The sequence below is a fragment of the Aphelocoma coerulescens genome, chromosome 3 (genome assembly GCF_041296385.1).
Source record: "Aphelocoma coerulescens isolate FSJ_1873_10779 chromosome 3, UR_Acoe_1.0, whole genome shotgun sequence".
Classification (NCBI taxonomy): domain Eukaryota; kingdom Metazoa; phylum Chordata; class Aves; order Passeriformes; family Corvidae; genus Aphelocoma; species Aphelocoma coerulescens.
The window spans coordinates 37,258,720-37,330,808 of NC_091016.1; the positions used below are offsets into that span (position 1 = coordinate 37,258,720).

At 39.4% G+C, this 72,089-nt stretch overlaps 3 long non-coding RNA genes across 8 annotated transcripts in view; 1 reads left to right on the top strand and 2 right to left on the bottom strand.

Moving 5' to 3' along the window:
- Positions 1-14,466: 14,466 nt before the first annotated feature.
- Positions 14,467-19,622, bottom strand: LOC138107201 (uncharacterized). Of its 2 annotated transcripts, none has more exons than XR_011149306.1 (3): positions 19,298-19,622; positions 17,725-17,961; positions 14,467-14,859 (listed from the first exon to the last, which is right to left on the bottom strand). It is a non-coding gene; the product is annotated as an uncharacterized lncRNA (long non-coding RNA). The 2 variants fall into 2 exon arrangements; XR_011149307.1 differs by lacking the exon at positions 14,467-14,859 and adding an exon at positions 16,558-16,632.
- A 333-nt stretch (positions 19,623-19,955) lies between these two features.
- On the top strand, positions 19,956-31,515 carry LOC138107202 (uncharacterized). Its single transcript, XR_011149308.1, has 3 exons — positions 19,956-20,194; positions 22,396-22,556; positions 30,329-31,515. It is a non-coding gene; the product is annotated as an uncharacterized lncRNA (long non-coding RNA).
- Positions 31,516-62,032: 30,517 nt separating this feature from the next.
- Positions 62,033-72,089, bottom strand: part of LOC138107203 (uncharacterized) — a 13,752-nt gene continuing 3,695 nt past the window's right edge. For 3 of the 5 annotated variants that reach the window (XR_011149312.1, XR_011149313.1, XR_011149310.1), the window contains exon 5: positions 71,810-71,920. This is a non-coding gene — a long non-coding RNA (uncharacterized lncRNA). Of the gene's footprint in view, positions 62,454-63,734; positions 63,845-71,809; positions 71,921-72,089 lie in introns of those variants that run through there. The other 2 variants (XR_011149311.1, XR_011149314.1) reach the window with 2 other exon arrangements.

Genomic DNA, 72,089 nt, shown 5'->3' on the forward strand with positions numbered 1-72,089 from the left:
GCTGCTTCTGAAAGCAGTTTTGGAGAGTGGCTTCTTCAGTACATGAACTGCATGAGCCCATTTCCAACATGAGCAGGCACCAGGTCTTTTGGCTTTGGGATATCTAGAAACATTCAAACTAGCTGATGATCTTGTATTATGATTTTCTAGCCTAGACTGGGCATTTTTAAAGCCTGAGATATCCTAGAAAACTGGATTAAGATAATTTCCATTAATTTTTTCTGATTCTCACCCTATCCCACCAGGAGGAAGCAAGTGAGGGGCTGTGCAGTGCTTAGTTGCCGGCTGGGATTAAACAATGACAACACCAGATATGACTATCTAGAGGGGCAAGTAAATGCTCCAAGTGTACAGTTATGAAATTTTGGATCAGTCTTTCCCTGTTCAATTCATATGGAAGATCTGGGATCCCTGTGAGTGGGAGATATGCAGAGGGGCTGTCTCTGAAGGGAACAACATGGATCAAACTCCAGGCTGAACCACAAATTATTCTGTTGTTCCCTTAGTGCCAGTAAGCTCATACGGGCAAATGTTGCTTTATGCCCAAGGTTTTACATACAGGTGAATGGATCAGTCCTGTTAAACAGGTGCTGCTGTGCTGTAACTGAGAACAAGGATCTGTCAAGATTTGCTTTTGCCTTCTCAATACCAAATTCCTGTAATTAAAAGCTCAGCATCCCTACTTGATCCCTGACTTCCTCAGTTTGAACTGTTGCTAAACATAAGCTGTCCTGTTTGCTTTGGCTAATATGTGGGTCCTGCTCACAAGACAGAGATGCTTTCAGACCCTTGCAGGTCAGCCTAAGACAACTGAAACCACTGGGGAGCTGGTGGTTTCACCTTCAGCCCACCTTCCTGTTCCCAGGGTGAGGCACGAGCAACAGCTCCTGGAAGTTTGAGTGCATGTCACAGGGCAATCCTCTCACCCCCTCCTACTCTTTTACTCATTGGAGCACTCCAACATGACAACCTCAAATGGCTGCTTTTAACTACTGCCTGTGGGAAGAGCAACAAGGGAGAAAGGCAGCTTATAGAGATGGAGGAGCCACAGGCAGCCTGTTCTGGCTTTTGAACAAGGAATCCTAATGAGAAAGCAAATGATAAATATTGGAGTCCATGGTTTTTTGTTTCACTCACTTGTGCTTTACACCCAGGGAACATTTTCCTCTTGGTATAAAGTGCTGATTCAGATTGGAGAAACAAACATCTGACAGCCTCATTTGGCTAAGATTAAGTATACAGAAATTCATTTCACATATCGCTGCTCTGTGTTCAAACTAAACAACAACACCCTCTTTTGGCCTAATCTGTTTGTTCTTGTTGGGTTTGGCAGTGAGACAAACCCTAGCATGGCAAAAGATACAGGTGCAAACCAAGCAGGTCCACAAACATTCATGAACAGCAGGGTTGTGTTTTGCTTCCACAAATCCCTTCTTTATATCTTCTCTTTCTTCATTTTTTCTCCTTTTCTTGTCATTTACGTCCAGAGTAGGCTGATCCCTCCTTCTCCATCATGCTACCTTTGTATAAGAGCAGGGGCAAACTTAAGAAGCCCAGGAGGGTCCAGTGGATTTCAGCTCTTGTGCCTGTGGCTTGCAGCAGCTAAAATGCTCCACCTTAATTGAAGCACCCACAGTCCCAGGGTGTGCCTGGTCCTTTTGAGAGAGTGCCACCCAAGGAGCCCCTTGAGCATTCAGGGAGTGGGAGACTCTGTGCAAATTTAAACACTGGACTCCATCATGTCAGGACTGAGCATGGCTACTCTGATTTAGGCAGGTGTCACATACATTTTCCACAAGGCAGAGGATTCCTGTTGACCTCTTCAAAGAAGTTCCAAAGTATCTCAGTAGAGTCCAAGTTTATTTGTTTTTTAGCCAGAGAAGAAGACATAATTTCATTCTTGGAAATTGCAGCCCATTTTTGCTGACTTACTTTTGCTGTCAGAAACATTTGTCTTAGAAAGTGAGTGAGTGGGGACTGATTATGGTCCTGGGAGATGTTGATGAGAATGATCATGTTTAGGAAAAGTAACTGGCAGCTAAAATAGAGCAAGATAAAATGAAGATTTCCAGTAAGGTTATGAAAAGATACAGACCACAGATAAAGTGAATGCAGAATTGTTATCCAATAAATCCTGCAAGAATGGAACTAAAGAGCACTTGATAAAAACTAATAGGATAGCTGCTCAAAACATGTAAAGAAAGCAGCTTTTTACACAGTGGATAGGGAACCTTTGGATGTTGCTGGCCCAGAAGGCTGAAGAGGGAGACAGCATCAGCAGGTTCAAAATGGGATTAGAAAAATTTGCAGACAACAGAGCTGTAAACGGACACTAAATCTAACAAAATGTACAATCTAACATCCTGATCCAACAAAGGTGATTGCTGCAGAAACACAAGGGGACAGAGGGAAATGTCCAGGCCTCTGTGCTTTCCCAGGATAGTCTCTTGCCTCAACCCAACTGGGAGCAAGTTGCTGGGTTGAGGGGTACCGCTGCTGTGGTCCCAACGGATTGTTCCTTTTCTCAAACAGTAGGCATATCTTGGGAATAAAAAGTACAATTAGCTATATATTTGTCTAATAAGTACCAGATTTTATTCACTATATTTTACATCACTAATCAGCTTTTGTCTAGGCTGAAATGCACAACACATTAAAAACAATCTCCACTATATTAATTGATATTTTGGAACAGCTTTTTACTCTAGTCTGTGTTATTATTTTATTTTACTTTTCAGAAAAATAAAATTATGTCTTTAATTTAATTTATTTGACATTTTGGGTTGAGTAATTAAGAGCTTTATGAAAAACCATAATGCTCATCTAGCAGAGAAAGTTAATCACAGTTCGGTTAGGGTTTCTTTAAAAAAATAAACCCCCTGTTAAATAGATTACTGCTTTTTTAATTAGATGGTTTAATTACAGCTTGTTAATGGAAATATTACATAAATAGCTCTCAAAACCACACAAGCCCATGCATTATCACAGAAGAGAGAAGTTGCAGGTGTCCCTAAAGGAATAACTTTTAATATGGATGAATAGAAAGAGAATAAACAGCCAGAACAAAACTGTTCCTAAATGGTCCAATGGTATCTTCATACGGGCAGCCATGGCAATTGGGATGTGGTGACACAAGTAAACAACTTTAAAAAATTGGCTGTCAGAGGGTTTAAATTCCAGGACTTCTGTGTGTTCCCTCTGTGCTAATGTAAATCTGCAACTGTAATTATCGATCATTTTACATATTAGTCTATCTAGCTGTGCTGTAGAGTCACATACAGCTTTAGTGTTGGAGTTTTGATCAGTATTTAAAGGCCTGTCTCTATTTTACTATGTGCTCCTTAAGTCACAACTTTTACCATTAAAATGGGGAAAATAAATTATGTTGAAATAAAATGTATTCTTTATCCTACAGAGCTTCCAAGATTCCAGCTAAAAGACTGAGTTGTTACATGGTTGCTGTTATACACACAGAGTAGCATTCACATGTGTTTGTGCAGGTGTGTGGACACACACACACATCATTGTGTTCTGTATGTGTGCATTTGAATAAATAATCTTTGGGCAAAACACCTATTGCTCCCTGTTGAACCTTTGAATGCCAACCTTGAAAAATCACAAAAGGATCAGATACTTAAAGGACGATGGAGCAGAATTCTGAGGTACTTTAAACAGGAGTACAACCAAAGGCAACCTCAAACTCTTTGTCACTTTGGTAACCCAGTCTTTGTAGGCAAATACACCCCTTCTTGGACAGGTGTGTGTATATGTAAGCTCTAAGGAATGTTAATACATCCACATCCAGGTGTCTGTGCCTATATTTGCAAGTGTGCATCCATCTTTATTTAAGAAAGAAATATGCAGACCACTCACAAACACATTATTATAGTCGGGATTGAAAACATATCACAACCTATAATATATATGTACCCAGCAGGAATTAAGATTGGCTGGCAAAGTCTTTACTGAAGAAAGAGACGGTCGTTAGTTGAGTCCATTTACTAGATTTGAATTTAAAGGGAAATATCTAAAGCTTCCCAGCCTATAGCAAGGGGGCAAATAAAACAGTAGTGGCTGGATGCAAGAAGAAAATTGAAATAAACTGCAGACCTGCAATGATTTATACCAAAAGATGAGAGAATGAGGCATAATGGAATGTATCACCTAATAAAGGTGTTTCCTTGGGGAATGCTTAAATTGTCTTTAAAAAAAATAATCTAACAAATCTAATTTTGGGGTTTGGAGCATGGAATACTTATAATTCTAATCAGTCATTTCTATTCATAGAAACATATAAAAAATATAATTCTTTGTACCAACTGTGACTTCTCCACAAGGACTGTATCTGCCCCAATGAAGATTATGGAATTTAGGTTTTATTCTACTTTTCTCTCTTTCTAAGAACTAAACTGTGTGGGTTGGATCAATAAAGACTTGATGAATCACAACCCTGATACATAACTTCTCTATACTCAGTGTAATAGGAAGTTTTACCTTGATCAGCAGTTGGAAAGAGGGACTTAAAATTCTGATAAAGCCTCTGGCTGATGGAGACCTTACTGGAGGGAATATTGGGCAATTTCTCATCTGCTTGGAGAGGCTTGGGATGTAATTTCGCATCATTAGCAAACTTGCTGAGGGTACACTCTGCCCCATCCTCCAAACCATTAATGTCGATGTTAAACAGGATCAGACTCAGTTACGAACCCTGGGTTGTACTGAATATTACTGTCCTCCAGCTATATTTTGTGCCATTGATCATGACCCTATTCCTTTGTTACATCCCCTGTTCCTCTCCTCGCATTTCTTTAGTATTTCTAAACATAACCGAATGGCTAATCTCATGCTTGGTGGGGCCTGGGGAGAGGGGAAGTGGAACCTGTGTCTTATTTTGGTGTTTTTACAGCTGCAAGGAGGTAACAGCACCTGCTGGGAGACTGATCTAATCCAACAGATCTGGGTTCAGTACACAGCTTTGCACTGTCCTTGATGAAGTGCCCTAAACTGTGTTTCCACACTACTCAGCAGCCTCCTTTAATCAGCTAACTTCTTTAAAAGGAGCACTCTGTCTAAATCCTAGGGATGTGCAATGTTACCAGTGACATGCTGTGAGAGACTGGAATGTTAATGATTAATGATTCAAACAATTTCTACTTGCAGTAACTGCCCAGGTGGTGGGTGGTACAGATTGGGTGCACACCATCACCGGTGGCTACAGGCTGGGTGCTGAGCCAGATAACAGAAGAGGTGGGATGGTGGTTTTTATCATGCCAATGTCCTTACAAGTGGCTCAGCTGTAAATACACCCCGCCAGGGAAGTACTGGGACATTCTTGTGAAAGCCTGAAGGTATTTATCCCTTCTAATGGGCTATAATTAACTCAACTACATTGAAGTGATAGGCAACTGCCAGGTCTTAGACCGTGTCAAAGACTCCCAAGGTGTCTCATGATCCACATTATTGTATCTCTCAGTGTAAAACTTCCCATCCCAGGGAAGATACCTGGGCCACCTATCCTGAACATCTATTAAGCCACTGGATTTTGTGTTTTGTGGGCTTCCCCCACACCTGATGGATGAAGACTGCAATCATCACTTTTACCAATGGAAATTGCAATAATCAAGTTTCATCACTGGATCCAAGGGTGGTGACTATATGCCTTTCTACTCTTATTCCTGCTTCATTTCCTTTCTTCCTTTCCTTTATCTTCTACATTTTCTTTTCTTTGTTATTTTTGTGCTTTTATATTGTTACAGTCTAACCAAAATTGCTAAATTTTAAAATTTGCCAGGTACCTCATTCTACCTTTCTGTTCTAAAGTTTGCAAGTAAAACTTCCTTACTGAACGTCCTGAGAATTCTGTTGTTTCTCCTGTGCACTGCCCAGAGTAAATCAAACAACCTTCCCCTAAACCCACCAAGTGAACAGGGGCATGACACTCGCATGCTGGAAGAAGACAAGAAGCTGTGTGGTGGTGCAACATTACCAGGGGCTTTGTGCTCATGCAGGAAACCACTCACTATGTCTGAATAGAGCTCAGTGAACTGGATGTGGTGACTGCTGATTCTCTCAGAGGTCTCCAAACCAAGCCACTAGCATTGGTGCTCACAATCTACTTCTACAGGGCTTGGCAGAGATAGCCAGAAGAATTTCCTAGAATATGAAGGGCTCTTTAAAAAAAAAAAAAGAAAAAAAGAAAAAAAGAAAAAAAGAAAAAAGTAGAAGAGATTAATGTCTGTCACAAATAAATGTCTTACTGCGGCCAACTTCCATTTTAGGAGGATGGTGGAAAGTTGTTTCACGTGATCATTTCAAATGGAAAAATTCCAGGTGAAGTTTGAGAATATCAGTACTACCTGAGAACTTGGAAATGTGCAAACTTTTATTTCTACCACTTCTAATGGAGATAATGTGCCTAGAGAGGCATACTTGCATTTCCCATTCCATTTCATGACTCTGCCAGTTCATTTAGTATCTGTTAGGCAGGAATCAGTGTTCTGTCAGAACTATGTTTCTGTTCAGTACTCAGAAAACAGCTGGGCCATGCTTTTTCCAGCAAGAAATCTAGTCCCAGATAGCCAAACCTTTTTCATTTTAAGCGTGGATTAATTCATTACTTTTCCTGTGTTCCTGAAACTACTGAGAAACTTCTGGCTTGGAATGAAACTCTGCAGAAATCAAAATAACATTTTTCATGACCAGCAGATTATATCAGTGTTCAGCAAACTGCACTGACCACTAAATGGATTTTCAGTTGGAGTGTCAGGCAAGGGTTTGGACTTGCAATGATTTGCCTTAATATCCTGTAATGTATTCCAGCTTTGGGAGGAAGGGTTGTTGTATGGTGGTTGGTAGGATTGCATAGAGCTTTATGTGCAGTGTGTTAGAGTTCATGCTTATTTGAAAAGCTGCTACAGATCTGGAATCATAAAACGTCCCTAGATATCACAAGAAAAAAGTAGATAGATTCTAAAATGAGTTAAGATTATAGCTTATGGTATGGTACTGCAGATCCTTGGTAAAGTCAGCTTTTCCTTAAATCAAACAGTGCCTCAGCATTGGCCCATGTGCTGAGGGCATTATTCTTGAATCAGTACATCAGTAGTTTAACATACCATAACACTAAGAAATGTAACGATGATGATAATTTTCTACTATATTAGTTACCAGAACCCTGTGCATTTTACAAGAAAACTGCCAGATATAAAGATTGTTACATTGAGATCTTCTGAGGATTTATAGACTGGTGGTAAAGAGTGCTCTTAGTGAGAAGAGAACTAGTACAAGTGGGAATGATATTTGCCCTGGAGTAAAACTTGTTTTCACCTTAAAGAAAAACAAGAACAGAACAGTAGAAAAATAACAGAGATATATGCTCACAGGTATACTGGAGGGAAAGGCTGAATCAAAGGAGCCAGGTTCCTCCATTTAGTTCAACTTCTGGTTTGATTTTTTGCCAAGACTCTGATACCTCCAGATATTGTCCACCAGAATTTTTTTCAAGCAGCTGCTAAAAGACTATGGATGATTTTGATCCCACTTTTGATCTGAGTAAGTGAAAAGTTTATCTACATAGCCCAGAAGGAACCTGAGCTCAGGAAGAAGCACCATTATCTGTTGATAATCCCAGTACAAAAGTGTCCTCCAGAGATCTGCTGCAGCCACCCTCCTGGTCTTCTCTCTGTTTTCACTGTAGCTTCTGTCACTGTCTGTTTCTGGCTGGCTGCTCTCAATGTGAGCTCCTCTGTAATTCTTACTACCTTGTAGAAGGTTCTGTCTTGCTTCACGTACCTGTCTCTTCATCATGTTTTGCATCTCTGCTAGGAATGTGTCTCATCATGCTTGTTTCTTCTTTTTCATTTTTCAAGTCTCTTGTGAGACTCTTTAAGTGAAAACTGTTAATCTTTCACTTTACAGCCTGGTTTAAAGTAACCTCTATGTTATATTCACTGCTGTCTCTCAATCTTTAATTCCAAATAATTTTATAAAAGTAGTTTTGAAAGGTGTTACACAGGATGAGTTTTGCTGTGTAGTCTTACTGCACACAGCAAAAGTGACTTCTTCCCTTTTGCTTTATAGGTTTAATACTTTTATTTTTTTTTCCCCCACATCTCAAACAACATGACACCACCTTTGAAGTGGATAACAATAAAGGAGCTGGATTGAGAGTGATTTTTGTGGCGACAGAGAGAGCGCTTAACCCCAGATTATTTTGAAGTGATTCAGATAATGTCTTCTTACCATTTCCCTATGGAGATATCCTAACACAAACTGACTAAATCTGTACCGGACAGTTGTCATGGCCCAGAGTTTATCTGTGTACCTCATTGTCACTTCCAGCCTTTTGAATGGGGATTGGTGGTAGTGCATCTTTCCTGTGGTGCTCAGCAGTCTCCTTCCTTAGAGAAAAGAGGTGTTGGTTGCTCACCCTGGTGTCTTGCCAGAGCAGATGTACCAAACTATAAACCTTGTGCACAGGTACAAACAGCCCACAACTAATCTGCAGTTCCCATGTGATTTTGACACACCATTTTCAGTTAAAACCTTCTGGGTTTGGTCATGTGTTTATTTTTAATGAGTTCTGAAGCAAAAGCAAAACCATTTTGGAAGATTTTCTGTATTGAGTCCTACAAAAACTAACAGAGAACAATTCTGAAAAACCTTTCTATCTATTTTGCATTCAGACCCAAGGTAAACTACCAGCCATTGTCCATCTGGCTGCAATATTGAAGGAGAAAGAAGTGAGAGCACTGCCCAGGGAAGCAGCTTTGAGCCTGCTTGGCATCCATGAGGGTTTCAGGCTCCAGACCTTCTGCTGTTTTCTACCAGGAACATTACTCATATCCTGCATGCTTCTTCTTCACCTTGGATTTTACATTCCTTAGATGCCGGTACAGCTATCCTAAACCCAGCCTTCCCAATCATTTAGACATCCTTCCCCAGAACTGCAGCAATTGCATAGCACTTGGGTTTACTAGCTTCTGTGCAAACATATGCTAATTAATTATAACTAATTACACATACTCAGGGTTTTTAATCCTTTTTTTCACACCTCAGATTCTCCAGATTCCTAATGTCTTGTTTGTTTTTAAAACCTATTTACTAATTAGGGAGGGGAAGGACTGGGGAGAGGGGGTACTATGGTACAATACACCATTTTTGTGTAACAGAAAGTTTATTTCAGTTACATTTTAAAATTTTCAACATTTAAACCAGGATTGGGCTGAATAAATTACTTGGCTTCTCCCTACTGTCAACATCTTATATCAGCTAACAGGGTCAGCTCCATGTCTGCAGAGGTCTGGTTAACACCTCCATTCCCTGCAGGATTGCAGGGTCCTTTTGACAAGCCATAGGACCAGCTTCTCTGTTGGACCCTGCTGCTTGCAGGTGTCCCAGGAAAATCTCTCACATGGCACTTTTAAATCCAACATCAGCAGAACCCAGATCTGAACACCAGGATTTTGCAGGTTCAGGCTTGAGAGACAAAAGCGAAGAGATTGGCACTGACTCATCCTGGCATGTTAAAAAAAATTATTTTCTCCTTAATCAAGTGTGAAAGCTAATTCAGATAAAGTGTGTGACAGTAATGAAATGGGAGAAAGAGTTTCTAATTAGAATGTCAGCAAGATAACACAAACCAAATCCTAAACTCCCCGCCATTAAAGTTTCCCCACAGAGCCCTCCTGCCATTGTTCCTTTCTCTTTCTGACTGCTTTTTAATAACAACTTCTGTGTGGCCTTTGTAAATAATCCTCTCATTAGAGGTTTGCTTGAAACATGCAATCCATTTATTAAGATATTTTCTAGGAGAAATTAGCAGGTACAACAAAGCATAATTATTCTGGCACTCATTCATTTTTAAAACCACAGGCTGACCAGGTGCCACTGTTGCTTCTGCCAACCTCAACAATCAATTGGATGGCACCAGAATCACAGCCATATGCCAATTAATCCAGGCTAGGCAGGCAGCAGCATTTTCAAGGAGACTGAAAAATTAGAAATTATCTGCATATTTATTCATAAGTAGTAGTCTTTGAAATAAGAGGATCTTTGATTTGGTAATTTTTCTACTACTGTTTATATATGTTTGAGTGTCTGCGTATGTGTTTTTTGATCCCTGAAGAGAATACTGATTCTTTATTGAACTCAAAAAAGTAAAGATTGAGAGGGAAGACAAAACACATCATAAATATTTCTTTAGGTTTAAGATCAACATATAATAAATTATGTAATAAATGGTGGAAAGCTTCCTCTACCAAAAAGGAAGACCATAACAGGAGGGAAAATGAGTTCAACTGTGTGGCATGAGAGACTCAAGATAAAAGAAGCATTTTGAGCATTTTCATTAACATTTTAGTCACATTGTTCAAGATAAGCCATGTGGGGGGAATTGCTAATATCCAGTAGCTCTTCATTGGTAACTGAGAAATGAGCTTGGTATATGCGGTTAACAGATATATTCATATGAATTGCCAAGTATGACTGGAAGTAAATGGCTATCTGAGAGAAATATATGTAAATAGGAGAACCCAGATATTCCTCCAGGATAGAAAGTCCTTTCATGGCAGGACAGAAGCAAGCTAGAGAAATGGTGCTGGGGATTTGTAAGAGGAAGGCTTCTTTTTGAGAAGAACAGGACATTTTCAATAAAGGAGTTGATGCCAAGGCTGAGAGCTTTTTTGTAGCTGTTCAACAAAGAAGAAGAAGAAGAAAATTATATCTGTTGTCAGAAATATCTCTGAAACATCCCCTGTCATCAGAAAAATTACATTTAATATATAACTTTAGAAAATTTAGAAAACAATTATTTTTCTTCTCTCTCTCTCTTCCTCCTCCCCCCTCCACCCCCTTCCCCCCCTTCTTTGCCTTCTCTCCCTTCCTCCCCTTTCCCCCCTCAGTTCTATGTGGTTAAAGACAAAGCCTGAGACTATGGAATGCAAATAGAAAAAAGAAAAAAATATTGGCCTTTTTTCTGGATCCTTTCTCAGTGAACTCTATATTTTGGTTTACACCTCAAAATTAATTTCTTCAGCCTGGCAGAAATGTAACCTTGCCAAATTTATGGAAAGTGTACCACGTCACTATTGCAGTAAAAAGTAGAGAGGAATCTGAAGTCAGCTGGTCACTGCTGATGTGGCATCGCTCAGAAGACAAAAAGATAATGCAGAGCTGGCTTTCTCTGAACTGTTGACAATGTAATGTTTCCAGTAAGCTAATCAGAAATGACTCAGGAGACATACTGAGAGCACATAATGGAAAGTACTGTGGTTCATTTCTGCAGTGTTGCTTCTCACAACCAATCAGATTTTAAAATGATGCAGAAATTAATAGTCTCAGTAACAATGTGACTGTGAGTATAAACTCAGCAAAGTCAGCCGCAAAATGCTATTTCTACCATCGCTTATTTTTTGTCTCAAAGGTCTTCCTTATATAAGTACAAAGAATATTACACTCTAACTTTTGTTGTTGTGAATTGCCTTGGCAACTCAAAACACATAATTTTTCTGGTGAATACTGGTCAGAAGATGTGCTTCAGTAGAATAATTTTTGAATTAAAGTATGCAAAAATCTGTTGAGTGCTTGTATCAGTTACTTTGATCTTTTCTGAGAAGCTGTGCTCGTACTGAGTAGCTGCCTACTAAACATTGAGGCTGTGCCTTATCTGTTGCATAAATGAGATGGTGGATTGCATTAGAGCTGCTAGCAGGGCCCTATGTAGGGAAGGCTGCTAGTCCTGAGGAATGGTTATTTCACACGGCTTACTCGAGTATGACATGCTTAGGATGTGTTACCTAGGAGGCTAAAGTCCCACAAATATTTGTACATTGTACAAATGCCTATTGAAAACCAAAATGGGATGAATTAATAAGTACTGTTACAAGTACTACCTCCATGGGGAGATTTAAAGCAGAAGCTTGAAGGAGAAGCTGTTTAAATTTGAGCTTCTTGAGCTATCTAGTACTGTAAATGGAAATTGTCAGCTGCAAATGGTAATGTCACAGGAAGTAACCACACACCGTCACATTGCACCCTTGCTGTCAGTACAGGCAGATCACTGCATCACTTTTGTACATGGAAGGCCCAATTCTTGCTAAGCTTCCATGTCACTGAGGTTCAAAATGTGAAATTCAGACATTTAAAAAGTGTGAGTGGGCTTAAGGAAAGCACAGGCTAAATGAAAGCTACATCAAAATCTTAGGTTTCATTAGCAGAAAAAAAAAAAACAACTCAAAAAACCCAAAAGATTCTATTTTTACCTGCAAATTTATTCCATATTTTTCTTTGTTTAAAGCCAGACTATGTCTTCTGCTAAGATTTAATCTTGTCCTACTGTTCCTCTCATTAATACCTCTCTGTGCTTTCAGTTCTAAATTAGGATTCACTCTGTTCAAAGGTTATTCTCATCTTCCTTGCACCTCTGTGTAGTGAACACAATTTCACTGCAAAGAAGGAGTTGCATTTAACCAGCTGATTCCCAAAGAGATCCATCAGGGTACAATCTGAAAGAAGAAATTCCACAAGTATACTTGCACTCATTCTTTCTCTCTGATATTCCTTTTACCTGACTTTCCCCTCAATACAGCTATACTACATTCATCAATCCATCTGCCTGTTGATTTATCTCATCCATCTGTCCTTCCCCGGCATCCATGTAATACATCCATGTATTAGTCACACACATAGGGTCATCAGTCAAATCCTCCCTATCACTGTTTCTATCAGTCAGCTTTTTCTGTATGTTTTATCCAGTTAATATACTGGTGTTCATGCATAGTAAACTATTTTATCTTTACACATTACACATAACTGTACTTTTTTTTCCATGATTAACAGAAGTAGATATTAAAATATTCACTGAGCTAAAGTCAGAAAAGAAGACAAAAGGAAGGATTTTTTTTTTAATGTCTGAAAATAGAAATGCTTATGGCAATGAGAACTAAACAAAAATGCATCTGTTCCCTCCTCATGATGCAATGTGAGTCTTCTCTCGCCATTTTCCTACCATAATTTTTAGGACTTTGACTAAACATACTGAACATACCATTTTTCAGCAGAACAAAACAAAAGCAGAAGTTACACAAATATAGAACTTAGCATGTCCTTTTCTCCTATCCTGCAATGGACACCTGTGACTATAACAGTGTAGTCTACTTTGTAATGTATGTGAACCCTGAGAGTGTGCCCCAGCCAAACCATCTTTAGTTGTTCTTATCAGAGCCCTCAGGAATTCATCAAGGTTACGGAAATGTAAACTGCCCTAAATTGGGAAAGAAAAAGCTGAGAAGCAGAATACCAAGACAGTGAGAAATAGATAAAGAAGAACTGTGCCGCCCTGGATTAGAACCAATCATGTTTTCTGAAAAGTGCATGCAGAACGCGTGGACAAAATAGAGGGACCAATCAAATAATGCGTGATCGTGTGTTCAGTAGTTGCAAAATGCATAAGTAGAGTGTAGTGTAAACAATAAATGTCTTCTGCAAAATCATATTGATTCATTGTTCAGAAGTCCTGAGCTCCCACAGTCTACAATAAATGAATTTTTTGTTGATTTGAGAAGATAAAAAAGAGAACTGGTTGCTGAGTGTCTGATAATAGGGGAGGACACAAGCAAACACAGGAGTGTCAAGCTGGGCTATGTAGTTTGTATTATAGATTTTACAGGATCTCACACAAAGCTGTGGAGATACCAGTGACCTTCTGTGTAGCCTTGCAAAACTGCCCATTTTTTTCCATGCTGAGCTTGAGACAAAATAAATAGTTTGTAAAAAACTGAAGAAAATACCAATTTAGAGAAAAGAAATTATGGCAAGATTGGAAGGTGAAAAGCATTTGATCATAGCCTGATCCATTCAGAGTAGCAATGGAGATGGAAATAAAGCAATAGAAGATGGAAAGGAAGAACTAATTCACTGTAACAGAAGATGAAGGGATAAGAAGAAATGGTTGAAAACTGTGGGAGGGAAAAATTTTGATAACAGCAAAAGATTCTCAAATTAAATTCTTATGGTAGAGTCACTAGAATTAGATGGAGTGTTAAGGGAGAGGAAGAACTGACCTACTTAGTAAAAAAAATTGGGCAATAATGAGAAACACGTGTAGGAATAGGACTCTTGAGTATTCTAGGCACATTGAATGAAGTTATTTGTAGCTCTTAGTGCTCCAGGTTTTCATGCATTGGGATATGGAAGTCTGTTGGGACCCAAAAGGACAGTTACATTGTACCACCAACTTCCTGATTGCATGTCTGGCCATAGTCCAGTGGGCAGAAACTGTTTTACGTGCACATCTCTTACCCTGGTTTCCAAGGACACCTCAGGCACAGGGATACAGAGCACCCTGGCAGACTCAGGCCTGGTCCTACTGTGGGTGAAGTTGTTGTCCTATGACACAGCAAGGACCAGCTAGTAAACCTCATAAGGAAATAATCTCACTTGATTTCAGGCATTAACACCATGCATCTTTATTGATTGCACTGAGCTCCTGTGCAATTACTGGAGAGAAAAAGGTTCAGGTCATCTCCCCCAAATACAGATGCCAGAAACAGTCTGGATGGATTCCTACCCTTTCTGGTTTTTTGACTGAGGGCAGGACCTAGGCAAGGGGCTCAGATTTGACATGTGCATCATATATATTTAGGTTCAGCAAGATCAATCACACTGCTAGCATAAGAGAGCCCCTGCAGGCCATCCAGGTGGATAAGTCCAGCAGATCTTCTTTGTGATCTTCAGGTTCGTAATAGCCTCCTCCTTGGGTCTGTGTCAGGTTGCTTGGACTACTCTCTGATCATCAGGAGAACTAGTCTGCACAAAGGCAGAGCTGTGGCCTGAGACATTTGCAATCTAAGGTAAGAAGTTCTAGAAGAAAAAAACAGAAAACACTGAAGGGAAGACATAGATGTGAATGTCGTCACTCTAAGAAGAGCTAAATAAAATTAACTACTTTCTTCAAAATTCAGTTTGAAAATATTGTTGCAGAATATGAAGAAGGCCAAATGACTCTCCTAGCTTTTTTTATTCCTTCCTCACCATCTTGCAGGGCCTGCAGCCCAAGTGGAGGAATGGCTAAGATCCATCTTCTCCCAGTTAAAATTAGAAGGTGGTGTCACAGTATGAATCAGGAAATGTGCTTGGGATTATTGGGCTGCTCTGAATTGCCAGCAAAGGATTTTTGTTTGTTGTTTTTTCAAAAGCATTTCTTTTATTCTTTGTTTTATTTTTATTTTTATTTTCTTTCCCTATAAGGCTTCTGGTGCATTTGGAAATTTGATTATGTATGAAGTCTTGTATGATAGTTAATTAGCATTCAGGAGGAATACTTCAGTCTATGCATATTATTTGCACAGGTTAAGTATTCCTGATAAGACTTCTCAAATCAGACAAGCTGAATTTAACTTAATTAGACCTATGAATACTCAAGGAAAAAGTAAAAGGAAGCTTGCCCAAGCTTTTGTACTGTGGAAATGAGGAGAAGGTGGGTGAGGGCTAAGTGTACAGGAGGCAAAATCACCCCCAATCATAAAATAAAGAAGACAAGAAGAGAGAGATGTCATTAAATGCTTACAGCTATTCCTGAGCTTTCACTGTAGAAAAGAATGGGGAATGACAAATCTTTTTAGTCATCTTCACCTAAGGAACAAACTAGGAATTTTATTGGGTTATTTTTGGAAACAAAATTAAAGATGTAAGTGGACAGAAATACGTTAATTGCTAGCACCTCCAGGAACCTGTAAAAGTATGCCTGAAAAATCTGCAGTGTCATTGCAGCCAGCCCTTTTCATGTTTTTTTTACCTTTTCCTAAAATTAAGGCAAACAAAACCAGTGTAAATAGGACCGTGTTTCATTGTGACATGTTGTTTCATCAGCGTCAAAGTGTTCTTGGAGAATATGTCAATTTTGATGAAATTTTCATTGAAAAGGGGCTGAAACAAATCACTTCAGCTGTCTTGTTTTATTTCTGTTATGTCAAAACATTTTGTTTTGCTGAGGTAAAAACATATCATTTTGACTACACCATTTTGATTAATCGGTTTTTGTTATACACATATTAATTTTTTGTATTGGATTAATAGGAGATTTTAAATAGCCTACTGCACTGAAGATTAAAGATTACATTACAGTGTTTTCACATTAACAGAATAAAATATTTTGATATAATTCAATGAAATATTTCAGCATCATCAAATCAAAATAATTTTACAGCATCAGAACATTTTGGTAGTTCTAAAAGCCTTATAAACTGGTGTAGCTTTCAGAAGTGTGGCTATAATACAGTTTTATTTGAAGCCAAGAGAAAATAAATTTTTTAAAAGCTGCCTCCTGCCACTAGAAATCAGATGTATCAAGCGCAAGAGAATTCTTCCTTAGAGATACGCTTCCACCTGCCATTGGGGTAATTAAGTATGGAATATGTGATGCAGAAGATACTAAGTTCAGAAACCAGCAGTGCCATGTCTGGATACATGCTGCTGTCTGTACATCTGGTCATCAGTTATTAAGGTAGGACCTCTGCTCCTCTCTACTCAGGTAAATGCCTACTAAGAAAAATTAAGAGTGTGCAAAGGATTTCCTTTAGTGGGTTGGCTAGCCTTTACTGCTTGATATGTTCTGCTTCCAGCTGTATCAAACACCTGTGCAAACAAGATATGGAACAGAAATTGTTACAAATACTGATATAGCCAAAACCAGAAATAAGCATGGGGAGCGATGACTGAAGGCTACAGAAAGAAAAAGGAGAAAGTGGTCATGTCCCTGTTTTTTCCACTGGCTTTTTTCTTTTTATCAGTTTACTTTGAAGTTCTGAATAAGATATACTTTATTAGTATAAAATAATGATCTTTAAATAATAATGATAACTGAACACTATGGCTAAAGCCTAATGCCTTTAATCACAAACAAATACCAAGCCCTTGATTAGTTCTTGCACTGTTATCTTTACTACAGATCCATAGGTACATTTTGAGGTACACAAAGGGGTTTTAAAGGCAGAAGGGCACACTCCTGAAAACACAGACTAAGGAAGCCTATCTGAGAGAGTCACTGTGTGGTCACCCTGTCTCCAAAGCTGTGTGTGAGCATTCACTTGTCAAAGCAAAATATAGAAAGTACATCTTCAGTTTCTGTGTCAGTGCTCTGAAATGTTACAAAAGCCTCTAAAATGTGAAATATAGACATTTCTCAACAAATTGGCAAATGTTCAACAAAACCCAGAAAACAGTCTTTAAAACAATGCTTGGTTTTTGAGGTTATTTTTTGTTTGTATATTTTATCAAGACTGCACATTTAAGAAATATATAACCTGTGTTCATAAATAAACCACTGTGGTAATATGGTGTAATTCTGTAATAATATAAAGGGAATTCTCCTTGGCCTCCCAAGATAGACAGTCTTGTATCCTGAAACCTGAGAATGCTGATATTTTCTTTTGAGATATTTTCCTGGATAACAGTCAGCAGATGCTAATCTTGTGCATATGCCTACAAAATCCTTTCTTCAAATTTACAAAGCTTTTTGTCTCATTGAGTGAAATAACACAGTGAAACTGCAAGTTGCATAATAAGCAGATTAATTTTACTGATTGCTATATTGGAAAATAATGCCATTTTTTCCACTGTAAATCTGTTGCCTTTAAATGTCATTGAGGACTCCCCTCACATATTTTGTGAATATGCTGGGTTTTCTAATGTAGGGCATGTTTATACATAGGGATGTTATCTTCTTACCTTCTTTTCACAATTGGGACCCCTTTGACCACACACTACCAACAATCATCATTAAATTGTTGTAAGACAGAATATGCTGCAAAAGGGAACTTCTGCAGTGGTTTTGCTGTCTGTCTGTCTCAGTTCTCTGTTGTGGCTTGACAAGTCTTCTACAGGAAAAACTTTACCTAACGCTGTAGTTGCTTCCCTCTTTCACCTGCTCTTTCCACTGAAGCAGCACTCTCTGCCTTATGATTCCTTAAGACACATGGGGAAAAAGAGAGAGTATGCCTTTAATAATGACAAATGCCCAAATGTTTACATTTGAGATTCCATCAATGAGTGAATTTTATCAATTAAAAAAAAAAAAGACAATAGAATACAATACAACAGCCCAGTCATAACCCCACTGTTGTTGACAGAAATTTATTTCTATCAGGTGTGGAGAATTAAATAGCATCCCTACTCCTTCTACCAAAGGTGGATAACAGTGCCAAAAGTTAGTTATTTAGAAGTGGAGCAGAATGATTGCCTTATTCCAACTAACAATAGTAGAGAAAAACCTAAAACAATAAAATGACAAATTTGAGGTAAGGGATAACGAATGGGTTTAGTTGCTTTCATAGTAAGCTCCTAAAAATGATAATAATCTTGAAAAAAGAAAATTTCAGGTTTGCTAAGCTTCTTGTTTCTACTCTTCCAGTGAGGAACACTGTGTGTAAGGTGGTGTTTCTGAGTCTTTCATCTTTAAGAGAGGAAGTCTTTAGTATAGCTGTAGCTGCGTAGCTGTGTAGAAAATATAGCAGATACAGCAATTTGCTGGGGAAGGTAATTAAATATAAATGTCAGTGGATTTTGAAAGAAAAAAGAATCTCAAAACTACAAAAAAGCCTCCCAAATCAAAATGAAACACCAAAAATCCCAAACAAACAAAACTCCCGAACAAACAAAAAAACTCTAACAAGAAAAACAAATGTCAAACCTAGACTCTAGAAGAGTCCCTTTTAGGAGAAGAAAGTGTGGAGGCTGAGATGAGAAGGTGATAGATCAGTACACTGAGCCTGAGGTGAGCTCAAGTTTTACTTACACCAGCACTTGTTTGAGTAACTGTCCTGCTGGCCCTGGCTGGATGGAGTGCTGCTGTGTGCAATAGATCTTTGCTTAGAGGCACTTGGAGAAGAATCTGATAAAGTATGATGCTATAAAGTCAGCCTCTGACCCTTTTTTGCAGATTTCCAAAGCTCTTTACCTGGGCAAAGTGTTTCAGACATGCTGCAGTAGTGCCCTAGCTAAATCTAAGCCTTTGACCTGAGAGATCTCCTGGATTAACCACGCAGCCAAAGTGGCCTGCTAGGCAGGATTTTATTTTAGATGCTCAAAGCTGAAGCTAACAATGTCAGGAGGTGTGAGCTTATTGGGGATCAACACAAAATGCAGAGGCAAATTCTACAGTTAATTTTCTTTGCGAGTTGATGATATTAATAATGCAGGAGATGTACCCAAAGAAACATAGCATTAGTATGACAAAGCATTATTTGCTCAGTAAAGGGACTGTCTGAGCAGTAAGGACAAACAAAGGGGAAGTGATCTTCACCTGTGTCAAGCTTCCCCCTGCTTGCTGCTGTACCACCCTAAGAGAGAAGCAGGGCTGAGACTGGAAGAAACCAGTTCCACTGCCAGTTGAAAATCTTTCTCCATGTACATAGAAAAGCATAAACTTGAGGGAACAGTAGCCAGGAAAACACTAAAGAAGCCCAGAGGTCTGACTGCACCCTCTGATTCAGGCAGCTCCACACACAAAAAGGGTAGAGAGTGAGCTCCTCACCCAACAGAGCTACTCCTGGGCTAGTTGTCAGGCACACAGGCAAAGAAGGAGAGAGGGGACTCTCCATATAGGTTCCACCAGGAGATCCACTGATGTAAAGGGACGAGAATGAAGAACCAAAAACATCCAACGGTCTGGGGATTTTATATTGGGGGACAGAAAGGCAGGGATCAGGGATACAGCCAATGGGAGAAAGGGAAGAAGGCGGGGTTGAAGCTGAGAGAACCAATGGGAACAGCACATAGGCGGGAACAAGGGAAGTAACCAATAGGATGTCGAGGAGCACTGAACTTTCTAGAACTAATACTTAGTTAACTAAGGGAAATGAATATTTACAGTTCATACGTAAAACAGGGAGGGGAAAACATTAACCAATCATTTTGAAATACACAAATCACTAAACTGGGGGATGATGGGTTCTCACCCTGACCGGAGTGTATTGTTGGACATTGGTGCCTGATCACCGTAGGTCAGTTACAGTTGTATCTTTGGGGGTCAGGGTGGTTGCAGCCACCTGCACCGCCACATACACTTTGATGGTTTTAGGCCTTTTTTGGTGCTAAGTAGTTCACACGTCCTGCTATAGAAAGGAACATGGCATGTTTGCTCAGATTAGCAGCACAGTGTCAGGGAAAAGGACGTAGTACCAAGCCCTGAGGGCTAGAGGTAAGTGTGTGCTGCTCTCTGAGGAGATCTTTTTAGCATGCTGTGGTATTTTAAAGAAGAAAAGCTAAAGGTTTGGTTTGCATTCTCTCTTTGTACAATGAGGATATAGTTAAAAGGAAAGCTTGCCTGGAGGAGGAGTGATGAGCTTGGTCATGTAAGGGGTAGAGGCCTGAGCATTTGGGAGTCCAGGCTCTGCTAGAAGGACATCAGGAAATTTAGCATGATTTGCTGTACCAAGCTGCCTCCAGAAATCCCTGCTGCCCCTTTTGTATTACCAACAGTTTGACTCATTAAATGACTCTTCAATTCTTTTGGACTTCTGTCTTCCTCACATCTCTTCCTGCATTCTCTTCCCTGTCCCTGTGCATTTGGGTCTGATCCTGGCCCTTTGGCCCTGCCTAAATGACTCTTTGCCAGCTCTTTTCTTTAGAGAGTGGAGCATGTTACAGGTATGGGCATGGTACCTCATTGCTGTATAAGGTCCAAATTAAACCTTTTTGGGTGAGAAAAGTAGATTTGAATCAGATGAGTTTCAATGCGTGGCTGATTTTCTTGGAGCCATTTTTTTATTAATGGTGTCATGACAAAGGAAGACCTTTTGAGCATTCTGCCAAAGCAACATGAACATGTATTATGAAACCATTATGGTTAGGAAATCTTCTTGGAATGGGTCAGTTTCTTCATATGACTGATAAATTAATCCAGCTCTACACAGTTTTCAGGTTTTATGGAAAGCTGTCCATATTGTATGTATAAAAATCAACTAATAATGAGGGGAAAAAAAGAAAATCCTCTGAAATACGTAACTGGATTAAAAATTTGAAGATGGGGGGAAAGGCTTCAGTCTTACAACTAGGACATTGTTTAATACCTTATCTGGAAATCATTATCTGGAAGTACATTAAATTAGAAAAATGAATGGTAGACACCCGCAGAAATCTTGAGGCCCTACCACATGGTCCATCCGCTGGTTGTCAGTCTTGACCCAAATCTAGATTAGCTCTCAGCACTACCTTACATGCTTTAGGATAATAGCAACTGGAGGATGAACAGCCTGCTTGAAAGGATATGTCCCTGTCCTTTCCTTTGCCCTCTATTGTCAGAAGGAGTTGGCAGCTACATTTTCAGGGAGAAATCTTAGCAATTGGTACTCCCTTGTGCTACACACTCAACTGCCTTAGTGTTGCCCATGTGTTCTCTATAATTTAAGATGGAACTGCTTGGAAGAAACAAATACTCCTCCAAACTTTGCAGTTCTCCTCTGCTTGTAGAAGGAGCAAGTGTGTTAACAAGTACAGTTGCTGTTGGGTTTGAGGGGTTCTAACAAAGTAACTCCAAGAATGAGCTTCTCTCAACTCATGATCCACACTCAAAACAGCTGTGGAGATAACTGTTTTGTCACAGTGAATGGAACATTTTCCATTTTTGTTGATATCTTTCTGTCTGTGTTTTAGTTACCATACTTATCCAATACAGAAGTATTTTCCTTTGAAATGTTACAATTCACTTCACTGAGGCATTCTTTCTGGACTCTTGTGTATGATAGAATAAGTAATTCTTACCTTCTTTTGAGATTAAGAGCCCAAGTTCTGTAAACAGCCATAAAATTTCTCCTTTTACTAAAAAGCATGAGATGGCTGCACTGAAAAATATGAGCAAAACATGCAGTCTACAATAATTCTGCACAATCAGGTAGGGAGGAAAAACAATTCCTTGCCTTGCCTGTATGTGGACACACACTACAATGTTGCATCTTCAGCAGCCTGAAACAAATGAATTCTCGATATGACCTGAAAGCTGGCGACAGGAAGAAAGCCTCCAGAAAGGGTTGTTAATCTTTGACTTCTGTTAAGGGTAAGTCACTTTCAGGCAGAGGGATGGATTTTGCTCTCTAGTCCCAATGGTAGGAGCCCTGACAGTCTAGGACCACAATGCTGTTACTTAGCTCTTCAAATACAGTATAACTTCACCCCACAAAAAGAAAAGCACAAAAAGTCAGTACAGAAATGGTTAGGGAGAGTGGGAGATGGATTTCTTAGCAAGTAAACTAAGGATTATCAAAAACATTTCCATGACAGGATGACCACACACACTTGCACCTTAAATAGCTAAGGGGAGTGAACCAGTCTCAGGGCTTTATAGCAAGTGATGGCAAACGAGGATGAATCCAAACCTTTTGTTTTCCTTTCATGCTTCACAAGGGTTTCTTCTAAAGATGAGCACCTACAGAATCAGCTGGGGCTGGGAACGACACACATTGCAATGAATCTGGGTGGCATTTGTAATTAATGGAAAGCAGCAACATGTGAAAGAAGATAAAAACTAATGAAAATGTCAATAAAATATTTCAACTGTAGCAAAGGTAAGTTGATGAGGAATTTTATTTTTTTATTTATTTTTGAATTTGGGTTCAGACTGATTTGTCTTTGCCAAGCCATAGTCTTGCTCTTATGCTAGATGGACAAGGAAAGAGAAGAAGTATTAGTACAAGAAAACCCTGATGTTTTTGCAGCAAAACAGGTTGTGATTTCTCAGATTTGATGAAACTGATACTTTTTTTCCTCATTTTGACAACGTCTCTTCTGATTAGAGCCTAGCAACATGGTAATGGCCTTTACAATCTGATGTAGATGTTAAACAAAAATAAAAGTTGAGAATGTCAAGAGGAAGGATGGGTGACAGGTAACAAGAGGAGTGATGGGTGAAAGATGCTCAACGAACTGGCCTCTGGGCATAAATTTGCCTTAAAAATGATGGCTTAAAAAGAAGTAGAGATGGCAAATCCTACTGATTTTCTCCAAAAAAATTCACACAATGTAGCCCAGAGAAATATAGAAATACATAGCAGCAAATTACTATTTTATTTCCTAAGAGGTTGCACTTGTAAAAAAGGAAAGCATGGGAAAAAGCAAAGATAATGAAACAATTCTGACTTAATATTGAATCCAGCACAGAAATGTTGGGCTGTTTTGTTTTTTTTTTTAATTTGAAAATCTGTGACCATTTATATATCTTTTTTTGGCATGGTTACATTTTCTGAGGCATGCATCCAGTGCACAAGAATTTAAATATATCCTTTTCATGTCATTATCTATTTCTCTACTCATTATGATCTGGCATTGTAAAGCTGCAGTAAGCAACATGTCTAGAACTTCCATCAGGTGTAGGTCTGCTCTCCTATCTTCCTGGAAAATTATATATATAATTCAGGAATATCCTCACCATTTTCAATGCTATCTCTAGCATAAAAGGAAGCATATGTTATCCAGTCCTAACAATACTGTATTATTAAGTTTTCTATAACAAAGCTTCAGTAGACTGGAGTATTTTGAGACCTTCATGAGGGAGGGTTGCTCTTTCTGCGTCTTCACCTGGGAAATATTCTCTGCTTAACTCACTAGTTGTCTGGTCTCAAATATCTGCGTTCATTGCAGCAATAACAAGGGTTTGCCTTTCTACTCAAGGAATTGAAAGCACCTTAAAACATACATGGATAAATGTCATTAGCCTTTTTTATTTATTAATAAAATATTTTTATTTATTTATAAAATAATATAAATAATTTTATTATTTATATAATATTTATTATCTCTGTCAGAGAAAAGTGAACTAGAGTCATGACATTTTGGGAAGCACATTTTCTTCCTCAGGAGGCAATAGGCATCCTATGCTTCCCAACAAGTAACTAATGCCTAGTACTGGAATTAGCTAACAGTAAGGCAACTGTGTTCTTTGACAACCGAAATATCAGGTTAACTTATGTTTTAAAATACCAGGGAGCTAATTTGAGCTAATTTTCCATTCAATCACATCCTTTACAGATAAAGTATTCACAGCAATCTATTTCCTTCAGATTAAACAGGTTCCAAAATTAACGTATCCCTCTTAACTGTGCACAGTTGTACAGTTGTACAGTTCACCTTTTATTTTGTACATGCAGAAAGTTGATGAAAATGATGTGACTTTTTATTATGAAAGCTTCAAAAGTCTGAGTCTTAAATGCATCAAAACAAAGCTGAGATGAAATTACTTTGCCTGATCCTTCACTCCCTTGCACTGGTGCAGCTTCATTGACATCTGTGGTATTGCAGAGACATACAGGTGCTGTGAGGCAAGGGGAAGGCACAACCTGATGTAGAGCTGGTGTCTCTTGTCACAGGTCATGTTTTCTGAGCAAGATGCAATAGAGACAGTAAAAACTAGCAAAACTTGCCTAAAACTAGCTTGCCACAATTTCCTTCACTTTCTCTTGCTCAGATGCCTGAAATTCATGATTTTTTTTCATCTTTCATCTAGAAGTCATGTACGTTTCAATACCTCAGTTACTAGGGTGGTGGGATTTGTTTATATTGCAGCTGACGCTCCAGTGAATTTGCCTGCAGTTAACTTGACGGCCAGCTTTGCTCTGAACTGTGTCATTGATAACAGCAAGTGACAATCTTGCCATTACAACAGCTTGATAAATTGACCAGGCTTCAAAATAAGTCAGTTTACCTGCTACACAAAATAGACAGGCTTTCTGGTCTAAATCCCCAGGGTCGAACATTTCTGACAGAGATCTCAAAGCACATGAGCCACTAGGCACACCAGACAGGTCAGGCTTTTGAGGCAGAAGACATTTACAGTCCCGAGGAATGAAGGGTACAAAGGTGTGGAGTGGTGGCTTTCCCCTGCTCTTCAGGGCTGTATTTGACCTGGTTATTTGTGCTGCTTTTAGCAAAAATCAATTCTCAGCATGCCCAAGCATCCTGTGTTAAATAACTCATTGCACCTCGCTGCCACGTGCAATGCTCACATCAGGGACACTCATCAGGAAATGTAGTTTTCTTGAGGAGTTCTAGGGTGGTTTCATCTGAGTTTGGATTAAGATGTTGTGCAGTAAAATTGAATGGAATGGGCCATTTCCATGTGCAGTATTCTGTGTTTGGTATGTGGTGGGGAGATGCCTCTCTATGGATGTGCCCTGGTGGGCTTAGAGTCTATGGGATGATCTTGTTCTCTACCTTGCAGTGCTAGAGAAGACTGATTAGCACAGACGTCATCATCATCAGACATACTGCTATAGGTACTTTTGTTGGCTTTGGGACTTTTTCTGCTTTTTCTTTAAAGAAGAGAAATCAGAATTTTTCTTGAAAACTATTTCTTTTATTATTTTAGGGGATCAGTTATAATTATGCAAATAAATATTCAGATACCTTTATGGACCTATGTCATTTCTTATTTCACTCTAACCATATCAAGTAAATGATTGCACTTCTCACCAAGAAACACAACTCCACTGGTAAGATTTCTAAGAGTCCTTCAGGCTTTGTTCTGATTTTACAGTCATTTTGTGAGGTTTGATATTTAGAAAGTGACAGCAATTTCTGTTCCATTTTAGACCAGGGAAAAGATTGCAATTTCATTTGTACATCTAAAAGATTGCTCTGTAACTCCAATCCAGTCATACTCAGCTTCCTTTAGAGGATATTGAGACAAATAGATACTTCCAAATCATGAGTCACGTGCCTGCTGCAGAATGTCTGAAGCCAAATCGGCACCTCAGGCTTATGCTAGCACAGCTGTGTAGATCTGGGCTTGAGAGAAGAGAAATCCCAGGCAGATTGAGCTACACTAACATTCATCCTACCGTTGATCTAGTTATCTCAGCAAACCCTGGTTTATCTCCTAGCACAATAGGCAGCTGTGCTGTTAAAAAGGTGTGTTGCCCTTTTGAAGGAACTCTTTTCCTTGTGCTAAAAGTAATGCACTCTTGGAGCTGGCTTTAAAATAACAATACTGCTTACTAAAAGGACATCACAAAACTGTAAGTAAGGGAAACCTTGATTCCTCCAGGCAGTGCTATTTTTTATGGCTTTTTTCTCTTTCTACTCTTTTTGGCTTTTGTTTCTGATATGAAGAGAACTGGTTTAATATGGAAAAAATGGATTAGAAGCATCTGGAGAAAGTACCATTCAGCTTTTTCCATACCTGTAGCAAGTAGTATCTGCTCTTGTTGAACATTTGCATGAGAAATATAATATTTACATGGAGTACAATTGATGTTTCTTTCCATTTGCAAAGAAAAGTATAACAATGATATTTTTTCATTAAAAATGCACCAGATATTTATGAGAAACATAAGAATTTGATAAACATCTATGATAGCTTTCAAATAATTTATGTGAATGCTTATAATCTGTAAGAATTCAAAATCTTAATAGAAATATTAACATAAAATACTGTTCTCCACTTTGATCAGCTCTCAGAAAAAAACAATTTCAAATACATAACAGAAATATATTTCTAGCAGAAGTTTAATGTACAATACCTGAAAACACTGAATTATCAGGGAACAGAAAAAATTCCAAAGGATTTGTGTAGTATAGGAGATGACCAATATACATTGTTTAAAACAATGAATAATTTGTAACAAATACATAAGCTGATTTTTTTTCATTAGAACTCATCTTCAAAATACATGTGAATATTGAAATACAGAATGGGAAAAGACCTCAAGAGAGCAAAATGCCTCTTTATTTCATGGTAAATACACTTTGAACACACCTACTGGATATTTGTACAATCTATTCTTACAAAACTCCAGGGAAATACCTCTTCCAGCAATTCTTAAAGAGTCTATTCCCATGCCTCACCGTGGTTTGGATTTTTCTTAATATTTAACTGGGACAATCAGAATTTTTAAACCAAATAAGATTCCTACAAATTCCTCTTTCGTTTTCTATCCTTACTGGCTCTAGAAGAGCTATTGATTTTCCTCTTTATACAAACCAGTTGTGAAATGGAAGGCTGTTACCATGTCTCCTATTAGCCTTTTCTTTATTAGCCTGAAGAGTTTCATATCCATCGGCCTTTCCCTGTAGGTTACATCTGTTCATCCTCTTATATTTCTTGACGCTTTATTCTTTATAGTAGTTTCTTTTTGTTTTTCTCAATATAAGCCATCCAAAACCAGAGGTAATCACTTACTGCCTTGGTATCAGCACGAGCTGAACTGGAACCATGACTGAGGTTTCTTCTGCCCAGTGCTCCTGTGTAATATGGTCTGGTGTGAGACCTTCCCTTTCTGCAACAGCATCCTAATTTTAGCACATGCAGTTTGTGGTGTGCTGTACTCACCGCTTTTCCTCCATGCAGTCAGGTTAGTCATTTGTACACTTGGTTTTCTTTGGGATGGTGCCTACTGAACTTCATCTTATGGATTTCAGAGTGACTTTCCACTTTTCCAATATGCTTTATTTTCAATCCTGTCTTCCAAAGAGCTTGGAATCTTGTCCAGCTTGCTTTTTACACTTTTGAAAAAAACCCAAACCAAATCAACTTTTTTCTGGTCAATTAAAATCACGAATAAAACCAAAGCCAGGCCAAATACCTGTGGTTTAATGCTTAAGAACTCTCTCTAGTTTGACCAGGAGTCAACTATTCTCACTGTAGTTTTGCATCTATTTGAGAATTCATTTCCCTGGTTTGCTTATAAGGTTGTGTTCTAACATTGAGGAACAGGAAATGGCCTAAGAGTTTGGTCTGACAGGAGGGTCATGACCATAGACTCAATTGAGAGTTGGTGGCTTCTTTGGACTTTGGAGATTTGCTTTTGGTTTCCATTTAAAGTTGCAAGGTCATCAGGACTTGCTTGTCTTTTTATAGCAGGTGTGGATCTGTTGCTAAAACCAGTGATTTTTTTTCCATTGGTTAAGGTTAGATTGAGCTTGTCTTTGTGGTCTGGTTTGGTTTTGTTTTATCTGATGGATTCTACAAATCCTAGAGAATAATACATTAAAAAAAAAAAGCAGGTGTACACTTAGTGAAAAATCAAAACAAGCAAACAAGCCAACACCCCCAAAATTTGAATTTGAGGACAGGAGACTTATCATAACTTTGAAACAGGTAGATCTGTTGCTTACTGTTAGAACATTTTACATCTATTGATGCTCCTAGCTGCTTTGACATGTGACACAAGGGCCCAACACCCGTATGAGACTTCACTGTGTCTCAGAAATAAAGCTTTCATGTATTGAAAATGTATTATGTATTGCTGGTATTGTAAGAGTCTTCCATTTGTCTCAGAAAAACAAACTGGCAATTGAAAAGGATAAATTCATCTGCATGGACTTCAAATCATTATTCTCTTCTAACTGTCCTTAAAAAAAATATTATTTTATTTTCTGAGGCTGGGGCATAAATACAGTTTTATCTACGGCTGGGACATTTTATGCAGGCAAGTTGAGCCCAGCTGTGCGAGAACATTTAGCAATGGATTTGCATAAATGAGCTTGCCTCCAGGCCCACTCTCTATCTCCACAGTCATTCTTCCTGCTTCTGCTCATTATCTCAAATTTTCAGCAAGTCTTCGAAATTCTGCCAGGCATGGTCTAAAGGTCTTGTGGGATTGAAGGTTTCCTTGAGAAGTAAGAAACGTGGGAAGATGAGAAAGAAGTTTTCTGGTATGCTGGAAAGCTGGGGAAGAACATGCAAAATCTGAAAGAGATGGTAGAGCTGGATCCCTTCAGGGCATGTGGAGACAGGGAGTGGGTGAGACCAACTCTTCTCCTCTGCTGGGACTGTTTAAAAGCACCTCTGCTTTCCGTGCCCTTACAGCAATCCCTGAGCCATCTCTGTAAGCCTGGGCATGCCCGTTCTGAACAAAGCCAAGGCTGTACAGAAATGTCATCTCCGATGGCAGTATGAGTGTCCTAACACAGTTACAGAGTCTGGCTCCAGGGGAGAGCTTGTTGGGTGCTCTCTTGAAGATTGTGGCCCTACACTATCTTGTACAGCAAGGGTGTGCTGCCTGGAGGGCTGCGTGCTGCAAGACAGAAAAAGTGCCGTGGGAACCTCTGGGAGCAGAGCAAGGGAATATGTTGAGAGGAGAGCATGCAAGGCAGGGAAAAGAAAGGCACTCACAGTGTAGGTGTATACTGCAGATTCATTCTCACCATTTTTCCTGCAGGCTTTTATTAATTCTTTTAAATTCCACTGAAATTTAATACCCACATTGTTGTGGCCGAGTGACCAGTGGTACAAGAGACAGAGAGAGCTCTTGGTAAGACAGTCTCTGGTGCCAAAGACTTACCAGTTATGGTGAGGGAAAGAAGCCTCTCCCCCAAATGCCATGTTCAGTTATGGCAATGTACCCCAGTGCTGTTTCCCCAGTTGGCTCCTGGTGTTGGCCACCCCCTGTACTTAAGCCTGAGCTGTCACACGCTCAGGGTCATTTGCCTCTAGAACCCTTCACAAGTTGTAGCAATAAACTGCTTTCTGTGGAACTCTATGCAAGGACCCTTCTCAACTCCTTGCTGTCGGCTTAATATTACTGAAGCCATCCCTGCGTCTGTGTTCATGCATGTGAGCCATAGAACTGTAGGGGACTCAGTAATACCATATGGGGGACATTCACACTTGTGCACTGACTAGGTGTGTTGCAAAAGGAAGAGAAGTTGTTCATTTTATTTCTTGAAATGAATTTATTTTAAAAGCATTTGCCCACTCTACTTTAAATATAGAGGTCTATTAGTATCACGCTGCCTGATGTCTATTACAAACATAACTGTCTATTAGCATTGCATTACATGATGTATATATGTGGATGCATTTGTTAAAGTGTGTGCTTGTGTATATGCATCCATACAGATCTACATGCCTCTCTCTCAACAGTCTCATAATACACACTGTATCATTATAAAGAGATTTTATACATTTTTAGAAAAAAATTGTCATGTGAATCTAGGATTTTATTACTCCTCTTTAAAGCAAACAATGTGAAATAGATGTTTCCATTTCAGAGATATGCCTTGAAATCTGCAGAAGTGAAGGGAGCAGGGGAGAAATTTCTCCTCCCAACTCCACCCTGCTTTAAAAGGTGTTACACTCTTAAAACTCTAAGGTGTCATATGATAGGAGTACACACAGACACACATCTACAAAGTCAATAGACCCTATATCAACAAGCCATGCTCTCCATAGGGTAGAGTGCACATAAACCACGTATTAAAGAACTGCAGGTAGCTAGTGTGAACAACATATTTAAAAAATGATCCATAAAAAATTAAATTTCTATGAATCAGAAGAAATTTTCATTAAGATTTATTTTATAATCTCTAATTGTTGTGAAATCTACTTGTTTATATTCTCCAGCACAGAGGGATGTCATTTGTTGTGATCCAGTGGTACTGATTAGACCCTACTACGTTGGAAAAAAATGTGGTTTATGCCACTAAGTAAATTGGAGACTTCTGCAGCAGCTGGAAACTAACACCTGAAGCCATCTGAGCTTTTCTGTTGCTTGTAGGACTGATTCCTCTCCTCACAGTGGAAACACGAACACTCAATATGCATTGCACATCAAGTAATTTTTCCTGTTTAGCTTCTCTAACTGTTGCATCACATTTTTAATTTTCCTCTCTTTGTAATTTAGTCTAAATAAGGGCTCTGGTATTAAATTAATTTTTTTTAAAGAAAAATAAGCCCTGCAAAATCAGGGGCATGCATTGCCCTCCGTCTAATCAATTTTATAACTTTTTTTTATTAGCTTATCCCCTTGAATGAAATTATCATTTTCAAATGAGAGACATATTAAAGTCTAGATTGTTAAGCCTGCTAAATCTTGTCTCATAGCAGGACTGAGTGGGATTTTCATATATGCATTTGGCTCCTTGAGTTGTACTAATGCAATGTGGGTTTTTTTTTCTCTAAAGTATTTTTTTTCTCTAAGTATTTTCCTGAAAGGTCCTTATGAATGATGCAGACAAAGAAGATTTTTTTTTTTTTAATCTCTTTTTGCTGTAAGGAAAGGCTACCTACAGCTGGACACAGCTGTGAGAACAGGCATTTATACCATACTGAGACTAGAGACTATCCCTATGGGATAATTCTTTCCAAGGCTCCTGTGATGAGGAGAGCTTGTGAGGCCCAGGAAAGCAAGCACAGAAAACATTAATGTGCGTGAAATTACCAGGTAAAGCAGAGACATCAATCACTGTTCTATTTCTCGTAAGGCTTCTCAGATGTGGTAACTCAGAAGCATCCCTTGATGTTTAGATGAATCCAAACCATCATTGCTGATACAGAGCTATACACATGAATTACTATCAATAATATTTTATTCTCTGTAAAATGTAATAGTACAGAATTTAATTAGCTCATTGTCTTATATGGACTGTTTTTCTTCTTTCTTAATTTTTGCAAGTTTGTGACTGACACCCTGTCTAGGGCATGGGGAAATCTGGTCTCAGGGTGAGGTCTGCTCACTTTACAGAGAGATGCTGATGAGAATTTTCTGTTAAGCAGGGTAGAGAAAAACAGATTAATGTCACGAGAGCTTTGTTCACAATATCATTAAAGATGTAATTGTTCTATAATTGATGATCTTTGGTCCTTGCAAAACTGAGTGCAGAGGAAAAGAGCATTATGGGAACACATAATGGTCTCCATAAACACAGAGGAAGTACATAAGTGGAAAAGCTTATAAAATGCCCCTGTAACTGTACAGGTTATGCCCAGGTGTTACTGAGCTTCAAAGAGGAGATGGATTCATCTGGATAGTATCACAGAGAGAGATTTTTTTCAAGCAATTCTTTGCATCCTGTTTTAAATGAGAGTGGATTATCCTCTTCTTTTTCTCCGTAGCAAAATATTTTTGTTCTCAGTCTTGAAATATCTGAATTTTTCATAACCCTCCATGGATCTTATTCTCACTGAAGCCCAGTATTAGGACCTGTTACTATCTCCATACTTTCTGCCTTGAAAAGCACAGTTACGAAAACCCCAGGCAGTGTGCTTAATGCTCCCCAACGACTCAGTGACTGAGTCAGGTGAATGATTCCTTACAGGTATGCATGTATGTGACCTTTCCCCACACAACATTTGTGTCATGGACTGGACTCACAGTTTTTGGTTTTGTTTTTGGTTTTGTTTCCACAGTGACACATTTTTGCCTTCGGTGTTTTACCACAGCTGCTGGGTGATGAGAAAAATAAATCCACCTGGCTGAGCTATTCACCAGCTTTTTTGTGCCTCTCTTTAATGTGGGGCAGCTGTGCTGCCTTATTCTCTGCAGCTGACTGTCCTTCTCTGCCCACCTTATAAAACATGGAAAAATCACCCTTCCCCCATCCAGCTGCCTGGCTGAGGAAATGCTTTAAAGGGCAAAATTACAGCTCCTTCTAACAGTGATTCACAGAAGAACTTAAGCTTTGATTTATAATTAGAGCTCTGAAAACCTTTCATTGCAAAGCTGGGAAGAGCTAGGGAAAAAGCTGTCCTCACCTGTTTTCTACCTCACTTCATTATAAATCTGGTTCATGTCTGTCCTCTGCCGCTGTGTTTGCCAAGGTTTTGATGGTGCTGGTATGAAACAGTTTCAAAGGGAAATTTTAAGGCAAAAGGAAACAGGAAATATCTTCTTTCCCCATATTTCAGGACAGGGAGTTTTGCTTCCTTTGAAATTATTGGGATGTTGACTTTCTGTGTGACTTCGAAATAGGGCAAAGTTTGTTCTTACTTTTGACTTCTCCCCTCCTTTTCTCACTCCCTCTCCTGCAATAACAACAAATGTTATTTCTCCATTTCACAACCTTGGTGACTTTGGGAGTTTCACGTGCACATGGGCTGAATGATAGTCTGTTCACAAGATGATCATCTGTGCTTTTGCTCATGAGATGCTCTTTTGCAGAACATGATACTTCTACCCAGACCAGGAGAGAAGAAACCCCACTGCAGTGAAAACACTTGAATTCCCTCTTGGCTTCACTCCCTTGAAAGACAGAGTCCACCCAAAAGTAAAAGCCCACATGTTGAGGATACGTTTTTTTTTAATAAAAGGATGATCATGAGTCTTAAATTCTCTCTCCTTATGAATTTTTGTACATCTTGATATTTGTTTTCTGTTTTTCTCCTCATGGTCTCTGACACCTTCTTTCTTCCTCTCTTCCTTTTCTCTTGCTCTCTCCTTATGGTAGCCCTGCCCCAAAATAGGTCTTAGGCTCCTCAATATGGCTTTTCTCCTCTGAAAAACATAATCTCTTCTCAAATCTCATGTAAAAAATGGTTGCAGAAACATGTAATCTCTCTACATCCAGAGGTAGAAGCTGTGAGGAAAACCTTGGATTTGAAAGGAAATGAATGCATTACTTCTATGTCAGTTTGAATCAGTGATGCTGTCTATGCCTGCATGCCTATGCATAGATTGAAAGCTCTAAAGCTTGCTGTCAATCTCTGAACCCCCTGAATCTGTACTTGTAGCATAAACTGTGTACATGCCATGCACTTTGTCAAACCTCTGCCCGAGAGCTGATTTTCTAGTGCTAGCACTGATCCTGTACCATGGTGTCATGTACAATGCTCAGCTCAGCTAATCCTGTTGAGAAGGAAAAGAATTCTACACAGCTAGTATAACTCTTATCAAGTTTTTTTTACTGCTTCTAGCAATTAAGTCTGAAGTTTTGGAGGGCAATGTTTGTGATTAATACACACACATAAAATGTATCATCTCTTCTGCTAGTAGTTGAATTTCTTTTTTTTACTTTTATTTTTTTTTTAGTTATATCGTGTCACTGGATGTCATGGGTAATATTCAGGTATGATAGGGTATTTCTTTAGTTTAGTACTTTGAGAAGCTTAAGAGGGCAGCAGTTTCTCATTTTCTCAGTCATGTTCCATGCATAGTTATACTGGAATAATAAGAATGAGTGATATGATTTTGATCATTTATCCAAGACCTCATGGCACATGGAAACAAAATTTCGCAAGTAGGTACTGTATTTTGAGTCAGTTTTTAGTATGCAGGTGACAACAAAATATTTTTCAGTAGTTTTAATTAGAGATGGAATAAAAATTAGCCAGAAAACCTTGTGCGCATATAAAACTGGACAACAAAAACAAGGAAAGAATGAGGAAGAAAATGCTTCCCTGTGAAGTCATTGAGCATAAGGTGGCACCTGATTGTGGTCTACAGCTAAGACATCATTACTGCAGTATAATGTTATGTTAAGACTCTGGACATCAGTGGTCAAATATTCCAAACCAGAAACTCAAGTTTTAAGGGATAACGTTGCCTGCAAATACCGGGGTTAATCCTTTTATGAACAGGAAAGTGTACACTGACAGTAGGGCAAACTTGTGATTTCTAGGGACAAGCAGTGAGGACAGAAGGATCCAGTAGTTTTCAGAGTACAGTAGATGGGATATAGCAAGGTCTGAGAACTGTGATGGATCTAGAAGGCTTGGAAGAGGAGGACTTCTTTGTGTCCCTACCATCATAATGATAATGGTACTGGACATGGCAGTGTTTGTTAGCCTTCCTTTGAAATCAGGGATGCAGATTTCCAAGGGGTAAGTTGGGGATTCATAGTTTTGCTCTCCGGGTGGAAACACTGAGCGTGATGTAATCAATCACATGACAGGCATATCAGGTTTATTAACTTGTTCCCAAATGTGATCACCAATGGACGAAGTAGAACATAGTGATAAAGTGGATTTGATTGGCTGGGCATAAAATACATGCAAATAGACCATTGAAATATTTTCCTCTGGCTAAATGTGTGCAACATTTTTTTACCAGATAAACACTCTACATAAAATGCAAATGTCAACTTCCATGCCCTACAAAAGTAAAACAACATCCAACTCACTGTTTGGCACATGAAACATTTCATAGATGTCCATAAGGATTTTGATTTGTGGTTTGTCTTCCCAGAAGCTGGGAAATGAAGGCATGCCCAGTAGCTGAAATTAAAAAAAGTGTTCTCTATGAAACCTTCTGTCTCTCCTTCGGTTCTACCAGAGTCTCATGAATAGATTTTGAAAGTTGAAATTTGACTACCTGATTCTTCAAGAAAGATCTAAATGGGAAGGTTGTTTTGATAGTTTAGAATGAAAGAAAGAAAAAAAAAGGAGATGGGCCTTGTCTGGAAGGCTGGAGCAGATTATCAGTAGCTCAATGGCATCATCAATCATCATCATCATCACCACCATCATCATCTTCACAAAAAACCTTTATCACCTCTTCACTCTACCTTTCCGCTGAATTACTGAAACCGCTCACTATGTATTTACTACTAGTTCTTCAACTTCTAATTTAACTGTCCTCATAATCTGGTGTAAACCAAATGTTATGAATACTGGTATCCCACATCTTTTAGAATATGTAACCCTTCAGCATCCAGAAGTAAACTCCTTGTATCGTATTTACCCTGACAACATCAAAAGATGGATGTAGAGTTAGGTTTCACAAAGGCTTCAACTTGAGTGATGAGCATATTAAAATACCTAAACCCCTGTCCAATAAAACTGAACCAGTAAAAAGTTAATTTTATACTTTCTAACAGATCTGAGCAATAGGTAGGTTTAGGGGAAAACAGTGGATAAGAAGAGGCTTTAATGAAGACAAAAATCAATTCCTGGTGACACTGTTCCCCTTTCCCTCTTTGGAACAGACTGCATTGCCGTCACTGTCAACTGTCACAGTAAAGACTGTCCTACGAGCTGTAACATCTCCCATGTGCATATCACTAATTATCTGCAGCAGGGAAGCACGTTCAAATTTTAACTACACAAAATAACAACCCAAGCGTATGGATTATGACATGAGACAAATTTTAATGTCCTGGAATCATAAAGTGTTGGTAATAGTGGCATTCCCCAGCCTACAAAAAGAACAAGGTGAGTGTTTTACAGTGTTAATGCTTATGATTTCCAGGTGTCCCAGGGGCTTTGCAAAGGGAGAGCGACATTTACCACAGCTCCTTGAACTAACCACAAAGTCTGGGCATCACTGGTGTTCCACTTAAGGGTATAAACAGTGCATAGATTTTCAGCATGTGAGTGGATTCCTAATGAAGTGTGCTCCATGGGAAACAGATACAATTAAATGCCACTTGCAGATGAGGGAAGAGAAGCATTAAGGGATGAAATGGCTTGTCCAAACTCAAACTGATACATAAGAAAAGCTGGTAGATACACCAAAAATCTCCCTATGCTTTTTTTCTACAGTCACAGAATCGCAGGGTGGTTGAACTTGGAAGAGACCTTTGGAGGTCATCTGTGCAAGCCCCTCCTGCTTAAGCAGGGCCACCCACAGCAGGCTCCTTAGGACCTTGTCCAGATGGATTTTCAGTATCTCCAGGGATGGACACTACAATCTCTCTGAGAAACCCATGGCAATGCTCAGTTACCCCTACAGTACAAAAGGTTTTCCTTATGTTCAGATGGATCTTCCTTCTGTCCTACCTATTATTTTTTTCCATTCACCTGTTGGCAGGACAAGCACCAGATAGACTGATAAACACTGTGGCTCTTTGGTATCTTCACAAAATAGGAATAAATGCAGGGGCTAGTTGTCCATTTCCCCCATGAGAGGAAGATGAACTGATAGTTCTCCACCTTGGTAAGGCCAGTGAAGACATGCAACAGGAGATTTGATCATCATAAGTTATAAAATCTTGATCTACTTCCTACTCTACTGTCTGCTGTTAATCAAGGCCTGACCAATATAAAGAAAATCTGTACTTCCATACTGTATATATCTTAATTAAGTGAGCAGGTCTCTAGGCACCTTTTCCTTCTCATTGACAGAATTTCATTTTATTTTTCAGTCATTATTCCTAAAATCACATTGCTTTTTCTTGATGCATCACTGCAAATCTTTTAAACCTATTAACATCACAGCTCTTATTGCCTCTCACCTTGACTGGTGTCATTTTTGTTGGTGCTTTTGTCTTGGTCCATATCAGGAATGCAACATGCTGCTGTGAGAATCATCTTAATTGTTCCTTAACACTTCTGTATGAATTTCTTCCTGTTGTTCAGTGACATAATTTCATGGTATATTGTTACAGCGGGGATACTGTAACATGCCTATATCAAACCAGGAGTCCCGTGGAAAGGAAATATATATGTGGACAGATTCTTGGTAGATGTTTCAGAGATGTTTATTTCCCCAGCCGCATGGCCGGGGCTCTGCCGAGGAACTCTCACAGTCTGGACTGAGGGTCCTTGCCCGCGCAGGGAAACGCAAGCCAACCAATGGGGAACGAGGCTAACCAGGGGCTTGGGAAACCCCGTGTGTCTGTGCCCTCAGGGCCCCTCTCCCAGGGCTACATGGCAGGGGGAGGAGACCCTGACATTTCACCCATTTTATTTTTAACAAAAGAGAGGTAAAACTTAACATTGAAAACAACAAGGACAGTTTCAAAACAAAACAAGCCACCCTCCTGAGTCTTTAAATGTCCAAACAGATTCTGTGGAACACCTTAGGGCTGACAGAAGGGAGACAGAACTCTCTGAGCATGCTTTGTGGGGAAACTGAGGCAGGAGAGGGTTTAATTTCTTCCCTCCCCCTTTTCATCCCCCACTCGGCATTGGAAAGGGATTTTTGGGGAAACAGTTGGCAAAGGCATGGATTTGTGAGGGAAACCATGGATGGAAAAACGGATTGGGAATACACTGGGGGTAATAGGACATAGGGTAAAAGGGAAAGGTGGGATTAGGACAGGGAGACTGTGGGGGGGGGCTTACAATGGAGATATTGTCTAACATGACTATGATTTTTTGCATATATACTGCCTTTTACAGGAACACCATCAGGCCCAGTGACCTGCGATGCTTGTAACCCTTTTCTACCTTGTATGATTTTGAATTCCACCACCTCTCCATCTCCCAAGCTTGGGATGCATTTTTCAGGGTTATTCTTTTTAGTAGCAGTTCTATGCACGAATATGTCTTGCTGGTTGTCACATCTTGTTATAAAACCATAATTTTGCTTAACATTATACCATTTCACTATCCCTAAGATCTTGGCTACTATGATCTTTTCCTTTTTTCGAGTGGCTGCTGTTTTCTGTCTCGCTGAGTCTTTGCTCTCTCTTTCGGTCGCTCCCATCTTGGAATTGTCGGTGATGCTGGTGCCTGCGCGCTCTTCCCAGGATCGCATTCGGGGCCGCTCAGTTCTCCGTGCGTCGCCTCCTCTGGTCGCAGCTTTGCTGCCGCTGCCAGGCGCTGCATCTCGGCCGGGCCCCCGAGCGATGAACCCCCTGTGCCCCGCTCCAGTGCATGTTTCGGCTGGGCGCGGCTCCGCTCCACCACCACCAACCACTGCCCGCGCGCCGCCCCTCTCGGCCAGGCGCTCACGAGGCTCGCTCCACCACGGGCTGCGTGGGGCTGGGCGGGCACTGCCGGGTCCCACTGCTCCTGCTGCGCCTCGCTCCGCCACCGACACTGCGGCTCGCTTGGCTCCGCCCGCGCACGGGAACCGTCTCGCTGCTGCTCGCAGAGCGCTCGGTGCACATGGCCTGGGTCGCACGGTCCCTGAGCCAGGCTTCCCTTCACCAGGACACAGCTGACATTGCTCAACAGTCTCCGTAATTAAATAATATTCATGAAAATATTCTTCCATTGGCATATATTTTGACTCAAATATTAACTGTGTCCAAACAGTCTTCCAAAAGTCCTTGGTAAGAATTAAATCCCAAGAAACATAGAAAAAGTGCTTAAACAACCATGCCAGGAAGTGTTTCAGTTCTTTTTGAGCTTGAATCAAGCTAAAATTTACAAATTGTTGTTCAAGAATCTTTTCAAGTTTAAGATAAATGTCCATATGCGGCTCTGAAAGCCAAGAGTCTTCCCACGGTTCTTCCATAGTTTAGATATGGAATAGGAAAACAAAAACAAGAAGAGGAATCCAAAGTTTCTAGGGTTTACTTACACAAATCAGTCACTTAGGGATCAGGGATCATTCTGCTCTCAATTCTCTGCCATTTGTTACAGTGGGGATTCTGCAACATGCCTATATCAAACCAGGAGTCCCGTGGAAAGGAAATATATATGTGGACAGATTCTTGGTAGATGTTTCAGAGATGTTTATTTCTCCAGCCGCATGGCCGGGGCTCTGCCGAGGAACTCTCACAGTCTGGACTGAGGGTCCTTGCCCGCGCAGGGAAACACAAGCCAACCAATGGGGAGCGAGGCTAACTAGGGGCTTGGGAAACCTCGTGTGTCTGTGCCCTCAGGGCCCCTCTCCCAGGGCTACATGGCAGGGGGAGGAGACCCCGACAGTATATCTGAGATACCCAAGACAGAGGGATAAGGGGAACAGGAATCTGGTGGAATATTTAGAGTAGCAAAACACTCAGACTCTGCCTTCTGACTCTCCAGAGTATGGTCCTGCTCAAATGCCATCTCTCACCCCCTTCTTGCTTGAACTCTACTATTTACTCATTGCTTTACACCTTATTTCCTGAAGTCAGCCTCTGTTCTCTGGTGTACATAATGAAAATTATTACCTCTCAAATCTATTAAAAAAAATATATTACTTTTACGATGCATTCTGTCATCTCTTTGCTTGTTTCTCCCCTTTACTTCCCCCATCTTTTTCCTCAGCGATGACTCAGTTGGTGAGAGCACCCTGAAGGGATGCATAAAATGGCTTTCAAGAATTCAACCTAGTGAAAGCATTCTGTTAATATCTGGATTTGGCTTTAGACATACTTGATCCCAGCAGGAGTCAGTGGGAGGAGAGAGACAAATGAAGCAAGTTTCTTTGCTGTTCCTGAGGTAGGAAAGCTATAGAAAATCTCTTTGTTCAACTGGAAGGAAAATTCCTATATGGCAGGGAAAACATGGGAATATCATGCCATGCTCTACAGTAACCATGCAGTCATGGTGATTTTAGTGTTTAGGGGGGAGTGAGAAAATGTTCTAAAATTCTTTCTGGGGACTGAGAGAGGAATGTGGAGGTAGTTTGACTCTAACTGTTTAACATATTGTAGCATGAACAGTACACCAGAAGTTAGCTGATCTATGGACTGAGGGAAGTTCCTTGTTGGAGACAAAGAGGAATACCAATGGTTGGAGATCAGGTTTTAACAGTGATCTCCCCTCTGGAGACCGTGTCAAAAGCAGTTGGTGATTAGGAGTTATTTTTGTGAAAAACTGAATGGATGAGATAACCACTTGCCAACAGGAAGAGGAAGGATGAGACAGTGAGGTACAATATGTTTTCTGTCCTCATTGGGTCAATCAAAATTTGATACCTCAGTTTCCTCCTTTTATTAAAGTTACAATAGTGAGCTTTCCTTTACACTTTGAAGAACAAGATCAGATTAAAAGAACTATTATTTTTGTTAGGCATTCATAAGATAGGGTTCTTCAAATATATTTTCATGCACATTTCTTTTATTAGTTCTCTTTTTTCATATTTTTTTCTTAAGTATCTTTTCCTCTTATCCCTTTTGTTCCTCCTAAGGTCTTAGATGGCAGAATTTTTCATTACATTCCCTGCTTTTTTAATCTCTTTGTCTCCATTTATGTAAATTTGGCATGTGAACATGGAGTTATGAAAATCCTTGGAGCCTGCTTTAAAGTCTCATGAAGGTCTAATTAAATATTACACACTGGGAAAGACATGTTTTCCAATGTATGTGAAAAAATTAAATTGATTGACATGAGCACTAGGTCTCAAATCCAATATTTCCTGACATAATAAATTCCTGGTTAACTCAAATTTCAAAGTGGCTTCCTCTCTATTGCACATGGAGGCGTGTGACTCCATAACTGCTCCATTTCCTGTTTGTTTTGTTTGTTACCGATGTGAAGACCAAACCTAAATACAAACCATTTTACCTCTCTCCTGCCCCAGGTTGTTCAGTGATTGTTGTTTTTATTATCATTATTACTACTGTTGTAGTAATTTTCTTGCATATTTAGTCTCTGTTTTTCTTCTGCTGCTGTGTAAAGACAATGAGCAGTGAATGCAGAGAAGGCCTCTAAGTGAGATTATCCCTTTATCACAACAAAAGTAAATCTCCTAAATATAACTGAAAATCCACCATCAGCTGAGATCATCCATCAAACATGACAGCAATGGAGAAAAAATGAATTCTGTCTCTACTTGCTTAATTCAAACAATCTGATGTAAAAATGTTTTTCGTCCCCTCATTACCATCCCAGAAAAACTCTGATTTTGCTGGAACTCAGAGTCTATATTTTTACTGTTAAATATAATCTCCAGAGGCCATTTTTTGGCCTGAAGTGCAATGGCACAAACTGCCTGCATCCATGCTTCATAACGCCTCATTCTGGATGAAGTCACGTTTTGGCTCTGGAGGGATCAAAACTAGCTGGAATAGTGTTGGAAGATTTTTTACAGAGATGGGAACTAAAACTGTTTAGAGTAAGTACAGGAGAAAGTCCCTGGTACTCTCTGTCTCCTGAGTTGTGTGGTCCCTCCTTGGTTTTTGTCCCCTAGCCCCATGCCTCTCTGTCACTCTGAAGAGTTCTAGTGAGTGAAACCCATCTCAGGGCACCACTTGCAGAGGATGATTTCATGACATTTGGATGGCTACATATTTTCCCTAGCCCTCTTAACTTTGGGGATTTAGAGTCTCAGTAGGAGGAGATTTTGTCAGTGCTTTTATGCATGCTTACTCCAAAAAAATCTGAGGACTTCTACTCGATAGAATGCTCTGCCTCAGAGCTCATTGATAAGTGCAATAGCTGGTTGTTTGGACAGCCAAGGAGATCTGGGTGGAGGAAACAAGTGCTGTAGCCTGAAAAAATTACTCTGCAGGAAATGTACCCTCTCCTGCCCCAATTAAATTCCTCATCACCTTTTCAGTGTCAAATGGGGAGGCTGAAAGAAAGTTTAGATATGTTCAGGCTTTTGTCTTCATTCAAATCTCCCACTGAAGGTGTGGGAATGGTGCTATGGAGGGAAGCCTTGCAGGCTGCTCATGAGCCATGATGAGGAGAGTTCTCCTCCCACCTCTGAACAGGTGTCTCTGTGCTGTGTGCTGCAGGAATGTGCTGCCATGTAGTCTGCAGAATAAGCATTCTATTATTTTTAGAATTGGATAAATATTGTTGGCACTTTATGAGAAACTAAGACTATTTTACTAAACTGCTGAACTTGGGGTCTTAATAAGTAATTAAATTTATGCATAACATTAATTTTCATGCTCTTGCAAGCTTCTCTCTTACCCCTAATCTGCAAGGCATCTTCAGGCAACTGTGTTTCACACTGGAGAGGCCTGCATAACAGTATTGGCTGAAAAAATTATGACATTAAGTTTATGATCCTTAAGATCAAATCTCTCAACAAACATTATACAAATCCTGCTCATCAATAATAAAACGACTTGGGTTTAGAAGTCTGCAAGATGAAGATAATATACGGGAGAGGGAAGGAGAGAATTCATAGAAATTATGAGGCTAAGTTCTGCTTGCAAAGACTGCACAAACAAAGATAAATTACCATGTAAAGGATTTCCAGAAGAGTAGGTCTGCTATTCTAATATTCCAAATCAGTCAGTCTTTACACTGTCAGAGTTTATGAACAAACAGACGAGACCAGACTGTAGCAGCTAGAAACATGTGTTTTTATTTTCCTTCAGTTTTCAGACACAGAAGGGGCTCTCAGGGAAACCCTTTAATTAGGATTTTTGCCACAGAAAAGTCACAGTTGCTTTGTGAATTGGTATTTGTGGTCAGTGTTGTATGAACTTCAAAGCAGATTTACATAGCACAGTTCATTTTTCTGGAAGCAAGGCATTGTTAATTTGTGATGGTAGAAGAGAACTTGAAACACTCATTGAAGCTGCAAAGGAGCCCACTAGAAAGCTCATACAACATTTTTACAGTGGGAAAGAGTATGCATCTGTGCGGAATCATACTGGACAGGTGTAAAAAATCTGAGGACCCTCCCCTTCCATGGCAGGATCACACTGCTTTTTCTATCATGATGGAAAAATCTGGCCAGAGTTTGGGTTTAGTTGTTTGAACCTGCTTGAGATCTGTAAAACATACTATGTGTTTAAAATCTTGTCAGTATGGTATTCCAAGTAAGAAAGTGCCAGCCTTTTGCTTCTTTGCATCTGACAGAAAGTTTTTCAATGGGGGATTTCAGTTCTTTGCCTATTGGTCCCTCTGGGACCTGGAAACATTTTGGGCATAATGGATGTGATGGCTGGTTTGAAAATCTTGTGAAATCTAGTGATGGCAAAAGATTCAGTTTCATGGATGTCATGTTTAATCTGTCAGCTTGGCTTTCTTTTATTCGTAACAAGTTTCAAATATTGTGTATTCAGAATGCCAAAGGTAAAACTCTCAGCTGAGAGTGATTTCCTTCTTTTTCAAGCAATAGCAGATCTATTAACATCATCAGGAGGCACCATCTTGAATTAACTCAGAATATTACCGCACTTTATTTATTGTTCTTACTTTTATTAAGCTGGAAACCTCAAGGTAAAGACAAATTTCCATAGTGCTATGAGGAAAACCCATGCTATACAGGAACAAGCACATAAATAAATAGAAAAACACTGGTTTCACTTTTCAGAGGGGGATCTGAAGCATGTATAAAAAAATGTACAAAAACTCAAGCAGGAATTGGGCAGTGTAGAGCTGGAAAGCAAACCTGTATTCCTAAGTCTTATACCTCCATCCTAACTATAAAAATAGATTTCCAGCCTCAGTCAGGTAGCTTCATGCCATACATTTGAAGGGATAATGCCAAGAGAAAAGCATTCTCATGTATTTCTTACGTTGTTGAAAATACACAGTGCAGCTAATGCATTTCCAATTGCAATTGATTTCACTGAGCCCTGATTGAAATCCAGTAACTCCTTGTGACTCCAGTACACTTTGGGATGTTTTCTGAACTGTCTGTGGCAGGCAAAACCTTGTCATTTCCATTTGTGGCTGGCTTGTCACAACTTTTACACTTCATGAGAGAGTCTCATTTTCATTGCTAGACATGTTTTGAAAGTGCCTTCTCATACTGAAAGCTGAGGCCCATAATGGACTTCATTAAGGTAGAACTGTTTTCTCCTAAGAGGCTTCAGAGCATTTTTCTCTGTACTTCATGCTGCTTTATCTGGAAGACAGACATGTCCTTATATGAGAGGGCATTCTATAGATAGATATTTGACACTCAAAAAATTTTAAATAAAATATCAAGTAAAATACAGCTTTCTAAACTATAGTCTGCCTGTCACTTCTCTTAGTCCATTAGCTCTGAAAGGTACAGAAAAATGAGTCTTCTTTTACTCCTTCCTTGTAAGCAAGTGCTATTTTTGAAGTTTATTTTAAAATCACGTTAACAGGGAAGGGATTTTTAGATTATTTCCCCTCTGCTTCTCCTTCCCCCCTCCAAAGCATAGTATTTGTTTATGGTTCTATCCTTAGATTTTAGAGATATAAATGAACTTCATCTGAACTTCCAAGATATCCAGATCTCCTTATGAGGCTGAACTTACAGCTTGATGATGCCTTCCTCAAACCTCCATCTCCATCTTTGTGCAGCAGAGATGATTCCAACTTTTGTGGCTCAGTGCAAAACCATGAGGAAATACATTAAGGAGGTGCTGAACACATAGGGCTGGTAAAATGTGGAATTACCCTGTTACCAGCAAAACGAAAGCCCAGAAAAGCTGGAGGCAATAGAGTTTCACTTATAACTGCAGTCCAGATGCAGGTGTTCATAATTGTGTCGCTTTTCCTGCCATCCCACCAAAACATTTCCTTTTCTGCATAGAGACAGTTTCCTCTTGCTATTCCTGACTGCAGTACAACAACCAATTAAGTTTTTACAGATAACTAACAGGGCTACGAATTCGCAACTAAAATCACAGGGCACAGGATCTCTTCTTGAAAATGAACTTCTCCCTCAGTGATCAAGACAGCCCTAGACATGCCTGGATACGCAGAGAAGAAAGGATGACAATGGACCATGGAAATTCTTAAATTAAAAGGGTCTTTCTTTCAGTGATTAAAACAAGTTAATAATCCAAAGACTTTTCTTTATTTGGCATGCTGATGTGACTCTTTTAGATAGGCAACTTAATCCATTACTGCCTGAGAAAAAAGTTAACCCTGTTGATTGTTTCACACATCCTGCTCAGGACCAGCAACCTGTAGACAGTGGATCACTTTTTCACAATGGTCTCATCTGTTCATCCATCTGACTTCTCGGTACGGAGGGCTTTAACAGCACTATGCTAGTGTCCCAAATGTGTGGGAATAAGTGAGGCTGTGCCCTAACTATCGGTTCATCCTCTAATAGGGTCTGGGAAGGTGAGTATTTGGAGAATTCTTTCTGCCACCCATAAAAAATTAGCAGCAAATGCAAGTGAATGCATGCTAGTTCACAGGTAGAAGAAAGGGATGGACAATTCAGGTTTATGGTGGTATGGAAGGAGGCTTGAGACAAGTATGTGCCAATTTCTGTTGTGGAGACCTCTTCCTGGATATAATATTTGCCTTATTAAAGGAGATAACTGTTTTTTCAGATGCCTTCATCTGTGACCACCAGTTTTGCTACTACCATTTCAAACAAGGTCAGTCTTCTGCTTGCTCTGACTCAGCTACTGTCTCCCTCCAGCTTGCTCAGCCATCATTAACAGTAGTCAATGAAGGGAAGAGCTGTCACAGTTGTGATTGAAGAGAATGACATGGGTACTGCTCAGTCTTTGGAAGCCTAGCTTTAGTGAGACTCACGCAGAGACTGCTGCTCATTGCTCAGTCAGATGCTCTCTTCCTTGTCACTCATTCCCTACCCTAATATCATGGCACACTGAGAAAAAATTGAAGTTTTGTGCTGTTTGAAGATTATGTTGCTTTGGCCTTTAAACAGCTCCTGCAGAATACATTTCTCTTTTCCCTGCCTTTGCATACAGTCACACATACAAAGAACACACTGCATACCAAGCTTCAGGCTTTTCAGCCTTGCAGTGCTGAAATCACCCACTCCCACTTCTAGCTTTGTGAAGAGTAGCTAGCTGTTCAAAATAATTGACTAAATAAAAGAGGGAAAGAACTAAGCTGTCCACTTGTAAAGTACAGGTCTATGACTGAAGGCATCTGAGTTCAGCTCCCAGCTTCCCATTTTCCAAGGTGAGGCTCTCTTCATGGATTGTACTGAGCAAACTGATGCTATGTGATGTGGTCCGTGCCTTAATTGTGTCTCCCCTGATGGAGGAGACTTTTTAAGGTCTTTGCCAGGAGTCAGAGACAAACGGGACTTTTGGCCTTCTCTTCTGAAGTTGTTTATTAAGTCTTATCAGAAAAGTACAAGCCACTGATGTGACCCAGACATAGCATGAAGCAGAGAATGCAGCAAAAGCTGAATTATCAACATTGCACAGCCTTCTGAAAGGTAAATTATCCAATGAAAACTTAAAACGCAAGGTATTTTCACTTTTCTACCAATGTCTAATAAATCATCTAGTCACGCAGGCAGGAACTGCGGAATTCTTTATCCAATCATCCCAGACTACTTCTACCGCAGAATATGGAGTACATGAAGAAGAAGAAGAAGGTCTGGAGAACAACAACAATCCTCCATTTTGATGTTTCTTGCTTTTATCTATTTACTATATTAATAAACCCAAAACCTCTAAATTTTTCACCCTGTGTCAATCTTACATAATATTCTATCACCTAATTCACACCATTGTAGATTCTAATTCTTCCCAGAGGGTAGGCAATTTTCTCCATGGACGAAGGTCAAAAACAGTCTTGTCCAGGGGGGTAGAACCCTTCAAAACAGACAGAGAAGTATTCTATGTATTCTGGGTTCCCACATCTCTCCCTCCTCTTTGAACCAAAAACACTTCCTTGACAGCTTTGTCCGTGGCTCGTCTAGCACGGTGAAGTATACATGGCACAAACACTAAAAGAATTACAACAACAATCAACACGTACAAACCTATCTTCAAAAGTTTTCTCTATAAGGGTGTAAGGTCAAACCAATTGAACACATCGTTCAACAAAGATCCACTTTCTTCTCCAAGTTTAGCTATTCCATCCTCTAATTGCCGTATACTTTCATGAATTAATTTTGAATGATCCAACAAATTCATACAACACATACCTTCAAATTCTTCACATCCATGTCCATGCACTAATAGAAGATAATCAATTGCTGCTCTGTTTTGCAGAGTCACTTGTCTCACACTCTGAACATCAGTTAACATATTGCTCAGTGCGAGAGAGACAGCACGAGAGTTCTTACTTAGCCAACAGCCTAATTGATCCAATTGTCTCAAGGCTGCTCCTGCAGCAGCACTAGGTAAAAGGAGAGCTGCAGTAAACCTTTGTCCAAAATTCCGAGCTCTAAATTTGTCATTACAATCAGGTGCATATTGCTCAACAAATCTTTTTTCCCTACGCTTATGTTCTTTTATCGTTTTTGCGTTAGGTATTATCAAGGAAAGCTTCCCAAAACTGCATGGACCGCCTGTGATATTTTAGGGGATTGCAGGCCAAATTCTGTCCCCACAAATGAGAAACATCCCTCGTGGCAATTGCAATGGAACCTGATTGGACAGTGTGTTCATCTTTACTGTTGAATTGCACTAAGATGTTGCATTTCTATATATTTTGTAATTTGGAGTAACATCTGTTATTTTGTCTCTATTTGGTTTCAACCCTGGAGAACTGAATATGACACAAAACTCCATCTTTACTGAACCAAGAACTTCCAATTTCTGAGGTTCATAAGGAGCCTCAGGAAGGGATTTGGTCCAAACATCCCAACTTTCCACTGGATTTCAACCAAATCGTGAAAGTTTTAGATTAACATGTTTGGAAGGTGGCCATTTGTCTGCTGGTAAACCAATCAAACATGTTGAGAATGGTTTCTTTGGTCTTGAGTGAGTTAGACAAATGGTATCTAGGCCTGATGCATTGTCCAGAGTCTTCCAGACATTTTCTTTTGGTTGTTTCACTGGCAAAGCTGCATTGCTTAGGGCAGTCAGTGAGATAATAAGGTACAAGTGTAATACCTGATTGAGCTTCATGTTCAACAGCTTTATCTCATACAGGAATCTCTGATCTGCAACACAACTTGTACCACACTCTTACATATAAAATTTACACCATTAACTTTCCCACACTTTTGCATAAGACTTAGTCCACATTTCTTGCACAGAAAGATAACTGATGTCTGTGGCATCAACAGCAGTATTGACACTGATTTATGTCTGTGTGCTCGCCTTCTTGTTCCTGGAGTCGATTCCTGATTGTTTCTGGACTTGATAATGTTTCACATTTTTTGCTGGAATCCACTTTGGTCCTGCACCTGTTGAGACACAGACATACCCTTTGCCCCAAGTTATTAGTTGAAATGGACCCTCAATCTTTCCAGTCTATAAATCTTTGATCAGGACTAAAGGATTTTCCCTCAATTTTGCCTGAGTACTATTTGAAAAATGCCTGATAATTGGTGGAATAGGTTCTGCAAAGGAGCTGTTCAAGAAATCTAAAACATACAAAGCTTTGCTCAACCGCATCTGAGGTGTAGCCTCTGCTTCCCCCCTTTTCTGTTTATCCAAAAGGAATTTTAAGGTGTGATGTTTCTTTCAATGATGGCTTGGCCCGTAGAAGAATTAGGAATGTTAAATATGTGATGAAAACCCCAGTTTTTCAGAAATGTGTCAAGGGTTCGTCCTCTGTAAGCTGGATCATTGTCTGTTTTAATTTCTTGTGGAATGCCCAATGATACAAATGCTCGCAAAAAATGCCAACATGCATGTTTTTGCTGTTTCACCTATGTGCAGGGAAGCAAAGACTGCACCTGAAAAGGTGTCCACAGACACATGAACATTTTTAAATCTCCCAAAAGGTGGATATTTTGTAATATCTGTCTGTCATAATTGCAGGCTTTGCAATCCTTTTGAGGTACTATGCATGGGTTTTTTATCTTCTTTAAATGAGCTGCTGTTCTTGAGCACAGTGCAGCCCTGCCTATGTTGTCAGCCATGCTTGAAATTATTAGAAACTCTGGACTGATTTAGTCTGCATGGAGGGCATCCAGGCCTGGACTAATGTGGGCTGTGATGCTCAAGGCTCTGTCAACACAACAGTTTACATACAGCTAATTAGGGTATGCCCAAAATACAACTTCCTTGCTCGGGGTTTCTATCCTTTCTACATCTCCAGGGAAGACATGTATTCCAAATTCTGAAACAATATGAATTATGGATTTAAATATCTGGACTGATTTCTAGAGATGATGTGTAATCCTGTGTCTCATTGACTTAACTGTGGACATTCACCAAAACCAGAAAATTAAATCAGGCCACTTAGTTTCAATTTTACACTTTTAGGCTTACCTCCCCCAGCAATGATGAAGAGGCACTTCATCTAAGTCTGTGAGTGTTTGAGGTACTATTATTGAAAGATCTGTATCTCAAATCTAGCTATAGAGACCTCATTATTGATTTATTGATATTATTTATATTACAAATTATTTTCTGCCTTAGTATCATGGAGATAGTAGATCCTTTGCACGCAAACAGTAGGTGAATCTCAACGACCAAACTTTGTCCTCAGTTTCCCTGCTGGAAGTCGGTAGATACTATATTAAAGTTGCCAGAGTTTTTCTGACTTTATCTTAAGGCAAATGAGAACAGAATGTGGTTTTCTGCTGCCTGAGTGGAAAGTTATATACTTTAAACAGGGCAGTTTAAGGGAACAGGTAGGCTAATGCTGACAAGTAATTTTTATATCACACCTAGTAATATGCTTCACACTTTTACACTTAAAATGAAACATATGACCCCAGAACAGTGGAACCACTTGTCCATGTGGGATATAATAACTTTAGAGGTGACAATGGAACAATGGAATCCAGGCCAAAGTTGAGAAAAGGATTATTTCAAATAAGATTTTAAAGTTAACTTTTAAAATATCTTTGGTTTAAATGACCAGGATCAGGCAGTCCATCTGATTTTATCTGGTGTAGTAGGGACAGCATAAATTTACATTTGAAGTTCTTACAGAAAACGGTTCCTGTTTCTTTTTTTCCTTTACTGTTGAGTGTGTTGCTGTCCAGTGCAGGAACACCCCTGATTTAGGAAAGTGGTTGGGTTATTTTGAATTATGGGACACAGATGAGAAATTACAGGTAGGCTCTTTGGGTTTATGAGGGTGAGAAGCAGTTCTGTGTGATAGGACCCCCTGCCATTATCCCCCAAAACATTTTGCATAAAGTCTGCAGTGCAACTCTTGTTCTGCTTTCTCAGGAAAGCTTTCCTCAAGTGGCTTTCCCATGAAGAAGGTTTTAACAGCTATCATGGTTATTATGTAATTATATCTAATTATGTAATAGAGTAGAAAATCTAGAAAGAATCAGAATAGAAATTCTATCTAATTCTATCTGTTCTAGATAGGAAAATAGTAGAAATGCTTGAGAGTATTTCATCTGACCAAGGATGTTAAAGGCAACAAGAGAAGCTTCTATAGGTATGTCTATTATAAAATAAAGACTAGGGGAAATCTGGGCCCTCTCCATAAGGAAACAGGAGACCTGATTATACAGGACATGGAGAGGTTCTCTATGATTTTTTTACCTCAATATTTAATGGCAAGTGCCCCAGACACTCCACCCAAATCACAGAAATTACAGGCAGGGACTGTGAGAGTGAGCTCCCTACTGTAAAGATCAGTTTTGAGACCATCTAAGGAATCTGAAGGTGCACAAGTCCATGGGACCTGTTGAGATTCATCCATGGGTTCTGAGAGAATGGGCAGAAGGAGTGGCTAAGCCACTATTCATCTTACTTGAGATCTGTCCAGTGAAGTTCCCACTGACCAGAAAAGTGGAAACACAATGCGCATTTTTAAAAATGGGAAATGAGGGAGACCTGAGGAATTAAGTCAGTCTCACCTCTGAGACTGGCAAAATCTTAGATCAGATCCTCCTGGAAACTCAGCTAAGACATATGTAAAATGAGAAGGTGATTGGTGACAACACAACTTCACCAAGGGCAAATCATAACTTACAAATGTGGTAGCCTTACAGTGTTGGTGGATAAGGGAAGAGCAACTGACATAATCCAAAACATTTGACACTGCCACACAACATCCTTGCCTCTAAAGTGGATAGACATGGGTTTGATGGATGGACCATTTGGTGGATAGGGAACTGGCTGGATGGTCACACTCAAACAGTTGTGGTCAACAGCTCAATGCCCAAGCGGAGAGCAGTGATGAGTGGGAGAGCAGTGATAAGTGGCATTCCTCAGGGATCAGTATTGGGACTGTTGCTGTTTAACATCTTAGTTGGTGACATGGACAGTGGGAGTGTCCATTGAGTGCATCCTCAGTGAGTTTGATGATGACACCAAGCTGTGTCATTCAGTCAACATGCTGAGGGGAAGGGATGCTGTGAAGAGGGGTCTTCATAATCTTGAGAGGTGGCCTGTGTGAACCTCATGGAATTCAACAAGGCCAAGATCCTGCATGTGACTTGGGGAAATCCCAAGCACAAATACAACCTGAGCAGAGAACACATTGAGAGCAGCCTGATAAGGAAGGACCTGGGGATGCTGGTGGATGAGAAGCTCAACATGACCCAGCCACATACACTCACAGCCCAGAAAGTCAACACTGTCCTGGGTTGCATCAAAAGCAGTGTGGCCAGCAGGTGAGGGAGGGGATTCTTCTCCTCTACACTGCTCTTGTGAGACTCCACTCATGTCCTGCATCCAGCTCTAGGGTCCCCAATATAAGAAGGACATGGACCTGTTGGAGCAAGTCCAGAGGACACCACCAAGTTAATCAGAGAGTTGGAGCATTTATCCTCTGAAGAGAGGATAAGGGAGTTGATGTTGTTCAGACTGGAGAAGAGAAGGCTCCAGAAAGAGCTTACAGCACCTTCCAGTGCCTAAATAGGGCTGCAAGAGGGCTGGAGAAAGACTTTTACGATGGCATGGATTGATAAGACAACGGGGAATGGCTTTAAACTGAAAGAGGGTAGGTTTAGATTAGTTTTGAGGAAGAAATTCTTTACTGTGATCATGGTGGGGCACTGGAACAGGTTGCCCAGGGAAGCTGTGGATGCCCCATCCCTGGAAGTGCTCAAGACCAGTTTGGATGGGGCTTTGAACAACCTGGTCTGGTGAAGAATGTCCCTTCCCATGGCAGGTGGGTTGGAAACTAGATGATTTTTAATGTCCCTTCCAACCCAAACCATTCTATGATACTGATACTATGATTATATTTGGTGTGGTCGTGGATTCAAGCCTTCACAGGGCCCATTTGGCCACACATAACAATTGACAGTCCTAAGCCGTTTGTTCAGAAAACAATTGAAAGTGGCTCTCATTCTTGGAAAATATTTAATTTTTGCTTCCTTGAAAAGGCAAGATTTTAAATGTTTTCCTGATCTGTGTCCTGAGGGTCTATCCCAGCATCCCCCCGCAAATCAGTTCTGAATATCCTGGTTCATTGTATGTCTATTGAAAAATTGCAGCAATCTTTATTGTTCAACAGGAATGAGAGTGCTGTATAATTAAAATAGAGCAAGGCAAACACTTCGAGAAAGTTTTTGTGAATAAATACATTTATTCAGTTTATTTCTGTTAAGATTAAGTGCAGGTCTCTTGTGTATTCCCTTGGTGTTACCACCTGATTATTTTGCAACTGACACAAACTTGAAAGGCAAATTTCAAAGCCACATGCATACATTTTTAAAAAATTCAGAAATTTAAATACTTACATGCTAATATTTGCATTGCAAGGGATCATTTAATCAAGGAAAATAAATCATTAACCTTTCTAAGGTATTCAGGTTGAGCTTCAAAATATTTGTGATCAATTTTAGATTTCAAAAGATTCAAAATAATATCATTACAATACAAATGTTTCTGAGGCAAACACAATTTCTTGATAAATATTTAGCCAGCAGGTTAAGGAAGTTCTTCTCAACACATATACCAAATAATAATAACAATAAAACATACATATACAATCTTGCCAATGTGTTGCCACAATAAAGATGTAAAAAAGAGAAATAGGAAAGTGTCTTAGCACATATAATTTGCTCACTATTTAAAGTCTGATTTTCCACCCCTGCTGACATCTATTCTTGATTTTTGTGATTCTAAGTTTAAATTTCTTCAGGCCATACAATATCCATCATGTCCCTTGGGAACCTATTCTTCAACCTATTGGACCAGAAAAGAAACATTTTTTTTCCGGATTTGCTGACTGAATTTTCCTCTGCTCAGTACTATACTGTGACAGTGGATTATATTTCCTTTTACAGTCTTAAATAATTTATTTTATCCTTGTTATTTACAGTCTTTGCCTGGCATGACCTTCTTTTATCCTCCTATTCAGTTCTTTTAATTTTTTTTTTGTGAGTCCATCTGTCTCCTAATCATTTGTTGTTGCATTTCTCTGAGTCCTTTCCATTTTACTGGCATCTTTCATGCTCTAAAAGGCTTGTGACTTTACACAGTGTTTTTAGGGCAGGCAAACCTTTCATCGATTTAGTGCAACCTCTTTGGTACAATGCTCTTGGCTTTCAAATACACAGCATCTACCTTTGCTTTCAGGATACCTTCAAATTCCAGTGCACAGGCCTCTGTGAAGTAGGGCAAGGAATGAACTGACAAGAGGGTCTTGGCCCTCTTAACACTCCCTGGTCAGCACTGGGGTGAGCACCCTGAACAAAGTAGTGCACCAGCTCCAATCTTTGGAATGGCTTCACTTTACATTCCCTTTTTCTCCACTTGCTCACCAGCAAGACCTTCCTATTATCCCCTCCCCAAAGAAGCAAAACACTGGTTATTTTTTTCCCTCTAGCACAGTTTTTTTTCTGACTATATAATTTTTTATTTAATTAGTAATTATGGTAGGACTGCCCTGGTAATTCTTTGGTTGTCAATTCTGCCAAGCTTGCACTTCCCAGCTGTTGCATATAATGTCCTTCAGTTTTACATGCACTACCCCTTAGACCTTTCCCAGGTCAGGGTGGGCCATCAGCACTTATATTACTTCCCTTTTGTTACCTCTGGAATGCCACAGTTCCTCATTTTGTTGTCTCGTTAGGGGCACATGCTTCAGAATTAGCTATCTGCATGCCTCCCTTATCACATTTTATTGAGGATATTGCAACATTTTCTGTAAATTAAGATGACAAAACTGGGCATTATGGTAGACCTAATAATCTATTACCTACTGCATTTTCTACCTCCTTTACTATCATTCTCTCTGGAGTGATTCAGCCCCGTTGCTGGTGTGGTCCATCTGAAATGTTCTTTTTTTTTTCTCTTCTTTTCCCCCCATATAAATTAGGTGATTTTAGGGTTAAAAATAGAAATGATGGTGAGACACTGGAGTTCTAGTCCAGCTCCAACTGTTATTCTGCATTACCATGGGCAAAACACTATTCTTCATTTCTACAATTAGATATTAAAGTTATATAGTCCCCAAAGACTCTGAGATCTCTAAGGAGGGGGTGTGACAGATATTCAGAATAGTTACAATTGGAATTTCTTTGAGACTTCTGTCACTCTTGCATTTTAATTGTAGCCAGTATAAGATGGCTGCTGATTCATACAACATTCATGGACTTGCTTATGGTGGCAGCATGCAAGAGGACCCAGGCCATTAACAGAAGTACCAAGATGTCTGGATGGGTCAAAGAAAGGGTGGAGGATGCGACAATAGCTGAGACTAAGCTGTTCATTGCTGGAAATCCTGAACACTCACAAGATAGACCATTCATCTTCTGTGCCACACAAGACAAATATATGTAAGCTGGTATTTTATATTTTAGTTTCTATCCTGGTACCTTTGATGAAAGTATTGAAGGTCAGCTGCGGCTCAATGGATAATACTTCAGTTTCTTCATGCTGCAGTGAGAAACCTTCCTCCATAGCAAGTTACTGTAACAGATCTCACTTTTGTGAGCCACTGTCAGTCTCATTTCAAAAAGAAAAGTCACTAATTTAAGTTCTCCTTCCTTGGTTTTCAGTTTATCTCAGAACTCCTATGAATGAAAATTTTTAAAGGACTAAAAGTAGTACACACGATCATTTCTTATCCAAAACAGTGTTTTAACTATGACCCATGTTGGGGAATGTATATGTTAGTATAGTAGAAGTATTATACTTAAATAAAAAAGAAAAATCTCTGTATTTTCTTCCTTTGGATACGCTCTCTCACATCCCGTGCCCCCACTCCCAGTGTATATGCAGAAACATACATTTCTCCTGCTGCTGGTTCTGGCAGGGACTTTTAAGGATAGGTTTTCTTTCTTTTCCCATGGGACAGTGCATTTAGAAAAGGAAAAGGTGTTACAAAAGAAGTCTTTGTAAGTGGGTAGTAGATAACCTAATGGCTTACCCTATAAGACATTGTATTTATACTCTGGAAAACAGAAATACTGTGAACGTATTTTGCTCTTCTTAGACCAAGAAACACACCACACCACTAACTAGTAAAGAGGGGAAAATAAGATACCTATAGGCTGATAATTCACTGTGGTCTAGAGTGGTTTATATCGTATTAGAACACTGGAGTTCAGAAAGGAAGGACAATCTTTCTTCCTTCCCCTGATTAAAAGGAATTCTCTTCTCTTAATGCCCCTTGCAACTTAATTGATAAATCCGTTCTCCTTCAACCTACTTTCACCAGCGGTTAGTATGTATGTCACATCCCTAGCATTTGCTCTCTGTGCTGAAGTAGAGAAATATTCAGAAAATGAAAAATTACTGAAGACAAGAAAGATTCTGAAAGGTGAAAGAATCTGCAAGCTTATCCCATTTACCTGGATCTCCCAAGAGTGCAACATTTGAATGGATGTGGGAAGATTTTCTGGAAGCATTCCAGCATGACTGGATTTTGCTTAGACAGAGACAAGGCACTGAAGTATTTCTGTGCTGATCAAAACCAAAAAATAATGTAAGCAGGAGGTAACACAAGTCTTTGTTTTTGTTTGTCAACCTCAAAGCAGCTTGAAGTTTGGCCTGAATTTTGAATAAATGTTCAGGGTTGGTATTTTATTAATTCAGAGCAGTTAATCTAGTCTTAACAGAACATTCCACATTTCCATATAAAAGAGAAGAATTCTGAGGCATGCCCTCCCTACATTTACTCTGTTTTTTGGCTGCCAGAAGGGCTGGAATAATTAACAGCTCCTTATTCTCTTCTTATTTTTTCTCTTTTTCTTTCCAGATTTAAAGATTTGTGCATCCTATCTTTTGATTTGTTTTTCTTTCCAGGCAGTGTACTGGATACAGAATAAAACCGTAGGCTAAGTCTGGGAAGGTGTTTTGTTTACTGGAAACATGTGAGCATCTAACTGTAAGACATTCAGGAAGACTCCTGGGATAAGGTCCCGCACTAGGTGCTGGGAGTACCCATTATTGTGAGTACACTGTAGTTATTGGCTTCATTTTGTCTGGAAGATTATTGCTGCTACTCCCAGTAAATAGGCCAAAACAATCTCTGCACTGGAAGGGTTAGACTTTGTGAGCCAGGAGCAGGACCCTGTGAGCTGACCACAGAACTGGGACTGTTCATTGCTCAGCCACATGTGGGACCCTCCTCTCCTTCCTTCTTTGACAACAAGGCCACTAACACCTGCTTTGAGGTGACACAATGAGGGCAGTATAACTGCAGATCTTCTGGGAAGGTTCTTCACTAAGAGAGACCAAGTGCAGGCTTCTGCACAAGGATACCCAGCAGCAGGAAGCTGCTGTGAGAGCAGGCAAGGAGCCAGGGATTGCCCCTAGAAGAGAGCACGTTCGGGCAGAGAAAACAAGGCTTTGCCTCTGCCTAGGGATGTCCCTCACTGTACAAGCATCAGGAGGGCTACTCTGACATTCATGCTGTTTTAATCCTGTGCTCTGCATTAATAACCTGACTCTATCTAGGCACCTTCCCAGGAGCCTTTTACAAGTATGACCAGGAAAAGCCTATGCATGTGTGCCAGAGAGGTATCCTGCCAACGTGGGAGCAGTTGCTGCATAACTGAGATGACAAAACCTGCTTTCAGCTGCCAAACAGCTTGGGCTGCCTGAGTCTCTGCGGGGGCTGGAGTCCCAGCAAGCAGGCTTGGGGATACTCCGTGACTGCTGTAATTCAGGCACCCAGCAGACATTTCCGGTGAAAGAATCCGATTTAATATGGGCATTACCTGCTAGAGCTGCACTGGGAAATGTCAGGGAAGATGAGTTTTTACTAATGTGCTTAGTACACTTGGTAAAGGGCAAGGCAAGCTAAGGCTAGGCAGACTAATAGCTGTGATGGTGTATTGCGTATCCATGATTACTTTTGCTAGTCTGGGAAAGATATATATTTATTTATGCCAAGATAACTAATGGCTGAGCTCTCATTTCCTTTTCTGTTAGTCTCAAGAAGATTGGACCTAGTCTTGTTCCTACTGCTGCCTGCAGATTTAGCTGTGAAAAAAGCAGATTACACAAGTCTGGATTTCAACTGTAAGCAGAGCTCCCATATGAAACACAAATATTTCAGTGTTTTAATTAGAGCACACTAAGGGAGTGCAGTGAGCAAACCATTTTTATTAGTATCATTAATTTGCTTGTTTTAGGAGGAAAAAATACAAAATGTGTTTTTTTAATGTTTTAATTGCCTACCGATGTACTGCTGTAGGTACATAGAAAGGGTAGAATGAACAGAGACTAGAGCTAAGAGGGAGCTGGAATCCATCTCAAGAGGTCATCTTAACTTATCTTTTAACTCCAAAGCAGAATCAGCTATACCCAAAGCAACCCTGTCAGGCATTTGTCTTATCTGTTCTTCAAGAAATTAAAAGAAAAGATAGAACTGCTTCTTATGGGAAACTTCTCCAGTCCTTCACTAACCTTACAGTTAGAAAGTTTCCCTTAGTTACTAATGAATTACCTCCTGTCCTATCCACCAGGTGCCCAGGCAGATTAATCCTTTATTTCTTGCAGGATGATTTCATATTCTACATTACGTTTTTGTAAATTTTTTTTATATTATATAATTAATTCCTTTTCCCCTTCATTTTTCTCTCTTAGTTTTTGTTTCTTCTGATTGGGTTGTATTGTTTAGATCTCTGGCCTTCTGAATCTCATTACTCTTCTCAGACCAAATGTTCCCTACTCTTCCTGAAATACGAAGCCTGAAATAAGAACCAGTATCCCAGATGAGATCTTATGTATAGAAGGATTATTTTCAGCATCATAGATCATTTTCTTGTTCATACACTTAATGGTGACATTAGAGTTTGGGAACTTTTAATTTATATAATATGCCACAATTGATTAAAATTCAGTTTGTGACCCACTGTGCTCCAAAGGATATCTCTTGGCCAGTTGTTCTCTGTCCTGTCTGAAGTGAAGTATTCCTGCCTAACTTGCAGGACTATCTTGCACTTGAGTTTATTGAATGATACCTTTTTAATTCCAGACTGATTTTCGTTTTTGCAAAGACCACTTTGTATTCTGTTAGTGTTTTCTAGAGTGCTGCAGCCCCCTCAGCTTTATGTCATCTGCACATTTAGCAAGTGCACTCTATTCCATCACTGGGTCTATGAAAGGAACTAGAGACAGCAGGATAATACCAGACTCTCTGAAACCATACTTGAGACTGTTCTAGCATGACAGAGGACTACTTACTGATTTTGCTAAGACATATCTGTAATAATGCATGAATACTGCTTAACAGTATGTGGTGAGCCTACCTCTCAAAGAAAATCTGAAATATTGCTCACTTCTCAAAATGAACCTGAAACGAACATTGTTGAAAAGTCAATGATAAGCCTTGGACTAAACTAATTCAAGCTACTGATCTTTTCTCCCCAAAGTGGAAGTAAACCTTACCAGTTCTGGACAACTTTGTGGATCTCAGACAGGAATGAAATGGAAATTTGCAAATAGTTCCAAAATAAAACGTAAGTTAAAGAACAATGATTTAATTCCCTTCATACAATAGTATAATATGGGCTGCATTTCTTTAGCTAGCCCATGAAAATGCAAGGAGACACTGATGAAAGCCCATTCTAGATCAAGCCAAGCTACAGAATATTGAGGTAAGGAGAAAGTAGCATATGCTGCAGCTGAAGAATGGGATGAGCCCAGGCTCCTTGGTCACCCTCTCACCTAAATGCAGAGATGAGGATTCAGTTCACTTTGTCCTTTGTCCTAATTTCAACCCCATCTGCTCCTGCTTCTCCATCCACAGAAGGGTGAAGAAGAAGAGCGATTTCTCCCTTGGGCGTATTTTGGTGTTTTAAGTGAACTCACAGTCTGAAGTTTGTACTTGCCCAGTTTTTTTGTGAGACTACCCTGCTCCATCTCTCACCATCACAGCAAAATTGAATTAAAAGAAGAAGAGCAAGTACACTACAGCACACTGTATTTTTAAGTTCCTCCTGAAAACAAATATAACTATGTAAGGAAGATCATTCTGTTGCCATTGCACTACTTTAAATTATGGATCAAGTTTGACATTGGGGAATTAAAGCAGAGAATATAAATTGTCCCTTCTTTAGTAGCAAAAAATACGTCAAGCTACCTTTTGAGATGTCCTTTTTATATGTACAGATAGCAAAGCTCCAAGTGATGATTCTCAAGACTCTGGAGAAGGTATAAAGGGCATGTTTCCAGCCAATGCTGATGAAAATAAAGCACACCCCTGAGCCTTTCAAACTTTCTTTGCAGGGACTGACAGCCATCTTAAAAGCAATCAAAGGAAGCAACTATGTAGCAGAATACAACTGTCCCATCTGCTAGTTCCTATTGTTTTGTTGAAATATAGAAGGGAACAGACTTAGAGGATGACTTAAAGGAGTTAGACAAGTTTGAGTATCAGGATTGCAGCTGAAATGTGAATTTTTAATGCTTGTTTCAGAAGTGTGGTTTTTTTCCTCTTCCATAATTTAAGTAACAGTTCTACAGTTGCCACAACTGGCAGATTGTTTATAATTCATTACCTAAGCTCTTATCTGATTAATTTTATTCTTACTATTAATCCTTCATTCTCTTCCTCCTTCCCTGATTTTCAGACAGAGCTAACTGTTCTCATGGGAGATTAGCAAACTGGTCCATAAAAACTAAAAGTGACCCTGAATGCTAATCCATTTGAAACTGCAGGCAGTTTCAGGGTGTTTAAAGGTTTAGAGATATTTACATGGTGGGAGCTCAGCTATGCAGAGGACATTTTTACCAGCACAGCACTGGTAGTCTTAGTGGATGGGATCCAGCTGGGGAATAATCTTAGAAAAAAGTCAGATAAATCTAAGCTCTAAAGATATTTAGGATGTGTCCAACAAGCCTTCTGCTGCAATAATTGCAGCCATCCTGAGAATGGCACTTGCCAGAATCAAAACCCTTCCCAAAACCTAATATTCTTAAAGAAGAAAAAACAGGCTAAAGGACTAAACATCAGGTAGATTTCCCCTATGAGGGAGAAATGTTGAAGGCTCCTAGGAGTTTGCAAGAGACTTCACTGTTTCTTGCTCTGCTTTACTTGGAAGGAGCTCAAACACTAGGCTCAAATCTGACCCGAGGTTCCTTTTGCTTGAGAGTGCAAAATCTGATAGTGAATGAGGCCTTTACTTGGGATCAATCTGAGTAGCTTCATAAGAGCCCACGGCCACTAATCTCTCCCTCATACAGTCTGCACGGTCTCTCCTAGGAAAAAAACCATTTCACACAGGGTCTGTGTAACATCTCACATCTGCAGCAGTGCACAGAAGGGCAGCTGTGTCTCTGCAGAGGGGCAGGAAGGCTTCACTTACAGGCATAGCACACAGAATGAACAGACCTCACTTCTTTACGGTACCATTAGTTGCATATCCCCCAGTAAGTAATGCTAATTTATACAGAGCTGCCTAATGAAATCAGTGTCCATGCAATGATCTTGTGCTTTACAACTGCTGCTAAAGGCTATTTGACCATACTTTCCAAAGGTCAGTGCACAAAATCACAGCTGAAAGAATAAAGGACTGGAGTAATTTGCTCTGTCCAATAAGAACTGTGGTGACCTTCCTTTTAAGATGGTCTTAACCTGGTTAGTAGTGATATGCTTGAAGTTTTCTGTAAGCACAGGTGCTTTTCTATGATGCAGGTGAAGAATTCCAGCTTTTTTGCACTTCCAACTGCAATTGTGGTTCCTGTTTTTCAGCTGACTTAGGTTAAAAGAAATGTCTCCTTCTTTACAGAAAATAAACGTTCATCATCAATGACAACAAAATCGGTCATTGTTTCTCCTGGTAAGGCTGCTATTGGAGGAAGCTGTGATGCTGAGCAACCAACCCTCAGCAGGACCCCAAGTGCCTGGGCTGGGAGCTACACCCAGACCCAAGCAGGAGTTACAAATTGCTGCATGTAGACTGTTTTGATTATGACCCATGGGAAAATACATGTTTTTTCCAAGGGATCACAGATGAAGTTCAGAAGAGATTATTTGGTAGCCTCTCCAACCCATGTGCCTAGAGCATGTGACAGTTGAGATTTATAATTACTAACTAAATGCATTGCAACATTGTACTGGGATTAAAGCCAAATGCTTTGCTGGAATTTTTCCTGCATGTGGCTAAAAGCTCAGTGCAGCCTCTGCTTTTTTTGCTCTATTGTCTCCACATGAGCTTAGACACTACAAATTTCTTGCTGATTTATAAAGCTTGGAGTCTGAGTTGCTATAACCAATTTTTTTGCCTGTCTTACAGAATGGAATCACAATGTAACTGTGTCCATAGGAAAACTACTGATTGTTTTTTATGAGGTAAGTCAGTGGTTTGGAATTTGTGAGCTACAGGTGTGGTCTATTACTTTATGTTTGACAAACCTCTGTAGGTAATGGAAACCATGAGTCATTTTATGTTGAACAATACAGTACTGTCTAAATCAGCCAGTGAAGTACTTGTCTGTCCTTACAGCGTATAGCAGGAAGCCAGGCAGACAGCTTCTTCTGCACACTCATTTCTAGGTGGGTAATACTAAGGGAGACAAACCCAAACTTGTAGATTGTAGTTATAATCTATGCAGATGCCGAAAGATGAAGCAGATCTCAGTGGCTTTGATGAACCATTGAATTTTAATGATTCATTTGTGTCTTTAGATGTCAAACAACCCTTAGAAATCTGAATTAATTTTTATAAAACTCCTCATCCATGAAATAGGAATATTCTTCTTTCTCCATAATTTTTTCCTACATACTTAACCATTTCAGGGAGTTTGTTTTGAACTTGTGCAACTTCAAGTACAGATTTCAAGCTTCTGGATACTAATATTAGCCAAAAAAATATTGATGATGATAATAATTTATCACGAAGTCCGTTAGAATTCTGTTCTGTTCTTCAGCAGAAAGTCCTCACAGAAACTAAGCTGACAACAGTCTGTGGAAAATCTTCCCTTCTAAGCCACGTGGTGCTGGCCTCCTCTGATAAGAAGTGAGATTCCTGGCGATGTACAGTATGGGGAAGTCTTCCAATGTGATTATGTAAGTTTAGGGATGAACAGAGGGTGGCAATATTTAGATCCTAAAAGAGAGAGAAAAACCACACTCTTGGAAAATGGTGTCTTTAAAAAGACTGAGTCATAATTTTAAAAGTCTACTTATTTGGCTTACCCACAGAATTTTCACAACAGTTGCAAGACGTTTACTCACAGTAGGTTGAGACCGTCCCATCTGAGGGCATGTTTCTTAATATTGGCACCTATTCAGCCTTTATACTATCTGTATATATTGCATGGATAGGGATTAACATAGTCTAGATCTCAAAATCAGCCTCATTCAAAAGGGGTGGGAGGATTTACCTTTGAAGTAAAACACAGTATTATGAAGCTTAGGAGTCTTTATATAAAGAATGAGAAGTCGTTTTCCCAAGACAAAGAGACTGTATTATTAATGTGTCTAAATGCAGTATAGATATGTACAAAATATCCTGGTTTAAATTCACTTCCAAAACATCTTAATCTGATTGATTATCTCCAGCTTCTTATATTCAAATCCATCTGAGATGTGCGCTGAGTGTCTTAAAAATGAAATGCTGGTCAAAAATACTGAAACTAATACCTCCGGGTAGTTTCCATCTTCAAATCTATTTTCATTCAAACATAAGTTTCCTGGAAGTTGCTCTAGACTGCCAATAACTCTTTTCTTTTTGATTTTGAATTTTTTTTTTAATTGAGTAAAATAATTTTCAGTTTGACTAAAAATGCAAGAGACCATATCTATCTCTTTGATTTTTTTTTTCTCTGCTTTTTTTCATTTTCCACTACATGGACAGATTAGCTCCAGACTACAAGAAAATATGTATGTTCTTTGCAAGATTAAGTTAAAGGCAGGATAAGAAGAAGGTGATAATGGTTCCAAATGGACTACTAAAGCAAGGTACAGCCGATGTAAATATCAGATATATGCAAGGAAAAAATATGGAAAAAATTGAAAGCAGAAGTAGTAAGGGAAAGCAAAGAAGAAAAGATAGAAACTGGATAAGGAAAGTTGTGGATAATTAGTGGAAATATAATTGGAAATATGCCCTAATTCATATACCCAAGTGTTCCATGTTAAAATTGTGTAGGAAAGCCTAACCAGTATTTTGTAGAATATTGTTTGCTTTGACTTCACAATCTTTGTGTGTTTGCATCAGTAATGTATAATATATAATGTGCCAATCCTAAAAAAAGTGAAAAGAGGACTTCAGATAGAATATAGAATTGCAATAATTATGTGTGAAAAACCTAGAAAGCACACATTTTAAAAGTTTATTTTTATGAAACCAAAATACATCTAAGAAATTTTTCAACAGTCCATGTACCTTTTTCCTAGTTTGTGCAGTAGGCTCTTTCTTTTTCTTGTTTGACACAACTTTATTTGTACTGCTTCACATTTCAAAGGAATGGGTCTGAAATACCCTCTTTTCATCATCTAGATGGAACAAGTGGAAAAAAAAAAGATTTGTTGAGACTGAAATCATCCAGTCAGCAACTGCAAACAGGGGTGCCCTTGCTACATCATGCCTGGGATTCCTCTCCCAGAAAGGATGGTGAAATGCTGGACATGTGCTCCAACTCCTGAGATACATGGAGTTGTAGGGCATCCAGGCAGTTCTGCAAAGGACAGCCTTTATGGTCTTAGAGTATTCAAGACTTCACACACATTTAATCTTGAATAAGGCCAGGTAAGGATATTCAAAGATTAGTGGTATTTTCTACAGCAAGCATTTGAAATTTTCCCTTTCCTCTACTCTTCCTCACATTGCTTATACCAGCTCAAAGGGTAGGAAAAAAGGTTGCAGAAGAGAAAATCTTGCCTTTTTAATCAAGGATGAGAACAGCAGGATCTAATGCTGATGTCTGGAAGAAAGAAAGGGACAAATCTGAGAAGTTATTAGATCAAGTTCTCACAACGCAGAACCCAAGAATATTAGAAAAAGGAAAGGCAGAAATCCTGTGGACTGACTGAAACCCCTGACTGTCATTTTGCAAGCATTAACAGTCTGGCAAGAGGACTGTATTTTGGCAGTATTTGATTCAAAAGGTAAGATAAAAGCTGCTTCCAGATGCTTCTGTTCTTCTACCCACTAATGATTTTTCACTGTCAGCTGTGAATAGATCTATTAATAAGTAGTGTTTTGAATTTATAAATCAGTTTTTGCCTAATCTTTTCTTCCAGGAAAGCTTGCATTGGTGCCAGTTGCCTTCACAATTTGGCATTTGCCCATGAGAAGCCTGTGGAGTTTTCCTCTCCCTTGTACAAGAGACCATGGTGGGAAGGAGGGGTACTTAGTACCTTAAAGGGGGAATTCCTTCACCATCTGGGAAAAGTATTCCTGTGTTATAGGGAAGATTAGATTAGGATGTTACCATGGTAAAAAAGAGATTTTTAACTTTAGTCTTTAACTTGCATGCAGGCACACTGTGAGGAGTTTCCTGTACATCCTGATTTGTTGAGTGGCTACTTGCTTCTGGCCAGACACCTACCAGCATTTCAAGGTAACTAGAGACCTTTGTAAATTCAGCCCATAGATCCTAACCAGTGAGGTTTTCTTCAGAAAGTTCTTGGTTGCTCCTAGCTCCCACAATGTTTGATTCTATGTGAAAGCACTGGAAATCCTCAAATGAGAGATGTCAGCAATAATTCTCAGGGAACTCTGAGAGTCTGACATTTTCCGTTGTTCCAGAAGATGGCTCCAACTATTTAGCCTTGCTTTTAAGGACTAGAAGAGAGCAAGAATTGGTTAGGATTTGCTTTGTCTCTGCTCTTTGCATTTGGCAAAAATAATTCCCACTGGGAGAAATTTTAAATGGACAGATTTCCAAACTTCAGATCCTGATGGTCTGGATATTCTGGAGGGATGAAATTTGGGTTGGGGTTCTTTTAGTGAGCTTTTTGGGTGGAGCAAGGAATGAAGAAGGGAGTGGTTTGCATCTTTTTCTTATTGGTTTTTGTGACTTTAAAATAATTCATGTATAGGAGAGCAACAAAAGCCCATAAAACCCCTGTAGCAAAAGTGCAATAGACTTTGAATCTGTTATGAAACCAGAGATTGCAGGGTGTACATGGGCTGAAATACTCATACCAGTGCATGACATGGATGATTTGAATTCCAGCTTTCATGAAACTTTTTGTTTCATCTAAACTGTTTCAAAGAAACCCTTTATCCAAAGAAACTTGAACAAACAAAGCCTGTAGTAAAAGCTGGCTAAAATCTTCTTGTATGAGATTCCTCCCAATCTTCTTTGCTTCTTTACAGTTTGACAGCAACAGAAGTGACTCAAAACAGAAGAGTGCATAATTGTTTTATGCCTGCACTTCCCTGGCCCCTGCGTATGAAGTTTGCACGGAGAAGCTGTGTCAGCACTGGGAGAAACTGATGTGACTGCAGTTCATCTTTACCAAGCTTATTGTAAATTCTGTTAATAGCAGTGTTAGTGTTTCAGAAATTCATCAAAAAAGCATAAGGGACAACTGCTCTCTACACTTTCTCCCATCCTACCTGGAAGGATCAGATTCTCAGCTACTGTAAAGTGTTGTAGCATCCCTGATACCAATGAAGTATTGTTTACTCCATCCAAAGAGCTGATTCATAGGCAGAGTGAAGAAACAAAGAACATCTCATAAAACACTAGAGTATGCAGAAGTTACTGGTTTCAGCAATCTGCCTTATAAAAAGTACTAACAGAAAGCAAATATCACAAGCCATTGCTTAAATTTACAGTCACACAAACCAGGGAAATCTACCCATTTCCAGAGCCCAAACACTTAAAAAAATGCAAACTCAGAAGAGACAGTTGAAGTTATTAAAAATGTTCTGTGTAATGATCTATGCTGATGGGTCCCAGACCTAGCTCTTGAAAAACATATGTGGCAATTATTAAGTCTTTTGTATCAGCAGCTTTAAACGTAATGTTGATCATGGTTGTTCCTGAAATTTAGACTATTGTTTTTACAACTGCAGTATTTGGAAAGCTTGCCAATAGGAAGTACTTTGATCAGTTGTTATTTTGTTGTCATCATAATAGAGATGACAAAATTGAGTAAGTTAGAATGACGAGTATATTAATAGCGATGAAATTCATTAAGTTTGGCTCTCAAAAAAAGTTCAAGAAATTTACTTGTATTTCTTAAGGATCTATGAAGTGGTATTCTTTGTCACATCAAAAGTCTATGTAGCCCCAAATGTTCCTTCCTACAGGGATCAGCTGCAAATATATAGGATGAATGTAAGAAATGGAAGGAAATAAAGAGGGTGATTCTTCATTGGTGCCCTCAGCCACCTTCTTTAGAATTGATAAGTGCTAGATGTTGTATCAATTCCATCACATTTACCACCACACCAGCAGATCTTTTCCCAGGAGCCTTCTGAAACAGCCTTGAATATGTTTAAACTCTCGCTCACCTCTATATCTTGCAATAATGAGTTCTGCAATTTATTTGTAAGTTGTGTAAAAGCAGTTTTATTTGTTGCTCTTCCTAATAAAAACATTGGGGCACCTCTAGTTTTAACACTAAAAATAGCTTGTAATTACTTCTTGTCTGCTAGTTGAGACTGTGTAGACCTATTTGGTGACTTTCTTCAGTCCTGCCTTTTCCAAGATGAGGAGCTGCAGGCTATAGGCACATTAAATCTGTTCTGATTTCTAATCACCCTTATCATGGCTTCAAAGCTAAACCAAACTGTTTTCCAAATTGATTGAATTGGATTGTGTTCAAGATGTGAGCATACCATGGATTTAAAAAGCAGTGCAAAAATACTTTTTGTTTTGTTCCCCATTTAATTCCTTACAACTTCAAACATTAGATTTGCCTTTATGAAAATGGCAGACCATTGTGCTAATGTTTTCAGAGGAGCAGTCAAATATTTTCTGAATGATGATAGATAATTTAGAAACCATCATAATTTATGCCTGCTTACATGGGAATTTCCCTTTGTTTATTACTCTGCATTTCTTCAAAATCTCAATATTTTCTGCCACTCTGTTGGCTAGGCAAATAATTTAATGAAAAATCATACTTAGAAAAACCATAGTCTATAAAAGTAAAAAATAAAGAGTGAGACTTCTCTGATGCAAAATATTTCAGTCCAAAATTAGGTATTAACTTTTGGATGAGATGATGTTTACCTGTCTCTTCCTTGAATCACCAAAATGCTTCTTCGCAGTTTGAGCATAAGGTCATTCATTGCTCTTTTCTTCCTCTCTAACAACATTCTCCTGGACAAGAGCTACAATATCTAGAAAGTTGTATCTGAGGGAAATTTCCAGTGGAAGGTCTGCAGGTGAATAGTGTTGGGTTTGCTCAAGATAAAATGTATTCAGATAGCAATTTTGTACATGCTATTATGAGTTGTAGACTTTGGAATGCACTTGTGTTTGCTGAAACAAACAAAAAAAATCATGCTTTATATCAATCAGTGTTAACAGTCTAAATTCTGACTGTTAAATGTTCTTAATGAGTCACTTAACAGCAGCTCCAGACTAGGACTCTAAAGTTTTATTCTGATGCTGAACTTAGCAGGTTGTCAGCAACCCACTCAAAAAGTGTAAAGTTAAACAGCTGCAGAATTGGCTTTCAAGATTTTTTCACCAGTCGTATTCTGCATCAAGAAACAATAAAATTGAGGAATGGGCTGCCCAGTGCTCAGGCAGGAAAAAATAGCAAAATCAATCAGAAATATTTTTTCATACTACTGACTTACTCAACTGTGATAACATTATTCACTTAATATTCCATTCTGAATATAGATAGATAGTAGATTAATTTTATACAATTCTATTATTCCACATATTTCAGGAAGGTTTACTTACATGAGCAAATATAGGATTAAGGAGTATTTTCATAATTTCATCCTTAAATAAGTCTTTGAGTAAGGCTGAAGAATGAATGTTGTGAAACGTTTTCAAGACAGAAGAGAACAGGTTTTTTCCTCATTTCAAGGCACACAGAAAATTTAAATGAAAAGAAACAGATAATGGAAACATACTACTTCCCTCCTGCTTTGGTTAGTTGTTGCCATTGTCACTAATGACGTCTTAATGTTCCTGACAATTTAAACGATAATAAAAGCTACAGCCTTGCAAATTCTTTCATAGTAGGTAACTGTTCTCCCTAGGGGGATATAGATAACATGAGGAGGGAAAAAAACACTTAAGATAAAGAGGTCCATAAAAAAAGTGCCATAATATCTTATTTACTGTAGTAGTTTAATGGTGACACTGACATAGGCTTTAACTGTATTTTCATAATGTTAGCTTTGCTGTTCATAATTGGGTAACCAGCCCACAGTCCGTACCCAAAACACATGTATATGCTATATGGAGGGGCAGGGAGAAGCAAATAAAAACAAGGGGGAAAGAAATAGGATTGCAGAAGCCTAGGGTGTTATTCATGTGACTGAGAAGCAAAAAAGTGAGCAAATGCATGAGCACTTTCATTTTTGTAAAACTGCTGCTGCATTCAGCGCTGCAGTGGCTTTGATTTGACTCTCACATCTTTAGATGTCTGAGAAATTAGTAATGTGAGCTGTGATGCAGCTGTGTCTCTGTGCCACTCGGGACTCCATCAGTGGCACTTAAAGCTTATTTTCCCCTCTATGGGAGGGCATTGCTCTCTGACAGGCAGAGAAAGGGTGGGATGCAGACTGGGGTCCTGATTGGAGCATGTCCCTGAAGTCAATGGCCATACAGAACATTATAGATTCCCTGTTTCCCTACAAAGCAATCTGCTGGGACAAATTGCCCATTTTATTTTATTTAACAAGTTAGAGATGAGGTTTAACTTAGTCCTGCTCCATGCCCACAAAAATTTACTTGCACATCAGCTAACCAGCTTTGCCAAGGTTACCATATGTAATATATGGTATATAAAAAAAAGTAATTTTGGAGCAACAGGTGTGTTCTGACTTGAAATCCACCAACTTTCCTCAGTTTTGCTGTATGACATGCAAAAAGGGCTTTTGCACTGACTGTGTCATACATTCAGTCTGTCAGAAAACCACAAAACATTCTCATTTTTTTTTCAGTGTTCCTTCTGCTGGGTAATGAATGGATGGCATTTGAAGTGTCAGTCTAAAATGCTGTTGAACATGCTAGTAATTGGTTATTGGCTTATGTTTCCAAATGCATGTATTTTTTTAACTCCCACTTCAAAGGAAATAATCCAGTACCAAACCTGAGACAGATCCTTGCTTTCAAAGGATGTTGACTGGCCAGATCTTCAGAACTGAAACAGAGCAAGAACATACACACGGGCAGAGTTCTTTTTCCTTGCTTGCCTTGCCAACATACATGGTAGATGGAAATACAGATGGACTGGGCATCCCCAATTTCTGCCATTGCAGCTTCTCCCTCCACCTTGTGATATTTGCTAGTGTGGGACTGGACTCCAGATCCCTCCCTTTGTGGCGGGAGCAGCCCAATGAAATGGTGTTTCTCTAATCTGTGACCTGGCTATAATCCCATCCCTGTCCTCATTTTGGGTTGAGAATCTGGATACTAAAACATCCAAAAGCTTTCTCTCACTGGTGCATAGTTTCAAAAGTAACTTTCTCTTTGCTGCTTCCCCAGAGATGAACAGGAGTATTTTTCAGCCATCTCTGAGATAGTGAAGGCCAGCTATAATACAACTTTCTTTTTTTTCACTTGAACAATGCAAAGCTGACAGGACATAATGTTACAGTTCAGTCATGCAGTTTTAAGAGGTTTCAATTCCTGCTACATACAATGTGAATGAATTTATATCCTATATCCAGACTGTCTCAAACCCTTACCTTTGAATTTGGCCTCAGTATTGACCACTTAGTCCAGGTCAAACAATTTCCCCCTTTTTATTTCCTCAGAAATAGGAAATATGTCTAGTTGTCAGCATATGATGTTCAGGTTTGTGTGCAGTGGCTACGTGCTGGACACATCTGGGTGCTGTAGCAACATGGGAGCTTTGACACCATACCAGTCCCCATAAACAAGATGTCTTGTCTGCCTCATACTGAAAGTATTCAAACTCCTTCAACAGCGGCACATGAACCATGGTGATATTTTACCAGACTTGCATCCAGACCTAAATGCACACTTCAGTTTGTTGGTTTTTAAATCACTTATTTCTTCCCTACTTAGATTTCACAGTTCTTTTACTGCAAATCTTCAAACAAAATAGCTTGTAGTATCTCTAAAAACTAAGTGGAAAATCTGTTAGGGTATTCAGATTCATATGTGTATGAATATAGAAGAGATAAAATGACTAAAACACTTCATTCCAACAAAACACAATTTTTCACCTCCAAATCCCAGCTGGCATGAAATGTAGTATGTAGGAATGCAGATGATTCTGTTCCTAACCCTGGATTAAGTGGTATGCAGAAATGTGGGCAATAAAAATGATTATGCAATAGCAGACCCATGGAAAACATGTATGGATGAACACAACACATGTTGATACAAAAATGGGCAAAGCAGTTGACACCAAAGAGCTGCAACTTAAATCCAGCGTTTGCTAGGACACTGTGAGGACCAGCAATTCCCTGAGGACAAGAGGTGTGGTGGTTCCCTGGAGAGGTAGGGCAAGACCTCACCATCCAGACCCTATTCCACCTCCCCAGTTAGAAATTCTGGGCAGCCATGGGAAGCTGCAGTCCTGGGTGCTGGGCACCTGCTTGGAGATGGGAACCAGCCAAGGTGTCAGCCTGTGGGTGGGGGTCAGGATCAGGCCTGGTGAGGGGAAGCTGCATCAGACACAACCCTTCTGTGTGCAAATACAAACCAGTGAGAATATCACCATGCTTACAGGTACAGACTGAATAATGGTGTATTTCTGAGAGATACTGCACAGCCCACATCTTTCACCCTGTTACGAAGGTGGTGCCTGGTGTGCTGTAGGCTACAAAGAGGTAGTTGGTATCTAAGAGGTCTTAATTACTGTGACCACACAGAAGATTTCACTGAAGGAAGATACCATGCCATTAGGAACACATATTTAAGTCAATGTTCTGCTGTGAAAATAGGCTGTGCTGGATGAGGAAGCATTCTGCTGGAGGCAGAGTGGTGAGACTCCCTTGGAACAGATCTCGTGACCACTGATTAATTAGTAGTTTGGTAATAATCTTGTATACTAATGATGTGAGCAGATAATACATGGTTAAACAGCATCATCAGCAGAGGAAAGGGCTAGAATTTAACAGAAAGAAAAAAAGTGCTATCTGAAATAATTGAAATAAGCAAATAATGTAAAATGTAAGGAGCAAACAGAAAATTCTTCAATAAACTCAGGAACATCCTTTAAAAATGAGTAATGTATGTGTATGTAGATAATTTTTTTAATTACAGCCAAGAATCAATAAAATATGAGCATGGAAACACCAAATGTCAGAAAATGTTTTCAACAGGGAGAGGGGATTGCTAACACCATTTTGCAAGGTTAGCAGAAGATATATATATATATAAAAATATATATGCCTGTGTACCTGCACAGTCAGTTGGGTAAAGGCAGGAGACGTGGAAGCAAGAGCAGCTGCAGGGAAAGAAGGATTGGAATAATCACAAACATGACTTGTGAGGGGACACTAGAAAGAAGGGCATTTTCTAGCTGGGCAAAATGAATGCTGAGAGACAACATGGCTGCTCTCACAGAACACATCAGTAATTGAACACTAGACAGTAAGGTGCAGGACTTGTTAGCA